Source organism: Scyliorhinus torazame, chromosome 5, assembly GCF_047496885.1.
Source record: "Scyliorhinus torazame isolate Kashiwa2021f chromosome 5, sScyTor2.1, whole genome shotgun sequence".
In the NCBI taxonomy this organism is placed as follows: domain Eukaryota; kingdom Metazoa; phylum Chordata; class Chondrichthyes; order Carcharhiniformes; family Scyliorhinidae; genus Scyliorhinus; species Scyliorhinus torazame.
In genome coordinates this window covers 72,254,753-72,313,210 of record NC_092711.1, presented here as the reverse complement: position 1 = coordinate 72,313,210, position 58,458 = coordinate 72,254,753, and the positions used below count along the sequence as shown (strand labels likewise).

The 58,458-nt window shown below is 47.7% G+C and overlaps 1 protein-coding gene and 1 long non-coding RNA gene across 3 annotated transcripts; one reads left to right on the top strand and one right to left on the bottom strand.

Moving 5' to 3' along the window:
- Positions 1–7,577: 7,577 nt before the first annotated feature.
- Positions 7,578–16,927, top strand: LOC140418412 (uncharacterized). Of its 2 annotated transcripts, none has more exons than XM_072501880.1 (2): positions 7,578–7,806; positions 15,455–16,927. In XM_072501880.1, the coding sequence occupies exon 2, from the start codon at positions 15,575–15,577 to the stop codon at positions 16,913–16,915; it is 1,341 nt and encodes a 446-aa protein (XP_072357981.1). In that variant the 5' UTR covers positions 7,578–7,806; positions 15,455–15,574; the 3' UTR covers positions 16,916–16,927. The 2 variants fall into 2 exon arrangements, with proteins under 2 accessions (XP_072357981.1, XP_072357980.1); XM_072501879.1 differs by having other exon boundaries at positions 7,688–7,806; positions 15,459–16,927.
- A 13,922-nt stretch (positions 16,928–30,849) lies between these two features.
- LOC140418402 (uncharacterized) lies at positions 30,850–48,974 on the bottom strand. Its single transcript, XR_011945009.1, has 3 exons — positions 48,843–48,974; positions 39,146–39,261; positions 30,850–33,625 (listed from the first exon to the last, which is right to left on the bottom strand). It is a non-coding gene; the product is annotated as an uncharacterized lncRNA (long non-coding RNA).
- Positions 48,975–58,458: the final 9,484 nt, after the last annotated feature.

The following is a 58,458-nucleotide window of genomic DNA, read 5'->3' as shown; positions in this document are numbered from 1 at the left end:
AAACTATGTACATAGTACAAAAGCCGTCACCCGCCCTTACAGGTCCCATCTTTAATAACCCCCTACTTTAAGCTAAACTACCCCCCCTCCCCCACCCCCACCTTCTGCTGATGATCAATTTTCCACGAAGAAGTCGACGAACGGGTGCCACCTCCGGGCGAACCCTAACATTGACCCTCTCAAGGCGAACTAGATTTTCTCCAAACAGAGGAAGCTAGCCATGTCCGATAGCCAGGACTCTGACTTCGGGGGCTTTGAGTCCCTCCAAGCTAATAATATCCGTTTCCGGGCAACCAGGGTAGCAAAGGGCAGAACGTCTGCCTCTTTCTCCTCCTGGATTCCTGGGTCTTCTGACATTCCGAAAATCGCCACCTCTGGACTCAATGCCACCCTTGTTTTAAACACCGTGGACATGACATCTGCAAACCCCTGCCAAAATACCCTAACCTTCAGACATGTCCAGAACATGTGGACATGGTTCGCTGGTCCTCCCGCACATTTTGTACACCTGTCTCCCACCCCCAAAAATCTGCTCATCCAGGCCCGACTGAATGAACTTGAATTGTATCAGGCTGAGCCTGGCACACGTTGTGGACGCGTTGACTCTACTCAACGCGTCCACCCACAGACCATCCTCTATCTCACCTCCCAGCTTCTCCTCCCACTTGCGCTTCAGCTCCTCGGTCTGCATCTCCTCTGACCCCATAAGTTCCTTGTAAATGTCAGAGACACTCCCTTCACCTACCCATCCTCTGGAAACTACCCTGTCCTGAATTCCCCTTAGCAGTAAGAGCAGGAAGGTTGACACCTCTTTACGTAGGAAGTCCCGCACCTGCAGATACCTGAATTTGTATACCCTCGCCAACCCAAACTTCTCCTCTAGTGCCCTCATACTTGGAAAGCTCCCTTCAATAAACATATCCCCCATCCTCTCAATCCCTGCTCTCCACCATATCCGGAACCCCCCATCCATACTTCCCAGGGCAAACCAGTGATTATTATAGATTGGGGACCAGACCGATGCTCCCTCTGCTCCCACATGTCTCCTCCATTGCCCACAGACTCTCAGGGCCGCCACCACCACGGGGCTGGTGGAGTATCGTGCCGACGGGAATGACAGAGGCACGGTTACCAATGCCCCCAGACTGGTGCCCTTGCATGAAGCCACCTCCATACGCTCCCATGCTGACCCCTCCCCCACCACCCACTTCCTGATCATGCCAATATTCGCCGCCCAGTAATAGTTACTAAAATTTGGCAGCGCCAGCCCGCCCTCTCCCCGACTCCGCTCAAGCATTACCTTCCTTACTCGCGGGGTCTTGCCAGTGATCACTTTGTTGACCCGTTTAAAAAAGGACCGCGGAATAAAAATGGGGAGACATTGAAACGCGAACAGGAATCTTGGGAGGACTGTCATCTTCACCGTCTGCACCCTCCCAGCCAGTGACGACGGAAGCGCGTCCCACTTTCGGAAATCATCCTTCATTTGGTCTACTCGCCGGGCCAAATTTAATTTATGCAGTCGGTCTCATTCCCGCGCCTCTTTGATGGTTAAGTACCTAAAGCTTCCCCCTACTAATCTAAACGACAGCTCCCCCAATCGCCTCTCCTGTCCCCTTGTCTGGACCACAAACATCTCACTTTTCCCCATATTTAACTTGTACCCCGAAAACCAGCTAAATTCCCCGAGAATCCTCATAATCTCTTCCATCCCCTCTATTGGGTCCGATACATACAGAAGCAGGTCGTCTGCTTAGAGTGCGACTCTGTGCTCGCCCCCCCCACCCCCCGCCCCCCCCTCCCGGACCAGCCCCTTCCAGCCCCTTGAGGCTTTCAGAGCAATCGCCAGTGGCTCTTTTGCCAGCGCAAACAACAGTGGGGAAAGGGGGCATCTCTGTCTCGCCCCTCTGTGCAGACTAAAATAGTCCGATGTTGTCCTATTCATCCATACACTTGCCACAGGAGCCTTATACAGCAACCTGACCCAGTCAATAAAACCCCGCCCAAATCCGAACCGTCCCAGTACCTCCCACAGATAATCCCATCAAAGATTACCCGATCAAAGACCTTTTCTACATCCATTGCGATCACTACCTCCAACTCCCTACCTTCCGAGGGAATCATGATCACGTTTAACAACCTTCCTACATTGGCCAGCAACTGCCTACCCTTAACAAACCTCGTCTGGTCCTCCCCAATAACGTCAGGAACTCAATCCCCAATCCTGGAGGACAAAATTTTGGCCAGCAATTTGGCATCTACATTCAACAGGGAGATCGGCCGATAGGATCCACACAGCTCCGGGTTCTTGACCCGCTTAAGGATCAGCGAAATCGTGGCCTGTGACAACGTCGGGGGCAGCACCCCTCTTTCCTTTGTCTCATTGAACATCCTCAACAACACCGGCCCCAATATCCCAGATAACCTTTTATAAACCTCCATTGGGTACCCGTCCGGCCCCGGGGCTTTACCCGACTGCATGGCCTTCAAGCCCTCCACTATCTCTTCCAGCCCGATCGGGGCCCCCAGCCCTTCTTCCACCTCCCCGTCCACCTTTGGGAAATTCAGCCCCTCCAAGAAGTGCCTCATCCCCTCCGTCCCAGCTGGGGGTTCTGACCTATACAGCCTACTGTAGAAATCCCTAAATGCCTTATTCACCCCTGCTGAATCTCCAACCAGGTTCCCATCTCCGTCATTTACTTTCCCTATCACCCTGGCTGCCTCCCTCTTTCTAAGCTGCTGTGCACGCATTCTACTGGCCTTCTCTCCATACTCATAGATCGCCCCCTCGCCTTTCTCAGCTGCTCCACGCCCTCCCTGTGGTTAACAAGCCAGACTCCGATGTAGCCTCCGCCATTCCCTTAAAAGCCCTGCCTCTGGGGTCTCCGCATACCTCCTATTGATCTGTAGTATCTCCTTTACCAGTCGGCCCGTCTCTGCCCTGTCCACCTTCTCCCTCTGGGCCCGTAACAAGATCAGTTCCCCTCTGACCACTGCCTTCATTGCTTCCTAGACCATCGCTGCTAAAATTTCCCCCGTGTTGTTGACCTGCAGGTAATTCTGAATACATTCCCTCAGCCGCTCGCACACCCCTTCGTCGGCCAAAAGTCCCACATCCAACCTCCAGTGCGGGCTCTGGTTACTGTCTTTACTAACCTGCAGGTCAACCCAGTGCGGAGCATGGTCTGAGATTGTGATCACCGAGTACCCCATGTCCACCACCCATGTCAATAAGGCCCTACTCACCTACTCAAAAACAAAGAAGTCAATCCGGGAGTACACTCTGTGCACGTGTGAGTAGAAGGAGAACTCCTTCACTCTAGGCTGCTGAAATCTCCATGGATCCAACCCCCCCCCCCCCCCCCCCCAAATCTGCTCCATGAACCCTTTTAGTTCCTTTGCCATTGCTGGCACCCTGCCCGTTTTCGAGCTTGACCGGTCCAAGTCAGGGTCAATAACTATGTTGAAGTCCCCTCCCATGACCAACTTTGCGAGTCCAGGTCCGGTATCTTCCCCAGCATCCTCTTTATAAACTTCACATCATCCCAATTTGGCACGTACATATTTACTAATACCACCTGCACCCCCTCCAGTTTCCCACGGACCATAATGTACCGACCTCCCACATCTGAGACTATTCTACCCGCCTCAAACACCAACCGCTTATTGATCAGGAGCGCGACCCCTCCAGTCTCTGAGTCTAGTCCCGAGTGAAAGACCTGGTTGACCCAGCCTTTCCTCAATCTAATCTGATCAGTTACTCTAAGGTGCATCTCCCGCAACATTACCACATCCACCTTCAGTCCCCTAAGATGCGCGAACACACATGCCCTCTTGACCAGCCCATTTAACCCTCGAACATTCCAGGTGATCAACCTAGTTGGGGGGCTCATTGCCTCCCCCTTTCACCGATCAGCCATCCCCTTTTTTGGGCCCACCTGCAGCCCATGCTACACGCCTCCACCAGCCCGCCCCCAGACAGCCTCCGCCCCCAACCTCCCTTAGCCCAAATCCCTCCTTCGTCAGCAGAACATTCACCCCCTCCCTCCCCCTAGTAACCACACTCTGTAACCTAAACCCTTTAATAAACTGAACATACGCACACCCACCACTGCGCTTTCATGAGCAAACCCGCCCAGCTCGCTTGGTGGCCCCATCCCTGGTGCTGGATAGTCTCCCACCTATTGTTCCCTCCCCACGCTCCCCTTGCTCATACAAACAAACTCCAATGTCATACAATCCCCACACAATTGCCCAACAAAAAACACCAAAATCTAAACAAGCATACCTCCATCCCCAACAGTGCAAATGAAAACCTTAACTCACTCAGCTCTACCGCTGGTCCCAAATCAATGCAAAATGCATTACAAACAGCTTCCAGAAAACGAGAAACAAGAAACTTTTTTTTAAAAGAAGAACAGAAAAGCCAAAAAAAAACATGAACATTGCAGCAAAGTTCAAAAGTTCTCAGTCCACCACCAGTCCTTTCCTTTTCGCGAAGTCCAGCGCGTCCTCGGGCCACTCAAAATAAAAGTGCTGCTCCTCGTGACCCGAAGTCGGGCCGGATACAACAGTTTGAATTTCACCTTTTTCTTAAAAAGGATCGACCTGATCTGGTTGAAGCCTGCTCTTCTCCTGGCCACCTCCACACTCAGGTCCTGATAGATCCGCAGGATACTGTTGTCCCACTTACAGCTCCGTGTCTGCTTGGCTCACTGTAGAATGCGCTCCTTATCCAAGCACCTATGGTATCTCACCACCATTGCCCTCTGGGGGTCTCCCATTCATGACTTCCTCGCGAGCGCTCTGTGAGCCCTGTCCACCTGAAAATGAAAATGAAAATTGCTTATTGTCACAAGTAGGCTTCAAATGAAGTTACTATGAAAAGCCCCTAGTCGCCACATTCCGGTGCCTGGTCGGGGAGGCTGGTATGGGAATTGAATCGTGCTGCTGGCCTGCCTTGGTCTGCTGTAAAAGCCAGCGATTTAGCCCAGTGTGCTAAACCTCCAAGGGTCGGGGGAATGTCCCATCCCCCAGCAGCTTCTCAAACATGTCCGCGATGTATGCCCCAGCGTCCGCGATGTATGCCCCAGCATCCGCTCCTTCAGACCCCTCCGGGAGCCCAACAATTCTCAATTTCTGCAGGCGAGACCTATTCTCTTGGTCCTCCACCTTCTCCAGGGGCTGCTTCTGCTGGTCTCTCAGCATCCCCACCTCCAACTCCACCGCAATTTGATGTTCCTCCTGTTCAGCCAGTGCCTTCTCTACCTTCTGGATCGCCCAATCTTGGGCGTCCAATCTAAGCTCCAGCCGCTCAATTGACTCTTTTATTGGGTCCAAGCAGTCCAGTTTCTGCTTAGCAAAGCCTTCCTGAATAACTTGCATCAGCTGCTCCAGAGACTGCTGGGTCGACAAACCAGAGGTCCGGTCCTCCACCGTGCTGTCTCCTGCTGCAGCTTCAGCCCAAGCCTTCTCTGTCTTTCTGTTTCTGCCTTGACGAGCACGTCTAGTCCTTCTCTCCATTCACCAATGTGGGAATTCAGTACACAATTGCCTCTGTCATCAGTTTTACAATTCAAGTCCGGTAGAAAATTGGGGGTAAAGGTCCAAAATGCTGACTCGAGTGGAAGCCAGCAAATGTGTGACTTACTCCTTCATAGCCGCCACCAGAAGTCCTCTTCTTCCCGCTGTTACCAGACTCCTAACCAACCCTCTTATGGACTGACCTCATTGACACTACACCTCCGTATGCTTCACCCGATGCCGCTGCTTACATAGTTACATTGTGTGCCTTGTGTTGCCCTATTATGTATTTTCTTTTATTCCCATTTCTTTTCATGTACTTAATGATCTGTTGAGCTGCTCGCAGAAAAATACTTTTCATTGTATCTCGGTACACATGACAATAAACAAATCCAATCCAATCCAATCCAATGATCAGTTGAATCCTCGTCCACACACAGAACACGTGTACAGTCTTTCCTTGCTGTCAATGGTGTGATGTTCTTTCAGGCTGTGAAACTGGTTAAATCTCCTTCCACAGTTAGTTCACTGGAACTTTCTCGCTCAGGTATGTGCTGTGTGTGTGTCGGTGCTTTTCCAGTCACACTGATATTTGAAATCTTTGCCCACAGACAGAACAAACACATTGAAAGTTTGTGCTTTTTAGGTCGTAATGAATTGAGTGACACCGTCAGATCTCAATATGATGATTGGTTCGAGTTGCCCAGCTTCAATGGGCACTAGGACCCGGCTGGGAACAGAAACCTTCAGGGCCCGCCCAGGGCCTTCAGGGTCCTGTTGCGTCACCAAGACGCCAGCGCATGCGCTCTGTTTCCCCAAGATGGCGGCTGTGAACCAGGGCCTGGTCCCGGGAGAGAGAGCTGACCGGCGGTGACGTGATCTGAGGATCACCACACCTCAGGCAAGGGGCCAGGTTGGGAAGGCGGTGCCTTCAGGAATAACTGGGAAGGTGATGTTTGGTCAGTTGCTGCAGTCTGTGTAGTGAAGGTGCTGTCACAGTGGTGTGAGGTGAGGAAGTACAGGATTATCACCCAGCAATGCTCAATTAAGGGGAATATAAATCCAGCTCAGGCTGCTTTCAGATTGGAAAGGGAGCTAAAGTGTGTCCTCAGAGCTGGTGAATGTTGGGGCTTTGGCACTTTCTCTATAGACTGAGGGCTGAGCGGTAACAGGCCTGGGTTACCGGCCGCCATCTTTACAATGGACAAGGTGCCGCAGGGCACATGCGCTGCGAGCCGGATGCCAACTCTCCCGGATTCACTGACTGGAGTCTCCAGGATTTTATTTTTTTGATTTTTTTTCATAAATTTAGAGTATCCAATTCATTTTTTCCAATTAAGGGGCAATTTTGTCTGGCCAATCCACCTACCCGGCACATCTTTGGGTTGTGGGGGCAAAACCCACATAAACACGGGGAGAATGTGCAAACTCCACAAGGACAGTGACCTAGAGCAGGGATCGAACCGAGGGTCCTCAGCACCGTGAGCCATCAGGGATAGCCCATTGTGCTGCCCCCGAATTTTATTTTGATAATTTGTGGAAGTCACTGGCTGGGTCAACATTTATTGCCCATCCCCAATTTCCCTTGAACTGAGTGGCTTGCTCGGCCATCTCGGAGGGCATTTAAAGAGTCAACCACATTGCTGTGGTTTGGAATCGTGTCAGCCAGACCAGGTAAGGATAGAAGATTTCCTTCACTGAAGGACATGAGTGAACAGATGTGTCTTTACAACAATTGACAATGGTTTCATGGTCATCAGTAGACTTGCAATGAATTCAAATTTTACCTTCTGTCTCGGTGAGATTCATACTTAGGAAATCATTAGGACAGTGGAAAATATTTTTGGATCTTTGGAAAATGATTAGGAGAGTAAAAAATATTTTTTTGAACATTTCTCTTAAGCGGATATAAATTATTGAAAATGGGATAAAGGTTGTTTGGCTGACAGTCAAACACTGTCCTGTGAGGTAATGAGTCCTTTTGCTTCCCAATTGGCCGAGGAAGGCAGTGTGTCACAAGGATGGATGTGTTGACCGATTAATGGCTGGAAGATGGGGGCAGGTCATGTGATCAAACCTCCAGAAATACATTTAATCAAAGTTGGCGAGGAGAGAATGTTGTGAATTTCTATCCTAAACTGACAGTGAGGTTTCTGTAAATTTACAGGATACTGGAAGTGGAGGTTTAACAGACGGGAAATGCAAACCAAATGTCACATTGCAATCTGACAGAGTCACTTGGTTCATCAGAACCTGAATATCAGCAGCATCTGGGTGTGGAAGGTAAAAGTTTTGTCTGTTCTGTCTGTGAGGGAAGATTTCAGGTCTCACTGTGATTAGAAAAGCCCCGAGATTCACAAACCTGGAGAACGGTGTTCAGTTCTGGACAACAAACCTGAGGAAGGATAGAATGGCCTCGGAGGGAGTGCTGCACAGATTTATCTGAACCCCCCTGGGTTAAATTACAAAACTAGATTGCACAAAAAAATCTGTAATTGTGGGACAGAGAAAAGCATTCGGTCCATGCCAGCTCTCTAATCGACATGGTAGCACCATTGCTTCACAGCGCCAGGGAACCCGGTTTCTTTCCCGGCTTGGGTCACTGAATGGGTGGAGTCTGCACGTTCTCCCCGTGTCTGCGTGGGTTTCCTCCGGGTGCTCCGGTTTCCTCCCACAAGTCCCGGAAGATGTGCTTGCTAGGTGAATTGGACATTCTGAATTCTCCCTGTGTCTACCCAAAAGGTGCCGGAATGTGGCGACAAGGGGCTTTTCACAGGAACTTCATTGCAGTGTTAATGTAACAATAGAACATAGAACAGTACAGCACAGAACAGGCCTTTCAGCCCTCGATGTTGTGCCGAGCATTGTCCAAAACCAAGGTCAAGCTATCCCACTCCCTGTCATTGTGGTGTGCTCCATGTGCCTATCCAATAACCGCTTGAAAGTTCCTAAAGTGTCCGACTCCACTATCACAGCAGGCAGTCCATTCCACCCCCGAACCACTCTGAGTAAAGAACCTACCTCGGAAATCCTCCTATATCTCCAACCCTGAATCTTATAGTTATACCCGTTGTAACAGCTACCTCCACCCGAGGAAATAGTCTCTGAACGTCCACTCTACCTGTCCCCCTGATCATCTTATAAACCTCCATTAAGTCACCTCTCAGCCTCTTCCACTCCAAAGAGAAAAGCCCTAGCTCCCTCAACCATTCCTCATAAGACCTATTCTGCAAACCAGGCAGCATTCTGGTAAATCTCCTTTGCACCCCTTCCAATGCTTCCACATCCTTCCTATAATGAGGTGACCAGAACTGCACACAATACTCCAAATGTGGTCTCACACAATCATGTATAGTTGCAGCATAACCCCGCGGCTCTTAAACTCAAGCCCCCTTTAATAAACGTTAACACACTATAAGCCTTCTTTACTGCTCTATCCATTTGAGTGGCAACCTTCAGAGATCTGTGGACATGAACCCCAAGATCTCTCTGTTCCTCCACATTCCTCAGAACCCTGCCATTGACCCTGTAATCCGCATTCAAATTTTTTCTACCAAAATGAATCACCTCGCACTTATCAGGGTTAAACTCCATCTGCCATTTTTCGGCCCAGCTCTGCATCCTATTAATGTCTCTTTGCAGCCGACAACAGCCCTCCACCTCATCCACTACTCCACCAATCTTGGTGTCATCAGCAAATTTACTGACCCACCCTTCAGCCCCCTCCTCCAAGTCATTGATAAAAATCACAAATAGCAGAGGACCCAGCACTGATCCCTGTGGTACACCGCTGGTAACTGGTCTCCAGTCTGAAAATTTTCCATCCACCACCACCCTCTGTCTTCTATGTGATAGCGAGTTACTTATCCAATTGGCCAAATTTCCCTCTATCCGACACCTCCTTACTTTCTTCATGAGCCGACCATGGGGAACCTTATCAACGCCTTACTAAAATCCATGTATACAACATCAACTGCTCTACCTTCATCTACACACTTCGTTACCTCCTCAAAGAATTCAATCAAATTTGTGAGGCAAGACCTACCCTTCATGAATCCGTGTTGACTATCCCGGATTAAGCTGCATCTTTCCAAATGGTTAAAAATCCTATCCTTCAGGACCTTTTCCATTATCTTACCGACCACCGAAGTAAGACTAACTGGCCTACAATTACCAGGGTCATTCCTATTCCCTTTCTTGAACAGAGGACCAACATTCAACACTCTCTGGCACTATCCCCGTGGACAGTGAAGACCCAAAGGTCAAAGCCAAAGGCTCTGCAATCTCATCCCTTGCCTCCCAAAGAATCCTTAGATATATCCCATCTGGACCAGGGGACTTGTCGACCATCAGGTTTTTCAAAATTGCAAATACATTCTTCCTCAGAACATCTACCTCCTCCAGCCTACCTGCCTGTATCACATACTCATCCCCAAAAACATGGTCCCTCTCCTTTGTGAACACTGAAGAAAAGTATTAATTCAACGCCCCTCCTATCTCTTCTGGCTCCATGCACAAGTTCCCACTACTGTCCTTGACAGGCCCTACCGTCACCCTGGTCATTCTTTTATTTCTCACATAAGAGTAAAATGCCTTGGGGTTTTCCTTGATCCAACCCGCCAAGGACTTCTCATGCCCCCTCCTAGCTCTCTTAAGCCCTTTTTTCAGCTCATTCCTTGCTACCTTATAACTCTCAAGCGACCCTACTAAACCTTGTTTTCTCATCCTGACATACTTCCTTTTTCCTCTTGACAAGACATTCAACCTCTTTTGTGAACCATGGTTCCCTCACACGGCCATTTTCACCCTGCCTGACAGGGACATGCCTATCAAGGACACGCAGTATTTGTTCCTTGAACAAGCTCCACTTTTCATTTGTGCCTTTCCCTGACAGTTTCTGTTCCCATCTTATGCTCCCTAATTCTTGCCTAATCGCATCATAATTACCTCTCCCCCAATTATAAACCTTGCCCTATCGTCTGGCCCTATCCCTCTCCATTGCAATAATGAAAGACACCGAATTGTGGTCACTATCTCCAAAGTGCTCTCCCACAAACAAATCTAACACTTGGCCCTGTTCATTACCCAGTATCAAATCCAATATGACCCCCCCTCTTGTCGGCCTATCCACACTGTACAAAAACTGCCCCATCCGAACTGTTCGACTTATAGAGGTTCCAATCAATATTTTGAAAGTTAAAGTCACCCATGACAACTACCCTGAGACCTCCACACCTATATATAATCTGTTTTGCAATTTCTTCCTCCACATCTCTATTACTATTTGGGGGCCTATAGAAAACTCCCAACAATGTGACCGCTCCTTTCCTATTTCTAACTTCAACCCATATTACCTCAGTAGGCAGATCCCCTTCAAACTGCCTTTCTGCAGCCGTTAAACTATCCTTGATTAACAATGCTACTCCTCCACCTCTTTTATCACCTTCCCTACTCTTACTGAAACATCTATACCCCGGAACTTCCAACAACCATTCCTGTCCGTGTTCTAACCATGTCTCCGAAATGGCCACAACATCGTAGTCCCAAGTACCAACCTATGCTCCAAGTTCACCTACCTTATTCCGGATGCTCCTTGCATTGAAGCAGACACACCTCAACCCATCTTTCTGTCTGCCGGTACACTCCTGCGACCTTGATACCCTCCTCAGTACCTCACTACTCTCAACACTGGCTTCTGGACTACAGCTCGTTTTCCCAGCCCCCTGACAAATTAGTTTAAACCCCCCCGAAGAGCCGTAGCAAATTTCCCTCCCAGGATATTGGTGCCCCTCTGGTTCAGGTGCAAACCATCCTGTCTGTACAGGTCCCACCTTCCCCAGAATGTTTTCCAATTATCCAATTATACCTGAAACCCTCCCTCCTACACCATCCCTGCAGCCACGTGTTTATCTGCACTCTCTCCCTGTTCCTCACCTCACGAGCACGTGGCACCGGCAACAAACCAGAGATGACAACATGGTTTGTCCTGGCTCTCAGCTTCCTCCCTAGCTCCCTTAGTTCCTGGTTTAAATCCCCATCCCTTCTCGTACCTATGTTGTTGGTACCGATGTGTACCACAACTTGTGACTGCTCCCCCTCCCCTTTAAGGATTCTGAAAACACGGTCCGAGGCGTCATGGACCCTGGCACCCGGGAGGCAACATACCATCCGTGAGTCTCTTTCGCTGCCACAGAACCGTCTATCTGTCCCTCTAACTATCGAGTCCCCAATAACTATTGCTCTCCTGCTCTCCCTCTTTCCCTTCTGAGCCACAGGGACGGACTCAGTGCTGGAGATCCGTTCACCGTGGCTTACCCCTGGTAGCTCGTCCCTCAACAGTATCCAAAACGGTATACTTGTTACTGAGGGGAACGACCACAGAGGGATCCTATACTGACTGCTTCCTCCCAGCCCCTCTCACCGTCACCATCTTGATTCTTCGGAGTAACTACATTCCTGAAGCTACTTTCTATGACCACCTCTGCCTCCCGAATGATCCGAAGTTCATCCAGCTCCAGTTCCTTAACGCGGTTTCTGAGGAGCTGGAGATGGGTGCGCTTCCCACAGGTGAAATCAGCAGGGACACTGACGGCGTCCCTCACCTCAAACATTCATACTTGTGAGACTAATAAAGATTACTGTTATTATCTGGAACAATCCAGTCAGTCTCGTTCTCCTGCTTTATCCCTGTATCCTAACAGCTTTATTTCTCTCAGGTTTCTATCCAAATTTTTTTAAAAATCATTCATTGGTGTCTATTTCTAAACTCGGTCATAAGCAGCAAGGTTCAGGTAATTGCCACTGGCTGTGTAAAAACATTCTTCCTCATACCTCCTGGACCATTTACATGCATAGATACGGAGCAACGTAGAAAATAGGAGCAGGAGGAGACCATTTGGCCCTTCGAACCTGCTCCACCATCCATTACGATCAGAGCTGATTAGGCTCAATAGCCTAATCCCGCTTTCCCCCCATATCCTTTGATCCCTTTCACCCTCAGTGCTGTATCTAACTGCTTCTTGAAAACATGAAATGTTTTGGTCTCAATTCTTCCTGTGGTGATGAATTCCACAGGCTCACCACTCTCTGGTTGAAGACATTTCTCCTCACCTCTGTCCTAAATGGTCTGTCATAGAACATAGAACACAGAGTGCAGAAGGAGGCCATTCACCCATCGAGTCTGCACCGACCCACTTAAATCCTCACTTCCACCCAATCCCCGTAACCCAATAACCCCTCCTAACCTTTTTGGACACTAAGGACAATTTAGCGTGGCCAATCCACCTAACCTGCACATCTTTGGACTGTGGGAGGAAGGCGGAGCATCAGGAGGAAACCCACGCAGACACGGGGAGAACGTGCAGACTCCGCACAGACAGTAACTCAGCAGGGAATCGAACCTGGGACCCTGGCGCTGTGAAGCCACAGTGCTAGCCACTTGTGCTGCCCATGCTATCCCGTATCCTCAGATTGTGACCCCGGGTTCTGGACACACCCACCATCGGGAACATCCTTCCCGAATCTAATCTGTCTCGCCCTGTTAGAATGTTATAGGTTTTTTTTTAATATAAATTTAGAGTGCCCAATTCTTTTTTTTCCCAATTAAGGGGTAATTTTAGCATGGCCAATCTACCTACCCTGCACATCTTTGTGTTGTGGGGGTGGGACCCACACAGACACAGGGAGAATGCGCAAACTCTACACGGACAGTGACCCAGGGCCGGGATCGAACCTAGGTCCTTGGTGACGTGAGGCAACAGTGCTAACCACTACGCCATCGTGCAGCCCACATTCTATAGGTTTCTATGAGATTCCTCCTCATTCTTCTGAACTCCAGCGAATACAATCCTAACTGATTCAATCTCTCATACGTCAGTCCCACCATCCCAGGAATCAGCCTGGCAAAACTTTGCTGCTCTTTCTCTTTAGTGAGATCATCTTTCCTCAGATAAGGAGACTAATACTGCGCACAATATTCCAGGTGTGGCCTCACCAAGGCCCTGTATAATTGCAGCAAGACATCCCTGCTCCTCGACTCGAATCCTCTTGCTATGAAGGCCAAAAAACCACTTGCCTTCTTTACCGCATGCTGTACCTGCATGCTTCCACACAAACTAGGAGCAGGCCACTCGGCCCCTCGAGCCTGCTCCTTACACACAAACTAGGAGTCGGCCCCTCGAGCCTGCTCCTTACACACAAACTGGGAGTCGGCTCCTCGAGCCTGCTCCATCATACAATAATTTTAACCTCAACTCCATGTTCCTGCCGACCCCAATAACCTTTCACCCCCTTGCTTATCGAGAATCTATCCATCTCTGCCTTAAAAATATTCAAGGACTCGACTTCCACTGTGTTTTAAGGACGCAAGATCTAAGTCATAGAATCCCCACAGTGCAGAAGGAGCCCAAGTCAGCACCAACCCTCCGAACCACCCCCCCACCCCATCCCACCCTGCCCCATCCTCACATCCCACCCAACGTGCACATCCTTGGAGATGAAGAGGCAATTTAGCACCTAACCTGCAAATCTCTGAACTGTGTGAGGAAACCGGAGCACCCGGAAGAAACCCACACAGACAAGGGGAGAATGTGCAAACTCCACACAGTCATCCAGGGTCAGGAGTGAACCTGGGTCCCTGGTGCTGTGATGCAGCATCGCTAACCCTGTGCCACCCCTTCTTTTACAACCCTCGAGCGAAAAAAAAAATCCTCATCCCCATCTGAAATGGGTGATCCCTCACTTTCCAACAGTGACCCCTTTGTTCCAGATTCTCCCACAAGAGGAAACATCCTCTCCACATCCACCCTGTCAAGACCCCTCAGCATCTTATATTGTTCAATCCAGGTTTTACCCAAAACTTTAAATCTGTGTCCCGACTGCTTGTACGATCAGTGAATGAAAACAGAGTTTCTTTGTCCACCCGATCGAAACCTGGCATAATCTTGTGTCCCTGAATCAAATCTCCCCTCAACCTCCTTTGCTGGAACCATTCTGGTAAATCCCCTCTGCACCTTCTCCAAGAACCTTCACATCCTCCCTGAAGAGTGGTGACCAGAGCTTTATAAAGATTCATAGAATAGAATTAGAACCATAGAATTCCTGCAGTGCAGAAGGAGGCCATTCGCCCCATCAAGTGTGCACTGATTCACTGAAAGGGCACCCTGCCTAGGCCCACACCGCTACCCTGTCCCTGTAACCCCATAGCCCCACCAAACCAGCACATCCCTGGACACTAAGGGGCAATTTATCAAGGCCAATCCATCTAACTTGCTCCCCTATCAGCCTCCCCAAACAGGCGCCGGAATGTGGCGATTAGGGGCTTTGGGGCTGGTATAGCACAGTGGGCTAAGACAGCTGGCTGGTAATGCAGAACAAGACCAGCAGCGCGGGTTCAAGTCCCGTACCGGCCTCCTCGAACAGGCGCCAGAATGTGGCGACTAGGGGCTTTTCACAGTAACTTCATTGAAGCCTACTTGTGACAATAAGCGATTATTATTATCATTATTTTTTGGTCTGTTGGAGGAATCCTGAGCACCGGGTGGAAACGCACGCAGACACGGGGAGAAAGTGCAAACTCCACACAGACAGTCATCAAGGCCAGAATTGAACCCGAGTCCTTGGCGCTGTGAGGCAGCAGTGCTAATCACTGTGCCACCGGAAGCATAGTTTCTGTGTCAGTTATGAAGCTCAAGGTCGAATTTGCTTTGCCAACTCCTCTCTTAATATGTCTTGTAGATATACAAATTCCCTCTTCACCTCTTCCTCTCTCCTCCCAAAGAGGCCATTTGGGTTTTTACAACAATCCAGCAGTTTTCATGGTCACTTTTTCCCAGTGCCGGCCCCACAAATGACCAGATTCATTCAGCTCAATTTCACAACCTGCCTTTGTGTTTCTGTGGGTTCTCTCTCACTCCCTATTTTCTGTTTTCAGTCAGTTTCACAGGGTGTTCGAAGGTGAGACTTCAAGATCCGGAAACACAAACCAAGCATCACATCAGGGTCTGACAGAGTCCTCAATTTATCATATCCTGACTATCATGAGATTTTGAAGATGGAAGGAAAATGCATCGTTCACAGTGGGGAGAAACCATACACATGTTGTGTGTGTGGACGAGGATTCAGTCAATCATCAGGCCTCACAAGACACAAATGCAGTCACACTGAGGAGAAACCGTGGAAATGTGCGGACTGTGGGAAAGGATTCACTTATCCATCCAAGCTGGAAACTCATCGACGCAGTCACACTGGGGAGAGACCATTCATCTGCTCCAAGTGTGGGAAGGGATTCACTCAGCCATCCGCTCTGTCCACACACCAGCGACTTCACTCCAGGGAGAGACCATTCACCTGCTCCACATGTGGGAAAGGATTTACTATTTCAGCCCACTTGTTGAGTCACCAGCTAGTTCACACTGATGAGAAACCGTTTCAATGTCCAGACTGCGGGAAGTGCTACAAAAGATCTGGGGATCTGATGTGCCATCAACGTGTTCACACTGACGAGAGACCATTCAGGTGCTCTCAGTGTGGGACTGGGTTCAGACGATCATCTAACCTCACTGGACATCAGCGAACTCACACAGTGGAGAGGCCATTCGTCTGCACCAAGTGTGGGAAGAGATTCACTCAGTCATCCGACCTGCAGAAGCATCAGCGAATTCACACTGGGGAGAGACCGTTTCAATGTCCAGACTGCGAGAAGTGCTATCAACGTTTTGGGGAACTGTTACAACATCAACGTGTTCACACTGACGAGAGGCCGTTTAGGTGCTCTCACTGCGGGACTGGGTTCAGACGATCATCTCATCTCACTGTACATCAGCGAACTCACACTGGGGAGAGGCCATTCGTTTGCTCCGAGTGTGGGAAGAGATTCATTCAGTCATCCGAACTCCTGAATCACCAGCGAATTCACACTGATGAGAGACCATTTCATTGTCCAGACTGCGGGAATTGTTATAAATGTTCTGGGGAACTGATGCGCCATCAACGTGTTCACACTGACAAGAGACCGTTTAGGTGCTCTCGTTGTGGGACTGGGTTCAGACAATCGTCTCACCTCACTGCACATCAGCGAATTCACACTGGGGAGAGGCCATTCGCCTGCTCCTGGTGTGGGAAGGGATTCACTCAGTCATCCGCCTTGCAGAAGCACCAGCGTGTTCACACTGGGGAGAGACCGTTCACCTGTTCCAAGTGTAGGAAGGGACTTCATCGCCACTTCATCCCTCCTGCTGAAACACCAACGAGGCCGCAAATAACCACAGTGATTGGATTTTGCTGTTCCTCACATTCAGGACTGAACCATATTCATTTGGGTCTCTTTCTGCTGATAACAAAATCCAGCCCATTTACAGGGGCTAATATTCTGGCTAAAAGTCAAATAAATTAGATTTGTGTGACATACACAGTGTGCTGAAACTTTTTAATATCTCTGACACAAGTTAGTTCCTTTTGAAGTAATCTCGCTCTCCCGTCTCTTCCATCCTCACCTCCAACAAGAAGTGTGAGGAGCTTGTGGAGCTTCTTTGTGACTGAGATTGAGTATATCCGATCAGCTGCCTCTGCTGCTTCCCTCCCTTTCACGAGCCCACCGGATCAAACTGTCTCTAAATTTCATCCTTTCCCGAGCCCTGAACCCACATCTTTCTCTAGTTTCTCTCCCATCTCCCCTCATGCCCTCTCAGAGCTCATCTTGTCCATGAGACCCAGCTCCTGCTCCACCCACTGAGCTACTGATCAGCCAACTACCCTGTGTCCATGGATATTGTCAACATTTCTCTCTCTTCAGGTACTGTCCCTCTGTCCTTCAAATCTGCCATCATCACCCCCTCAATAAAACAAACCCTTGACCCTGCCATTCTTACAAATTACTGCCCCATCTTCAACCTCCCTCTCCTCCCAAACTCTTTGAACATGTTGTCCCTCCCAAATCCTTGCCCATCTTTCCCAGAACTTCCATGTTTGATTCCTTCAATCAGGTCTCTGCCCTGTCACAGTGAAATACAAGAGACAAACAGAATCTTCATAAGACTAGGGGAGCAGCACAGTCTTTATCGAGAGACAACAATACCTGCTGGAGACAGACAGACAACTAAACAACACGAATCACACCAAGCTACCTCGACCCATATACCCGGGACAGGAAGGAGAATTGGAGACGGACTGGAAGAACTCAGACTCCAGACACATTAACCAAAGAAAACAGGTAGAACCAAGGAAGTTCTACCTGCTCCCTAAAATACCCAAACATCCAAACACATGGACAGTACCAGGGAAATACCACCAGACAGGCCCACCGGGCCAAGACTGTGGGAGAGAAAATCCAATAGAATCATAGAATGTACAGTGCAGGAAGAGGCCATTTGGCCCATTTAGCCTGTACCGGCCCTCAGAAAGAGTACCCTACTTAAGCCCATCCTAGTAACTCACCTAACCTTTATTTGGACACTAAGGGGCCAATCGACCTTAACTCTTTGGACGGTGGGAGAAACTGGAGCACCCGGAGGGAACGCACACAGACACGGGGAAAATGTGCAAACTTTACCCAGTCACTCAAGGCTGAAATTGCTGAAACATCAACACACTGCTCCTGGTGGTTGATGGTATCGTGGTTCAATAAATATAATCAGTGGATTAAAAAGGTGTGTAATATATAGTAAAACAGAAAATGCGAGATTAACTCAACAGGTCTGGTAGTATCATCGAATCCCTAAAGTGCAGAAGGAGGCCATTCGGTCCATTGCGTTTGCACCAACCCTACAAAAGAGCGTCCCACCCAGGTGCACTTCCCCCACCCTCTCCCCATAACCGCACTTCACCTTTGGACACTAAGGAGCAATTTAGCATAGCCAATCCACCAAGCCTACACATTCTCATGGGAGAAAACTGGAGCACCCAGAGGGAACCACACAGACACGGGAAGAATGTGCAAACAGTCATCCAAGGCCGGAATTGAACCCTGGTCACTGGAGCTGTGAGGCAGCAGTGCTAACCATTGTGCCACATCTGTGATGAGAGAAACAGAGTTAATGTTTGTTGTTCCTTGTAACAGTTCTGTAGAAGGATCAATGGATTCTAAACAAGTCCATTGAAGTCGAAATAAGACGTTTTTGTCCATTGAAGCGGTTTGACACAGGAACATGTTTCACTCTGTGTGAAGCTCCAGTTTCATTCACACAGCCTGCAGTCTGATTGGCTGAAGGAGCAGAATCCATCCCGTCCTCCCAATCTTCCCGTTGGTCATCCCCTCTCAGACAGGAAATGAGGTCGCGGAACCCGTGCGCACGTGGCTAATGGGAAGAACTCAAAATGATGCAGTCTCAGCCAATGAGGGAGATCTGAGAGCAGCCACGTCCCTCATTCACTCCAATTAGGTGGAGGACCAGCTGCTGTAGTTCGGTCCTGCAGTCCCACCTCCTCTTCCTATTGGTCCAAAGCTACTGTCAATCACTCGCCGGGCATTGTGATGTGGAGCATGCGCAGTGCGGCTCATGCCCACGGACAGACGCTTGTTTGTCTCATCTTCAGGCCATGATGTTGGGTGGGGTTACTGGATTATGGGGATAGGGTGGAGGTGTGGACCTTGGGTAGGGTGCTCTTTCCAAGAGCCGGTGCAGACTCGATGGGCCGAATGGCCTCCTTCTGCACTGTAAATTCGAGGAAATGTGGAGATGTAGGCGTTGCACTGGGGTGGGCACAGTAAGCAGTCTTACAACACCAGATTAAAGTCCAACAGGTTTATTTAGAATTACTAGCTTTTGGAGCACAGCTGAGGAAGGGGCTATGCTCTGAATGCTCGTGATTCGAAACAAATCTGTTGGACTTTAACCTGGTGTTGTAAGACTTCTCACTGTGCCCACCCCAGTGCAACGCCGGCATCTCCACATCCTGGTGTTTAGTAAATTACAGCATGATTTTATCAAAGACAGAGAGGAGTGATTTCTGCTGACTGGGCAGTAAGGACTTGGGACATTGCCTAAAAATTGTAGCCAGGTCACAGAACTCAGTGTGAAATGAGGAAACACTTGACACAAAATCTGGGACACATTTGGAATTCTCTCCCATAAATGACAATTCCTGTGGCAATCCCTGGTGAATCCACTATCTTTCATAGAATTTACAGTGCAGATGGAGGCCATTCGGCCCATCGAGTCTGCACCAGCTCTTGGAAAGAGACCCTACCCAAGGTCCACATCTCCACCCTATCCCCATAACCCAGTAAACCCACCCAACACTAAGGACAACTTTTGACACTAAAGACAATTTTAGCACGGCCAATCCACCTAACCTGCACCTCTTTGGACTGTGGGAGGAAACCGGAGCACCCGGAGGAAACCCACGCAGACACGGGGAGGATGTGCAGACTCCACACAGACAGTGACCCAAGCCGGAATCAAAACTGGGACCCTGGAGCTGTGCAGTAATTGTGCTATCCACAATGCTGCCGTGCTGCCCCCTTATTTGTTGCCGATCCCAAATTGCTCTTGAACTGAATGGTTTGCTGGTCTATTTCAGAGGGCAGATTTACTGCTGTGGCTCTGGAGTCACATGTAGGCCAGACCAGGTAGGGTTGGCAGATTTCTTAAAGGCCATTAGTGAACCAGATCAGTTTAAACACAACCAGTGATAGCTGCATGGTCACCATTACTGATACTAGTTTTCACTGTTTTATGAATTGAATGTAGTTGTTTGGTAACCTGAAATATTCCAATAGCTCCTCAGACCATTACCCTCGGGGACTCAGTAATACCCGCCCAGGCACATTCCCACTCCACCACCATCTCATCCCTGGCTCCCAACCTCCCGCTTTGGTCACAATCCCCGCCCCGCCCGGATTCACTTCTCACTCTTTGTGACCTCAATACAAACATGTTGGACTTTAACCTGGTGTAAGACTTCTTACTGTGCCCACCCCAGTGCAATGCCGGCATCTCCACATCATGACCTCAACTGGACCGTCTTGGAGCCGCTCTTGGGGCTCGGACGGCGCATGCTTCAGTCAGTGCTGAGCCCTTCTTTCACTCCGATTGGTGGGACGACCAGCCGCTGCTGCTCGGTCCTCCGGCCCCGCCCCTTCTTCCTATTGGTCTGGCCCTGACGTCAATCACTCCCCGGGCATTGTGACGTTGAAGATGCGCAGTACGGGCGGTGTCCAGGGACAGACGCTTGTTTGTCAGATCCACAGGCGGTGAGGGAAATGGCGGAATGGAGGGAGAGACGGAGCTGAGAGGTGGACGGGGAGGCTCCTTGAGTCCCCGATGTGGCTCTGACACCGGAATAAGAAGCTGCCGGTGCCGGGTTTGTATCTGTGCGGCGGACGCGGCGGAACCGCGTCTGGAGTGAGAGGCCCGGGTTAAGGGCGCATGCGCGGTGCTCCCTGTCAGCAGGAGGAGAGAATGTTGTGAATTTCTCTCCTGGACTGACAGGGATGGATTCTGCAAACTCCTTTTACAGGGGGTGGGAGGCTGGATTTACACAGAAAACTCAAATCAAAGATCACATCAAGTTCTAACAGAGTCACTCTGTTCATCAGAACCTGAACATGATCAGAATTTGAGTATAATTGAGCTCCAGGGCAGTCCCGCTCACTGCATGTGTAGTGGGTGTTACAGTCAGATCAGCCAGGTTCTTATTCGATGGTGGAGCAGGCTGGAGGGAGTGAGTGATGTCTCCCAACACAGACAGAAAGGTCCACTTTTCTCCTGGAGTTTGAGACAAATCAGTTTTCAAAATGATGCAGTTTCAGCCAATGAGGGAGATCCGGGCTCAGCCCCGCCCCTCATTCATTCTGATTGGTTGGAGGACCAGCTGCTCCTGCTCGGTCCTCCAGCCCCACTGCTGCTTCGTATAGGTCCAGAGATGCCGTCAATCGCAACTCGGGCTTTGTGAGCTGGAACATGTGCAGTGCGGGCTCTTGCTTCAGGCGGGTAAGAGGAGACCCCCCCCCCCACCATAAGACCCATTGATTTTATTGTCAGTCTGCAGACAGGAGAACTGAACCCAGGCAGAGGAGAAGGAGGGAGAAAACGGAGTGGAGGAAAGAAATAGGTTTGGATTTCAGCCCCGGGAGAAGGGACAGTGTGTGGGATGGGGATTTACGTCTTTGACTTTGATAATCACCATTTACAGGATATTCGAAGGGGATGATTTACAGACGGGAAATTCCTAAGCATCACATCAAGATTCAACAAAGTCATTCGATTATCAGGACCTGAATCTCATTGGCCTTTGGATGTGGAAGGAGAAATGTTTGTCTTCCGTCTGGGAAAAGATTTCAAATATCAGTGTGACTGGAAAAGCACCGAGACACATACACACACACAGCTGAGTGAGAGTGATCCAGTGAAGTGACTGTGGAAAGAGCTTTAACCAGTTACACAGCCTGAACAAAAATCACACCATTCACAGTGAGGAGAAACCATACACGTGGTCTGTGTGTGGACACGGCTTCAAATGATCATCGAACCTGGAGAGGCAAAAGGAAACCGGCACCATGGAGAAACCGTGGAAATGTGGGGACTGTGGGAAGGGATTCAATTACCCATCCCATCTCGAAACTCATCGACGCAGTCACACAGGGGAGAGGCCGTTCACCTGCTCCTTGTGTGGAAAAGATTTCATTCAGTCACAACACCTGCAGTCACACCAGCGTGCTCACTCCAATAAGAGACCTTGAGAATGTTCTGACTGTGGGAAGAGCTTTAAAAGCAGAAAGAACCTGATGCAACACCAACACACACACACTGGAGAGAGGCCGTTCACCTGCTCCATGTGTGGGAAAGGATTCACTCAGTCATCCACCCTGATGAGGCACCAGCAGACTCACACTGGAAAAAGGCCATTCACCTGCTCCGTGTGTGAGAGGAGATTCATTCAGTCATCCACCCTGCTGATGCACCAGCGGGTTCACACTGGGGAGAGGCCATTCACCTGCTCTGTGTGTGGGAAGAGATTGACTCGGTTAAGCACCCTCGCTGCACATCAACTTGTTCACATTGATAAATGACCTCTTGTTATGAATGTGAGAAGTGCATGTGAGGTGCAGACACACCAACGCACTCACGTTGGTGAGAGGCTGGTCACCTCTGTGTGTGAAAGGGGTTCACTCAGTCACAGCATCTATTGTGAGAGCAGTGAGTTTACAAGTAATTGCAGGGGCGGGATTGTGCTGTTCATCACTTTCACTGTTTGTTTCTGCTGATGGTAAACTTCAGCCCCATTATCAGGGTTATTAAAATTCGAGATGAATGTCAGCTGAGTCAGTCTTTGTGCAAATACACAGTGTTATGTTCCATGTTTTCCAATGTAAGAGGAGATTAATCAATGTCCTGTTGCTGACTGCTTCATTTTTGGGTTCTATTCTCTTTTCTATCTCTATATTATTTCAGTTCTCATAGCTTCAGTTACTCTCATGGACAATTCCCAGCTCCTCATATCTTCCAGAGTGTGTCTCCTGGTTTAGGGGGCTGGGTTCAGCACAGTGGGCTAAACAGCTGGCTTGTAATGCAGAACAATGCCAGCAGCACGGGTTCAATTCCCATACCGGCCTTCCCGCACCAGGGGCGACCAGGGGCTTTTCACATTAACTTCATTGAAACCTACTTGTGACAATAAGTGATTATTATTATTATCCTACCACTGGGGTACTGGGAAGATATTGGAAACACTCCTGGGATTAATAAATTCGAAACTGAGTTGGTTAGTTACTCTCGGCCTTTGAACTTCACCCTCTGTTACACTGTCAATGTGCCCCTGTACTGCTCTGTATTTAACAGGAGTCTGCAGACTGATGAGACTGTGTTACACTGTCAGTGTGCTCCTGTACTGCTCTGTATTTAACAGAGGTCTGCAGGCTGATGAGACTGTGTTACACTGTCAGTGTGCTCCTGTACTGCTCTGTACTTAACAGGAGTCTGCAGGCTGATGAGACTGTGTTACACTGTCAGTGTGCTCCTGTACTGCTCTGTATTTAACAGGAGCCTGCAGACTGATGAGACTGTGTTGCACTGTCAGTGTGCTCCTGTACTGCTCTGTATTTAACAGGAGTCTGCAGACTGATGAGACTGTGTTACACTGTCAGTGTGCTCCTGTACTGCTCTGTATTTAACAGGAGTCTGCAGACTGATGAGACTGTGTTACACTGTCAGTGTGCTCCTGTACTGCTCTGTATTTAACAGGAGCCTGCAGACTGATGAGACTGTGTTACACTGTCAGTGTGCTCTGGTACTGAACAAAGAACAAAGAAATGTACAGCACAGGAACAGGCCCTTCAGCCCTCCAAGGCCGTGCCGACCATGCTGCCCGACTAAACTACAATCTTCTCCACTTCCTGGGTCCGTATCCCTCTATTCCCATCCTATTCATGTATTTGTCAAGATGCCCCTTAAATGTCACTATCGTCCCTGCTTCCACCACCTCCTCCGCCAGCGAGATCCAGGCACCTACTACCCTCTGTGTAAAAAACTTGCCTCATACATCTCCTCTAAACCTTGCCCCTCACACCTTAAACCTATGCCCCCTAGTAATTGACCCCTCTACACTGGGGAAAAGCCTCTGACTATCCATTCTGTCTATGCCCCTCATTATTTTGTAGACCTCTATCAGCTCGCCCCTCAACCTCCGTTGTTCCAGTGAGAACAAACCGAGTTTATTCAGCCGCTCCTCACAGCTAATGCCCTCCATACCAGGCAACATCCCGGTAAATCTCTTCTGCACCCTCACTAAAGCCTCCACATCCTTCTGGTAGTGCGACAACCAGAATTGAACACTATACTCCAAGTGTGGCCTAACTAAGGTTCTATACAGCTGCAACATGACTTGCCAATTCTTATACTCAATGCCCTGGCCAATGAAGGCAAGCATGCCGTATGCCTTCTTGACTACCTTCTCCACCTGTGTTGCCCCTTTCAGTGACCTGTACACCTAGATCTCTCTGTCAATACTCTTGAGGGTTCTACCATTCACTGTATATTCCCTACCTGCATTAGACCTTCCAAAATGCATTACCTCACATTTGTCTGGATTAAACTCCATCTGCCATCTCTTCACCCAAGTCTCCAAACGTACTAAATCCTACTGTATCCTCTGACAGTCCTCATCGCTATCCGCAATTCCACCAACCTTTGTGTCGTCTGCAAACTTACTAATCAGACCAGTTCCATTTTCCTCCAAATCATTTATATATACTACGGACATCAAAGGTCCCAGCACTGATCTCCCCAGCATTGATCCCTGCGGAACACCACTAATCACAGCCCTCCAATTAGAAAAGCACCCTTCCATTGCTACTCTGCCTTCTATAACCTAGTCAGTTCTGTAGCCACCTTGCCAGCTCACCCCTGATCCTGTGTGACTTCACCTTTTGTACCAGTCTACCATGTGGGACCTTGTCAAAGGGCTTACTGAAGTCCATATAGACAACATCCACTGCCCTACCTGCATCAATCATCTTTGTGACCTCGTCGAAAACTCTTATCAAGTTAGTGAGACATGACCTCCCCTTCACAAAACCATGCTGCCTCTCACTAATACGTTCATTTGCTTCCAAATGGGAGTAGATCCTGTCTTGAAGAATTCTCTCCAGTAATTTCCCTACCACTGACGTAATGCGCACCGGCCTGTAGTTCCCTGGATTATCCTTGCTACCCTTCTTAAACAAAGGAACAACATTGGCTATTCTCCAGTCCTCCGGGACATCACCTGAAGACAGTGAGGATCCAAAGATTTCTGTCAAGGTCTCAACAATTTCCTCTCTAGCCTCCTTCAGTATTCTGGGGTAGATCCCATCAGGCCCTGGGGACTTATCTACCTTAATATTTTTCAAGACGCCCAACACCTCGTCTTTTTGGATCTCAATGTGACCCAGGCTATCTACACACTCTTCTCCAGACTCAACATGCACCAATTCTTTCTCTTTGGTGAATACTGATGCAAAGTATTCATTTAGTACCTCGCCCATTTCGTCTGGCTCCACACATAGATTCCCTTGCCTATCCTTCAGTGGGCCAACCCTTTCCCTGGCTACCCTCTTGCTTTTTATTTACATGTAAAAAGCATTGGGATTTTCCTTAACCCTATTTGCCAATGACTTTTCGTGACCCCTTCTAGCCCTCCTGACTGCTCTGTATTTAACAGGAGTCTGCAGACTAATAAGACTGTGTTAGTGTGCTCCTGTACTGCTTTGTATTTAACAGGAGACTGTGTTACACTGTCAGTGTGCTGCTGTACTGCTCTGTATTTAACAGGAGTCTGCAGACTGATGAGACTCTGTTACACTGTCAGTGTGCTCCTGTACTGCTCTGTATTTAACAGGAGTCTGCAGACTGATGAGACTGTGTTACACTGTCAGTGTGCTCCTGTACTGCTCTGTATTTAACAGGAGTCTGCAGACTGATGAGACTGTGTTACACTGTCAGTGTGCTCCTGTACTGCTCTGTATTTAACAGGAGTCTGCAGACTGATGAGACTGTGTTACACTGTCAGTGTGCCCCTGTACTGCTCTGTATTTAACAGGAGCCTGCAGAGTGATGAGACTCTGTTACACTGTCAGTGTGCTCCTGTACTGCTCTGTATTTAACAGGAGTCTGCAGACCGATGAGACTGTGTTACACTGTCAGTGTGCTCCTGTACTGCTCTGTATTTAACAGGAGCCTGCAGGCTGATGAGACTCTGTTACACTGTCAGTGTACTCCTGTACTGCTCAGTATTTAACAGCAGTCTGCAGACTAATAAGGCTGTGTTACACTGTCAGTGTGCTCCTGTACTGCTTTGTATTTAACAGGAGACTGTGCTACACTGTCAGTGTGCTCCTGTACTGCTCTGTATTTAACAGGAGCCCATGAGACTGCTACACTGTCAGTGTGCTCCTGTACTGCTCTGTATTTTGCCTGAAATAGAAAATGACTGAATCTTTGTTCCAGTGGAACCTTTGCTGTTCTAAATTATGGGTGAATATTACTGAGCCTCACATCCGAGACACCAAATCCAGGTAACATTTACATTTTCAAGTTGATTTATGGGGTACAGATTATTTGCCATAAATCCCCAACTTTCAATTAAATCAGATTCTGCAAGATTTAACTATGTGACAGAATGATTACTTTAAATGGTAAATTCAAAATATTTTTAAACCATTAAAAGGTAGAAAGGAAACATGTCGGGGACGGCACGGTGGCACAGTGGTTAGCACTGCTGCCTCATGGCGCCGAGGACCCGGGTTCGATGCCGGCCCTGGGTTCGATCCCGGCCCTGGGTCACTGACCGTCTGGAGTTTGCACGTTCTCCCTGTGTCTGCGTGGGTCTCACCCTTACAATCCAAAAATCTGTGCAGGGCAGGTGAATTGGCCACGGTAAATTGCCCCTTAATTGGAAAAAAATAATTGGGTGCTCTAAATTTTCAAAAAAGATAAGTCAGAAAGATAAAAAACAAAGTTTAATGGACAGTAATTGACAGAGCAGTTTATCTTTAACAATTAAACAGACTTCTTACAACTTTCCTCAGTTGAGCAGGTGAAAGATATGAAGTAATAATCCCAAAACGTGGTAACATGTTAACAAAATGTTTCATCAAAACATTAGTTTTATCCCCTCAGCTCAACTTTTCTAATCTCTAATTAGCCAAAGTGTCAACAATAATTGGTTAACTTAATGGACTGCTGATTTATATTTGACCCGACATCTGCTCGTGTACAAAATGGCATTTTAACCTTTCATGACAATGATTCTAAAGTGAATTAACCTGAAAATAGTTGGGTTACATTAAAACTATTGATTTCAAAACTACCAACACAGCGGAGTGAAGTGATTCGAGTTCTGTGACCAGGCTGCCGGTACAGATGGCAATGGGCGGCCATGTAGAGTTGACAAGAGACTCCGTGAAAGATCAATTTAGGCTCGAACTGAAAGTTCATAATTTTGTGAATGAGCTCTTGGTGAGACTTTTTAAAAAATCCTTCATGGGATGTGGGTGTCGCTGGCTCGGTCAGCAGTTATTGTCCATCCCTAATTGCCCTTGAAAAGATGGAGGTGAGCAGCCTTCCTGAGCCGCTGCAGTCCAACCATGTTAGGAAGGGAATTCCAAGGTTTTGATCCAGCTGCAGTGAAGGAATGTCGATATAATTCCAAGTGGAGATGGTGAGTGACTTGGAGGTGAACTTCCAGGTGGAGGCGTTCTTGAATCAAAGGAAAACATCACAGACGATGCTTTCAAAAAGGGACATCACAGCCCCAAAGATCAGTGACATGTCTGAAGGTATTTAAATGCCAGCCATTTATCGGATTTGTTAACATCAGCAGGAGCAAACCAAATACTATCAGACTAACATGCCCAGGTGTGATTAACAGCAGCAAAACTAATGAATCCAACCCCTGCAGTTACTTATGAATTCGCTGGTGTGTCAGCAGGTTAGATGGCTGAGTGAATCCCTTCCCACACACGGAGCAGGTGAACGGCCTTTCCCCAGTGTGAGTGCGTTGGTGGATCACTAGGTTAAAGGACTTGGTGAATGCCTTCCCACAGTCGGAACAGGTGAATGGCCTCTCCCCTGTGTGAGTTCGCTGGTGTATCAGCAGGTTCGATGGGTGAGTGTATTCCTTACCACACACAGAGCAGGTGAATGGTTTCTTCCCAGAGTGAACCCGTTGATGTGCAATGAGATTGGGTGAAGACCTGAACCTCTTTCCACAAGTGGTGCAGCTGAACGGCCTCTCCTCGCTGTGTGTTTGCTGGTGTTCCAGCAGATGGGAGGACCGAGTGAATCCCTTCCCACATACAGAGCAGCTGAATGGTCTCTCCCCAGTGTGAACTCGCTGGTGTGCAGTGAGGTTGGATGAAGACCTGAACCTCTTTCCACAGGAGGTGCAGCTGAACGGCCTCTCTTCGGTGTGGGTTTGTTGGTGTGACTGGAAGCAGGATAACTGAGTAAATCCCTTTCCACACACAGAGCAAGTAAATGGTTTCTCCCCAGTGTGAATGCGTCGGTGGTTTTCCAGCAAGGATGGATAATTGAATCCTTTACCACAATCTTCACATTTCCATGGTTTCTCCATGGTACCCGTGTCCGTGTGTCTCTCCAGGTTGGAGATCAGTTGAAGCCTCGAAGACACACAGAATACTTGTACGGTTTCTCCCCGCTGTGAATGGCGATGTTTTTTCACGCTGTATGTCTGGTTAAAGTTCTTTCTACAGTCAGTTCACTGGAACATTCTCACTCAGTTCACTGGAACATTCTCACTCGGGTGTGTGTGCGTCGCGATGCTTTTCCAGTCACTGATGTTTGAAATCTTTTCCCACAGACACAATAGAGAAACATTTTAGCTTCCACTGATGATGTTCAAGTTGTAATGAATTGAGTGACTCTTTGAGAGCTCGATGAGATGTTTGGTTGGAGCTTCCTGTTGGCCAATCCTCCACTTCCAATATCCTGTAAAAGGAGTTTACAAAAGCCATCACTGTCAGTCCAGGATAGAAATTCTGAACAAACAATTCTAGTTTCTCTGGAACATTTTTTCCTCTCTTGTTCCCCCAAAGCTGTAAATCCCTGTCCCACACACTCTCCCTCCTCCCTGGGCTGAAATCCAAGCCCATCTCACCATTCCTTTCCTCCACTCCCAGTTTTCTCTGTCCCTCTCCTCTGCCTGGGTTCAGTTCTCCAGCTCCTGTCTGCAGACTGACAATAAAATCAATGGGTCTTATTGGGGGTTTGAGGCCTCCAGCGGGTGTTTGAGAATCCTCCCCGCCCACCTGCCAGGGTTTCCTTCCTTGCCAGAGATCAGGGTCCTCATTGATTTGAGTGCAAAGTGCAAGCTCTTATTTCTTGTCCCCCTCCCCCATCCTCTGATGTGAACCATCCTCCAGTGTCTGAAGCAGGATGGTGCCCGTTAACCTGGGCCTGTTCCCAGGAGGGAGAAGCTCCGCAGCTGCAAACCAGGGAGCTGACGATGATTGTGAAGGGTTTGCGGACCCACAAAGTGTTTCCAAATCCTCCCACCCACCGCCTGACGCTGACTCCGTTTCTCCGGGACAAACAAGCGCCAAAATCCATGTCCCGCAGCCACACTGCGCATGCTCCGCATCACAATGCCTGGGGCTGATTGACGGCAGCTCAGGACCAATAGGAAGAGGCTGAGAGCTGGGGAACCGAAAGGGAGCGGCTGGTCCTCCAAGCAATCTGAGTGAATGAGGGGCGCGGCTGATCCCTCATTGGCTGAGACTCTGCATCATTTTGAGTTCTTCGCATTGGCCACGTGGACGCGGGTTCCAAACCTCATTTCCTGCCTGAGAGGTGTTGACCAATGGGAAGATTTGGAGGACTGGATGGACTCTGTTCCCCAGCCAACCAGACTGCAGGCTTTGTGTGAATGAAGATTGAGCTTCACACAGACTGAATCTTCTCTGCGTAAAACACTTTCTTTTCATTTCATGGACTTTTTTTAAAGAGTCCATTGACCCTTCCACAGAACTGTTACAACAAAGAACAACAAACATTAACTCTGTTTCTCTCACCACAGATGTAGCACAGTGGTTAGCACTGTTGCATCGCAGCACCAGTGACCTGGGTTCAATTCCGGCCTTGGGTGACTGTGTGAAGTTTGCACCTTCTCCCCGTGACTGTGTGTGTTTCCTCCAGGTGCTCCAGTTTTCTCCCACCGTCTAAAGATGTGCAGGTTTGGCTATTCTAGAATCACCAAAAGATATAGGAGCAGAATTAGGCGACTCGGCCCATCGAGTCCGCTCCGCCATTCAATGGCTGATATTTTCTCATCCCCATTCTCCTGCCTTCTCCCCATAACCCCTGATCCCCTTATTGACCTCAAACCTATCTATCTCTGTCTTAAAGACACTCAGTGATTTGGCCTCCACAGCCTTCTGCGGCAAAGAGTTCCACAGATTCACCACCCTCTGGCTGAAGAAATTCCTCCTCATCTCTGTTTTAAAGGATCGTCCCTTTAGTCTGAGATGGTGTCCTCTGGTTCTAGTTTTTCCTACAAGTGGAAACATCCTCTCCACGTGCACTCTATCCAGGCCTCGAAATATCCTGTAAGTCTCAATAAGATCCCCCCTCATCCTTCTAAACTCCAACGAGTACAGACCCAGAGCCCTCAACCATTCCTCATACAAGTTCTTTATTCCAGGGATCATTCTTGTGAACCTCCTCTGGACCCTTTCCAAGGCCAGCACATCCTTCCTTAGATACAGGGCCCAAAACTGCTCACAATACTCCACATGGGGTCTGACCAGAGCCTTATACAGCCTCAGAAGTACATCCTTGGTCTTGTAGTCGAGCCGTCTTGACATAAATGCGAACATTGCATTTGGCTTCTTAACTGCCGACTGAACCTGCACATCAACCTTAAGAGTATCATGAACAAAGACTCCCAAGTTCCTTTGTGCTTCTGATTTTCTAAGCATTTCCCCATTTAGAAAATAGTCTGTGCCTAAATTCCTCCTTCCAAAGTGCATAACCTCACACTTTTCCACATTGGAAATCATTTGCCACTTCATTGGCCATCTCCTAGCTTGTCCAAATCCTTCTGCAGCCCCCTTGCTTCCTCAATATCTGGTATCATGTGCAAACTTAGCAACAGTGCCTTCAGTTCCTTCTTCCAGATCATTAATGTATATTGTAAAAAGTTGTGGTCCCAGCACAGACACCTGAGGCACATCACTAGTCACCGGCTGCCATTCTGAAAAAGACCCCTTTATCCCCACTCTCTGCCTTCTGCCAGTCAGCCAATTATCTATCCAAGCCAGGATCTTACCCTTAACACCATGGGCTTTTAACTTATTTAACAGTCTCCTATGTGGCACCTTGTCAAAGGCCTTCTGGAAATCTAAATAAATCACGTCTACTGGTTCTCCTTTGTATAACTTCCTTGTTACCGCCTCAAAGAACTATAACAGATTTGTCAGGCACGACCTCCCTTTGACAAAGCCTTGCTGACTCAGTCCTATTTTACCATGCACTTCCAAGTACTCCACGATCTCTTCTTTAATACAGACTCTAAAATCTTACCAATGACCAAAATCAGGCTAACCGGCCTATAATTTCCTGTCTTCTGCCTCCCTCCATTCTTAAACAGTGGTGTTACATGAGCCACATTCCAGTCCTCTGGGACCCTTCCTGCCTCCAGTGATTCCTGAAAAATCATCACCAATACCTCCACAATTTCCTCAGCTATCTCGATCTCAGAATCATAGATAGAATATAATCGCAGAATGTACAGTGCAGAAGGAGGCCATTCGACCCATCGGGTCTGCATCGGCCCTTTTGAAAGTACACCCCATTTAATCCCACACACTTCCAACCTATCCCCGTAACCCCACCCAACCTTTTTGGACACCAAGGGCAATTTAGCATAGTCAATCCACCTAACCTGCATATATTTGGAGTGTGGGAGGAAACCGGAGCACCAGGAGGAAAACCATGCAGACACTGGGAGAACTTGCAGACTCCGCACAGACAGTGACACAAGCCGGGAATCGAACCCGGGTCCTTGGTGCTGTGAATCAACAGTGCTACCCACTGTGCTACCGTGCCACCCTTGCATCCAAGCTCCCAGATTGTCTGTCTTCTCTCTTGGTAAGATTCTGTTTGTCTCTTGTATTTCACTGCGGTGACAGGGCAGAGACATGATTGAAGGGATTTAAACATGGGAGTTCTGGGAAAAATGGGCAAGGATTTCGGAGGTGGCAACATGTTCAAAGAGTTTGGAGAGGAGAGGGAGGTTGAAGATGGGGCAGTAATTTGTAAGGATGGCAGGGTCAAGGACCTGTTTTATTGAGGAGGGGGTGATGATGGCAGATTTGAAAGACAGAGGGACAGTACCTGAAGAGAGAGAAATGTTGGCAATATCCATGGACACAGGGTAGTTGGCTGATCAGTAGCTCAGTGGGAATAGGGTCGATGGAGCAGGAGCTGGGTCTCATGGACAAGGTGAGCTCTGAGAGGGCATGAGGGGAGATGGGAGAGAAACTAGAGAAAGATGTGGGTTCAGGGCTCGGGAAAGGATGAAATTTAGAGACAGTTTGGTCCGGTGGGCTCGTGGGAGGGAGGGAAGCAGCAGAGGCAGCTGATCGGATTTACTCAATCTCAGTCACAAAGAAGCTCCACAAGCTCCTCACACTTCTTGTTGGAGGTGAGGATGGAAGAGACAGGGGAGAGCGAGAGTACTTCAAAAGGAACAAACTTGTATCAGAGCTATTGAAAAGTTTCAACACACTGCATATTTAACACAAATCTAATTTATTTGACTTTTAGCCAGAATATTAGCCCCTGTAAATGGGCTGGAGTTTGTTATCAGCAGAAAGAGACCCAAATGAACATGGTTCAGTCCTGAATGTGAGAAACAGCAAAATCAAATCACTGTGGTTACTTGTGACCTTGTTGGTGTGTCAGCAGATTGGATGATCGAGTGAATCCCTTCCCACACTCGGAGCAGGTGAATGGTCTCTCCCCTGTGTGAATTCGCTGATGTACAGTGAGGTCAGATGATTGTCTGAACCCAGTCCCGCAGTGACAGCACCTAAACGGTCTCTCGTCAGTGTGAACACGTTGATGGAACATCAGATTCCCAGAACTTTTATAGCACTTCCCGCAGTCTGGACATTGAAACGGTCTCTCATCAGTGTGAACTCGCTGGTGTCTCAGCAAGTGGGCTGAAACAGTAAATCCCTTCCCACATTTGGAGCAGGTGAATGGTCTCTCCCCAGTGTGAACTTGCTGGTGTGCAGACAGATTGGATAACTGAGTGAATCTCTTCCCACACTTGAAGCAGGTGAATGGTCTCTCTCCAGTGTGACTGCGTCGATGAATTTCCAGCTGGGATGGGGAAGTGAATCCTTTCCCACAGTCCATACATTTCCACTGTTTCTCAGTGTGACTACATTTGTGTCTTGTGAGGCCTGATGATCGAGCAAATCCTCGTCCACACACACAACACGTGTACGGTTTCTCCCCACTGTGGACGATGCTTTTTCCTTCCATGTTCAAAGTACGATGATATTCAGGATGTGATAAATTGAGGTCTCTGTCAGATCCTGATGTGATGCTTGGTTTGGGTTTCCGGACTTTGAAGCCTCCCCTTCAAACACCCTGCGAAACTGATTTAAAACAGAAAATAGGGAGTGAGAGATAAGCCAAAAAAACACAAAGGCAGGTTGTGAAATTGAGCTGAATGAATCTGGTCATTTGTGGGGCCGGCACTGGGAAAAAGTGACCATGAAAACTGCTGGATTGTCAGCATTGCGCAGGTCAAGGAGACACAGCCTGAGTGAGTGAGACACAGACAGAGTGAGAATTTGGTAATTTGGTGCAGTGAGGTAACCAGGAAAGGTGGTTAATCTAATTGTGCTGTTTTTCAGTTAAAAGTGCAGTGTATATTAGTGTCTGATTGGCTGAAGCTGCCCCCACCCTAATTGCTGAGAGGCAGTTATCTGGCAGTCACCTGAGGCCTGTTAAGGGGCACAAAGGTACACATTGTATTCTTCCATTTGAAGTTTTAGCGTGAGTCATCCTAAAGTCTGTATAAAAGACAAACAGAAAGCGCACTTAGTAAGCATTGCGCAGGTCAAGGAGATACAGCCTGAGTGAGTGAGACACAGACAGTGAGAATTTGGTAATTTGGTGCAGGGAGGTAATTCGGTGAAGAGTGGGTGAAGGTGCTTATTCCCGACCGTTTTGTTCTCTCTCTTTCACCGGGCCTAATTTCGGGAGCCGTTCGGAGGCGGAGGAGCAGTCTCTGTGAGTATAAAAACCTAATGGTAACTTCCTGTTTTCCAGTTTTGTTTTCCAAAAGTGACGTCAGAGGGAAGCTGTGATCTGATTGGTTGATAGCAAATCTGCCCCAAATTTTAAAAAAACACAGCTAAACTCGTAAACTTAAATTAAACTAATTAATTAAGTAGTGATGGCTGGTCAGTTGATGTGCTTCAGCTGCTTGATGTGGGAGCTGGCAGATCCCATTGCGAGCTGCAGCGACCACATCTGCAGTAAGTGTTGGCTGCTCGAAGAGCTCCGGCTCAGAGTTGATGAGCTGGAGTCTGAGCTTCAAACACTGAGGCACATCCGGGAGGGGGAGACTTACCAGGACACTGTGTTTCAGGATGCAGTCACACCTGTCAGAATAAGTACTTTAAATCCCACCAGTGGCCAGGGACAGCAGGGTGTGACTGCAAGTCAGGCAGGTAAAGGTAACCAGCAGTCAGGAACTCAGGAGCCTCAGCCCTTGACCCTGTCCAACAGGTATGAGGCACTTGCTCCAGGTGTGGATGGCGAACAGCGCTGCAGGAAGGATGAGTCAGCTGACCAAGGCACCATGGTTCAGCAGGCCATTCAAGGGGAGGGAGTAAATAGGCAAGTTGTAGTTGTAGGGGATTCTATTATCAGGGGGATAGATAGTATCCTTTGTGAGCAGGATAAAGAGTCCCACATGGTATGTTGCCTGCCCGGTGCTAGGGAGCGGGACATCTCTGACCGGCTTGAAAGGATACTGGAGAGGGAGGGAGGCCTTTGATAAGGTGCCTCACAGGAGACTGCTGAGTAAAATAAGGGCCCATGGTATTCGAGGCAAGGTACTAACATGGATTGACGATTGGCTGTCAGGCAGAAAGCAGAGAGTTGGTACAAAAGGTTCTTTTTCGGAATGGCAACCGGTGACGAGTGGTGTCCCGCAGGGTTCAGTGTTGGGACCACAGCTGTTCTCTTTATATATCAACGATCTAGATGGCGGGACTGGGGGCATTCTGGCTAAGTTTGCCGATGATACAAAGATAGGTGGAGGGGCAGGTAGTATGGAGGAGGTGGGGAGGCTGCAGAAAGATTTAGACAGTTTAGGAGAGTGGTCCAAGAAATGGCTGATGAAATTCAACGTGGGCAAGTGCGAGGTCTTGCACTTTGGAAAAAAGAATAGAGGCATGGACTATTTTCTAAACGTTGACAAAATTCATAATGCTGAAGTGCAAAGGGACTTGGGAGTCCTAGTCCAGGATTCTCTAAAGGTAAACTTGCAGGTTGAGTCCGTAATTAAGAAAGCAAATGCAATGTTGTCATTTATCTCAAGAGGCTTGGAATATAAAAGCAGGGATGTACTTCTGAAGCTTTATAAAGCATTAGTTAGGCCCCATTTAGAATACTGTGAGCAATTTGGGGCCCCACACCTCAGGAAGGACATTCTGGCACTGGATCGGGTCCAGCAGAGATTCACACGGTCGATCCCAGGAATGGTAGGCCTAACATACGATGAACGTCTGAGGATCCTGGGATTATATTCATTGGAGTTTAGGAGGCTGAGGGGAGATCTAATAGAAACTTACAAGATAATGAATGGCTTAGATAGGGTGGATGTAGGGAAGTTGTTTCCATTGACAGGGGAGACTAGGACCCGGGGGCACTGCCTTAGAATAAAAGGGAGTCACTTTAGAACAGAGATGAGGAGAAATTTCTTCAGCCAGAGAGTGGTGGGTCTGTGGAATTCATTGCCACAGAGGGCGGTGGAGGCCGGGACGTTGAGTGTCTTTAAGACAGAAGTTGATAAATTCTTGATTTCTCGAGGAATTAAGGGCTATGGAGAGAGAGCGGGTAAATGGAGTTGAAATCAGCCATGATTGAATGGTGGAGTGGACTCGATGGGCCGAATGGCTTTACTTCCGCTCCTATGTCTTATGGTCTTAAAAACCCAACTGACCTCTTTGGGAGGAGAGAGAAAGAGGTGAAGAGGGATTTTGTATATCTACAAGACATATTAAGAGAGTAGTTGGCAAAGCAACTTCAATCTTGAGCTTTATAAACAGTAATACTGATTCTGAAACGATGCTTCTGGTAGCACAGTAATTAGCACTGCTGCGTAACAGTGCCAGGGACCCGGGTTCAATTCCGGCCTTGGTGACTGTGTGGAGTTTGCACTTTCTCCCCGTGTCTGCGTGGGTTTCCACCCGGTGCTCAGGTTTCCTCCCACAGTCTAAAGAAGGGCACGTTAGGTGGATTGGCCTTGATAAATTGCCCCTTAGTGTCCAGGGCTGTGCAGGTTCGGTGGGGCAATGGGGTTACAGGGACAGGGTCAGGGTGAGGGCCGAGGCAGGGTGCCCTTTCAGAGAATGAGAGCAGACTCGATGGGCCAAATGGCCCCCTTCTGCACTGCAGGAATTCTATGGCTCTAATTCTATGAATCTTTATAAAGCTCTGGTCACCACTCTTCAGGAAGAATGTGAAGGTTCTTGGAGAAGGTGCAGAGGAGTTTTCCAGAATCGTTCCAGCAAAGGAGGTTGAGGGGAGATTTGATTCAGGTACACAAGATTATGCCAGGTTTCCATTGGGTGGACAAAGAAACTCTGTTTCCATTCACTGATCGTACAAGCAGTCGGGACAGAGATTTAAAGTTTTGGGTAAAACTGGATTGAACAATATAAGATGCTGAGGGGTCTTGACAGGGTGGATGTGGAGAGGATGTTTCCTCTTGAGGGAGAATCTGGAACAAGGGGGTCACTGTTGCAAAGTGAGGGGTCACCCATTTCAGACGGGGATAAGGATTTGTTTTTCTCTTGAGGTTGCAAGACAGGGGGTGGCATAGTGTTTAGCACTGCTGCCTCACAGCACCAGGGACCCGGGTTCAATTCCCACCCTGACTGTGTGGAGTTTGCACTTTCTCCCGTGTCTGTGTGGGTTTCCTCCAGGTGCTTCGGTTTCCTCCCAGTTCAAAGATAGGTAGGTTAGGTTGAATCGGTGAGGATTGTATTCGCTGGAACATAGAACATACAGTGCAGAAGGCCATTCGGCCCATCGAGTCTGCACCGACCCACATAAGCCCTCGCTTCCCCCCTATCCCCGTAACCCAATAACCCCTCCTGATCTTTTTGGTCACCAAGGGCAATTTATCATGGCCAATCCACCTAACCTGCACATCTTTGGACTGTGGGAGGAAACCTGGGCACCCGGAGGAAACCCACGCACACACGGGGAGGATGTGCAGACTCCGCACAGACAGCGGGGAATCAAACCTAGGACCCTGGCGCTGTGAAGCCACTGTGCTATCCACTTGTGCTACCGTGCTGCCCCAAGTTCAGAAGAATGAGGGCGGATCTCATAGAAACCTAGAAAGAGTGGCGCAGTGGTTAGCACAGCTGCCTCATGTCGCCGAGGACCCGGGTTTGATTCCGGCCCCGGGTCACTGTCTGTGCGGAGTTTGCACATTCTCCCTGTGTTTGTGTGGGTCTCACCCACACAAATCCAAAGATGTGCAGGGTAGGTAGATTGGCCATGCTAAAATTGCCCTTTAATTGCAAAAAAAGAATTGTGGAGTCTAAATTTATGTTAAAAAAAAAAAACTGGGTGAGACAGAGTAGATTCAGGAAGGATGTTCCTGATAGTGGGAGTGTCCAGAAATAGGGATCACAATCTGAGGATACGGGGTAGACCATTTAGGACGGAGATGAGGAGAAATATCTTCACCCAGAGAGTGGTGAGCCTGTGGAATTCATCGGCACAGGAACTAATTAAAGCCAAAACATTGCATGTTTTCAAGTAGTTCGCTACAGCACTTAGGGTGAAGGGGATCAAAGGACATGGGGGGAAAGCGGGATTAGGCTATTGAGACTAATCAGCTCTGATCGTAATGAATGGTGGGGCAGGCTCGAAGGGCCAAATGGTCCCCTCCTGCTCCTATTTTCTACTTTGCTCCGTATCTATGCATGTAAATGGTCCAGGAGGTATGAGGAAGAATGTTTTTACACAGCCAGTGGCAAGGACCTTAAACTTGCTGCCTATGATGGAGTTTGGAAATAGAAACAATAAATGATGTTTTTAAAAATTGGATAGAAACCTGAGAGCAAGAAAGCTGTGAGGATACAGAGATAGAGCCGGAGAATAACTCTGACTGGATTGCTCCAGATAATAATAATAATCTTTCTTCGTGTTAAAAGTATGCTTACATTAACACTGCAATGAAGTTACTGTGAAAATCCCCAAGTCGCCACACTCCGGCGCCTGTTCGGGTACACCGAGCGAGAATTCAGAATGTCCAAATTACCTAACAAGCACGGCTTTCGGGACTTGTGGGAGGAAATCACAGCACTCCGCACAGACAGTGACCCAAGCCAGGAATCGAACCCGGGTCCCTGGCGCTGTGAAGCAACAGTGTTAACCACAATGCCGATTACAGAGCTAGCATGGACTCAATGGACCGAATGCCCTTCTCTGCCCATAATGTTTTAAAATAAATTTAGAGTACCCAATTCATTTTTTCAAATTAAGGGGCAATTTAGCGTGGTCAATCCACCTAGCCTGCACATCTTTGGGCTGTGGGGGCGAAACCCACGCAAACACCAGGAGAATGTGCAAACTACACATGGGCAGTGACCCAGAGCCGGGATCGAACCACCGTGCTGCCAGCCGATTCTAATATTTTTGTCTAATCTCGCCTTGTAATTTAAACCCGGGGGGTTCAGATATCACTCAGGTAAATCTGTGCTACACTCCCTCCGAGGCCATTCTATTCTTCCGGTTTGTTGCCCAGAACTGAACACAGTTCTCCAGGTTTGGTCTAACCAGGGTTTGTGAATCTCGGGGCTTTTCCAGTCACACTGAGACCAGAAATCTTCCCTCACAGACAGAACAGACAAACCTTTTACCTTCCACACCCAGATGCTGCTGATATTCAGGTTCTGATGAATCGAGTGACTCTGTCAGATTGCGATGTGACATTTGGTTTGAGTTTCCCGTCTGTTAAACCTCCACTTCCAGTATCCTGTAAATGTACAAAAACCTCACTCAGTTTCGGATAGAAATTCACAACATTCTCTCCTCATCAACTTTGATTAAACGTATTCCTGGAGGTTTGATCACATGACCTGCCGCCATCCTCCAGCCATTAATCGGTCAACACATCCAGCCTTGTGACACACTGCCTTCCTCGGCCAATTGGGAAGCGGGTGGGGGGGCGGGCGGCGGGGGGGCGGCGGGCAGGCGGGGGGGGGGGGAAGAGAGAGAGAGAGATAGATGTAGAAGGTTGGGTAGAGGCTCATGTGCAGCATAAATACTGACACAGACCATGGCTAACCTCAGCTGGTATGGGAATTTAACCTGTGCTGTTGGTGTCACTCAGCACAAACCAGCCATCCAGCCAACTGAGCTAATCGATCCCGATGTAAATCTGTAATAATGTAAATATTACTAATTGTCTGTCTCCCACCATACTATTTAATGTTTCCCAGTGCACCTCAGATAGCTTGCCCCTCATACCCTGATAGTTTTCTTCTGCGAGAAGCACCAAGATAAATTAAACAAAAGAGCCATATAACCACCTTAGCCCATCTTCATGGCAATGTGGCATGATATTGGGGCTTTCCAATAGAAATGGTAATAAAACATCTTCTAACCTCCACACCCCCTTTCACTCTTTGATCCTTGTGAAATGTTAAACCAGATATTCACAAGAAGGCTCAGAGAGAATCAGCCCACTGGGGGAGAAGTTGTGAGACCGGCCAGTCCAGCAGAAAGACATCCTCTGACCATCCCCATTGACCAACAGAATGAACAAACTGCAGTCCTGGATGTATTTGAGAACAGAAACAATAACAGCAGAATCCAATCCCTGTAATCAGTTGTGAACTTGTTGGTGTCTCAGAAAGTGCGATGAATTACTAAATCCCTTCGCACATTGAGGGCAGGTGGTGGGAATTGAATATATTCAGTATTTAGGAAGGACAGACAAAAAGGAAAAGGCAGTGGAGTGGCAGTGCTGGTTAAAGAGGAAATTAATACAATAGTGAGGAAGGATATTAGCTCTGACAATGTGGAATCTGTATGGGTAGAGCTGAGAAACACCAAGGGGCAAAATAATTAGTGGGCATCGTATATAGACCCCAAACTGCAGTGGTGATGTTGGGAATGGCATAAAACAGGAAATTAGGCTGATTGCAAAAGTTTCTATAGGAATGTGAAGAGAAAAAGATTGGCGAACACAAATGTAGGTTCCTTACAGTCAGAAACAGGGGAATGGAAATAGGGAACAAAGAAATGGGTGAGCAAATAAATACATAATTTGGTTCTGTCTTCACAAATGAGGGCACAAATCAGACACCAGAAGTGTTGGGGAAATTGATGGGATTGAAGGCTGATAAATCCCCAGGGCCTGATAATCTGCATCCCAAAGTACTTAAGGAAGTGGTTCTAGAAATAGTGGATGCATTGGTAGTCATCTTCCAGGATTCTATAGACTCTGGAACAGTTCCTGCAGATTGGAGGGTGGCTTATGTAACTCTACTATTTAAAAAGCGAGATAGAGAGAAAACAGGGAATTATTGACCAGGAAGCCAGACATCAGCAGTGGGGAGAATTTTAGTATCCATTATCAAAGATTTTATAGCAAAGCACTTAGAAACCAGTGGCAGGATCGGACAGAGTCAGCATGGATTATGCTTTCTCTTCAATTAATAATGCATCATTCTGATCTTCCGACAGAAAAAAAATCATCCACCTTTACTCAATATTTGTTTCATTATTCAATGTTTAACATCAGTATTTTTATTTATTATATATGTCTTCATTTTGAATTGAATAACTCTGAAATATACACCACTGAATTGCAAACATAACTGAGCAACAAAGGAAACTTGTTAAGTGGGTAATACAAAGCCAATGGTGCTTTGTTGAGTTTGACCAGTCAGCTTTTAAACAAAGTCAAATATCGTCACATGGAAGTGAATTGAGAATTATGTGTTGCTTATATTTGACCCCTCTGTGTTTTGGTGTGAAACATTCTGCAGCCTAAATACTGTCCATGTATAAGAAAGGAGGGGTGACAGCAAATCCTCACTCAGCCTGGATTTCCTCATCTCCCTGAGTGGCTGTTCCTGTTTCTCCATCAAGAAGACTGTTTTTTTCAACAAGCTGGTTCAGTTACTTCTCTGGATTGCCTCTAATTCAGTTATTGATTTGTTTGTGTCTGTCTATATGAGCACACATTACCATTAGATATATTTGAATGTTGATTAACAAGTTAATCTGTGTCTACAGAGCCATTAAATTATTCTGTGAACTGAGCAAACTGCCAAGATCCGCACTTTGTTTTTTCATGTATGGAACGATCTGTCTGGACTGTACACAGAGCAAGACTTTTCATTGTACCTCAGCACACGTGACAATAAATCAATTCCAATCGAAGAGACAGTTTCTTACTCATCTTCAGATTGAACAATGAGCCGCCTTAAAATTATTCATTCATTGGAGGTGGGCGTCACTGGCTGGGCCAGCATTTACTGCTCATTCCAATTGCCCTTGAACTGCGTGTCTTGTGAGGCTATTTCAGAGGGCACTTACAAATCAACCACAACATTGCTGTGGATCTGGAGTCACGTGTAGGTCAGGCCATGGAAGGAGAGCAGATTTCCTGAAGGACATTCGTGAACCAGACAGGTTTTTAGAACAATCCACAATGTCATCATTAGACTTTTAATTTGAGACTTTTATTCAATTTCAATATCTGTCATAGCCAGATTCAATCCCAGATCATTAAACTGGGTCTCTGGATTACTAGCCCAGTAACAATACCATTATGCCACTGCATAGCCCATATAGTCTTGGCAGAAGGTGATGTCTTGTAACTTCTCAAAATTATAAAGTAAAGTAATTAATTTGTTTAAACAAATTCTGATAGCTCTGCAGTTTCTGGAAACATTTTGGTTGAAAGTGTTATTTTTAAAATAAAGATCTAGTCTTTACAATATAATCACCTAATACACTAATGATAATCAATGTTCACTACTGAATAATCATTAATTTATTTATTTTTTTGCTGTGAAATCAATACATAGTTAATATAGAAAAGGTACAGAAGGTTCAATGGCTGCAGGAAGCCACATGTTCGAGGTATAAAAGGGCTTCCTTGACCTTGTTACAAATGACAGTGAATACACGACGAAAATAACAATTTTAAAACTAAATGTGATTACACATGCGTACTTACAGCTTCCTACATTACAACAGTGAATATGTTTCAAAAGTACTCCATTGGCTTTAAAACATTTTAGGAGGTCCAGTGGTAATGAGAGGTTTTATAGAAATGTTAATTTGTTCTAATTGTCCATAAACTAGAATATATTACACTCGGTAACCTCTCCAGAATCATTAATAAAGATTGAGTCTTAATTTTGTGCCAGAACCACGACATTGACACCATTTTGAATACTCTGTGAAACTCCAGACACACCATATGCACAATTATTTGTTGTAAAACACAGCGAGTTGTTGTGATTTGGAATGCACTGTCTCAATGGTGCTGGAACCTCATTGGACTGTAACTTCCAAAAGGGAATTTGATGCATTCTCAAAACAAAATAGTCGAACTATGGGATTAAATGGGTCGCTGTACAGAGAGCTGGCATGGGAAAATGGGCCAAATAGACTCCTCTATACTCTAGGAGCCTTGTGTACATGTAAAACGAGGAGTAACAACCTGCAACTTGCTGCCTTTGAGCGTAGGAGATGCAGAGATGACAGAAGAATTTCAATAGGAAATTGGACAGACAAGGAGAGAAATAAACCTGCACAGATTTGGGGATAGAACGGGGCAATGGGCAGACTGGCTTCCTCCACTGGGAGCCGACACGGTCCCAAAGGGCTGAATGGCCCCATTCCCCACCCTCCAGATGCTGTGATCTCAGGAGAGAAATTCAGCTGCTCCAGTCACTCCAACTAACTGGAGTCCCTCATCTCTGGTGCCATTTTAGCACAATGGATAGCACTGTTGCTTCACAGCACCAGGGTCCCACATTCGATTCCCAGTTTGGGTCACTGTCTCTGCGGATTCTGCACGTTTTCTCCGTGTCTGCGTGGGTTTCCTCCGGGTGCTCCAGTTTCCTTCCGCAAGTCTCGAAAGATGTGCTTGTTAGGTGAATTGGACATTCTGAATTCTCCCTCGGTGTACCCGAAAAGGCACCAGAGTGTGGCGACTAGGGGATTTTCACAGGGATTTCATTGCAGTGTTAATATAAGCCTACTTGTGACAATAATAAAGATCATTATTATTGTAAATTTTCTCTCCACCGTCTCTAAGAACTTCACATCTCTCCTAAAGTGTGGGGCCCATATATAGGCTTCCATTCTAGAGGGATAGAATTGAAAAGCACGGTGGAAATGTCCAACTTGTTTAGAACCAGGGTTAGACTACACTGGGACCACTGTCAACATTGGTGATCTCCATTTCGAAAAAGTAAATAGAGGCACTGGATAAAGTGCAACAAAGATTCATAATATACAGGACTGAGAGCATTTAACACTCAGGAAATGCTGGGGCTGCTTTTTCCTGGAAAAGAGAAGACTGATGGGTGACTGATGGAAATCTTTAAGATTATGAAGGGATTCAATAATCCAACAGGAATTTCAATAGAAACCTCTTTACCCAGCGAGTGGTGAGAATGTGGAACTCACTCCACAGCGAGTGGGTGAGGTGAACAGCATGAATCCATTGAACGTAATGCTAGATACATACATGAGGGAGGAAAAATAGGAGATGCTGATGGGGGAGATGTAGAGGGGTGGGTGGAGGATCATGTGGAGCATAAATACTGACATAGACCATGGCTAACCTCAGCCGGTATGGGAATTTAACCTGTACTGTTGGTGTCACTCAGCATAAACCAGCCATCCAGCCAACTGAACTAACCGATCCATGTGTAAATCAGTAATAATTCGTTAAATATCAGTGATTGCCTGTCTCCGACGACACTATTTAACGTAGTTTCCCAGTGCACCTCAGACAACTTGCCCCTCATACCCTGATAGTTGTCTTCTGTGAGGAAACACCATGATAAATTGAACAAAGAACCATCTAATCACCATAGCCCATCTTCATGACAATGTGGCATGATTTTGAGGTTTCCAAACAGAAATGGTAATGAAACATTTTCTAACCTCCAAACACCCTTTCACTCTTTGATCCTTGTGAAATGTGAAACCAGAGATTCGCAAGAAGGCTCAGAGAGAATCAGACCACAGGAGACGAAGTTGTGAGACCGACCAGTCCAGCACAAAGAAACCCTCTGACCATCCCCATTGACCAACAGAATTAACAAAATGCAGTCCTGGATGTAATTGAGAACAGAAACAATAACAGCAGAATCCAATCCCTATAATCAGTTGTGAATTTGTCTCAGAAAGTGCCATGAATTACTAGATCTCTTCGCACATTGAGGGCAGGTGAATGGCCTCTCCCCAGTATGAACTCCCTGGTGTGACTGCAGATGGCATAACTAAGTCTGTTGCGCAACTAGACGTGAACGGGTGTGACATAATCGGGATTATGGAGACATGGCTGCAGGGTGACCAGGGATGGGAATTGAATATATTCCGTATTTAGGAAGGACAGACAAAAAGGAAAAGGCAGTGGAGTGGCAGTGCTGGTTAAAGAGGAAATTAATGCAATAGTGAGGAAGGATATTAGCTCCGACAATGTGGAATCTGTATGGGTAGAGCGGAGAAACACCAAGGGGCAAAATAATTAGTGGGCATCGTATACAGACCCCAAACTGCAGTGGTGATGTTGGGAATGGCATAAAACAGGAAATTAGGCTGATTGTAAAAGTTTCTATAAGTATGTGAAAAGAAAAAGATTGGTGAACACAAATGTAGGTTCCTGAAAGTCAGAAACAGGGGAATGTATAATAGGGGACAAAGAAATGGCTGAGCAAATAAATACATACTTTGGTTCTGTCTTCACAAATGAGGGCACAAATCAGACACCAGAAGTGTTGGGGAACACAGGATTTAGTGAGAGGGAGGAACTGAAGGAGATCAATATTAGTAGAGAAATGGTGTTGGGGAAATTGATGGTATTGAAGGCTGATAAATCCCCAGAGCCTGATAATTGCATCCCAAAGTACTTAAAGAAATGGCTCGAGAAATAGTGGATGCATTGGTGGTCATCTTCCAGGATTCTATAGACTCTGGAACAGTTCCTGCAGATTGGAGTGTGGTTTATGTAATTCCACTATTTAAAAAGCGAGACAGAGAGAAAACAGGGAATTATAGACCAGTAAGCCTGACATCGGCAAGAGGAAAAATCTAGAATCCATTCCCAAAGATTTTATAGCAAAGCACTTATAATAATAATCTTTACTGCCATAAGTAGGCTTACATTAACACTGCAATGAAGTTCCTGTGAAAAGCCCTGAATCGTCACACTCCGGCGCCTGTTCGAGTACACAGCGGGAGAATTCAGAATGTCCAGATTATCTAACAGCACGTCTTTTGGGACTTGTGGCAGGAAACCGGAGGGGCCAGAGGAACCCACAAAGACACGGGGAACATGTAGACTCCGCACAGACAGTGACCCAAGCCAGGAATTGAACCCGGGTCCCTGCCGCTGTAAAGCAACAGTGCTACCGTGCAGCCCTAGAAAACTTAGAAAACAGTGGCAGGATTGGACAGACTCAGGATTGGACAGAAATCATGCTTGACAAATCTACTGGAATTCTTTGAGGGTATAACTGGTAGAGTTGACGAGGGAGAGCCAGTGGATGTGGTATATTTGGACTTTCAGATGGCTTTTGACCAAAGTCCCGCATAAGAGATTAGTGTGTAAAATAAAAGCACGTGGGATTCGGGGCTGTATATTGAGATGGATAGAAAACTGGTTGGCAGGCAGGAAACAAAGAGTAGGAATTAATGGGTCTTTTTCAAATTGGCAGGCAGTGACTAGTGGGGTATCGCAGGGATTGGTGCTCAGACCCCAGATAATCACAAGATATATTAATGATTTTTTAAAAAAATGAAAGAACCCAATTCTTTTTTACTAATTAAGGGGCAATTTAGTGTGGCCAATTCACCTACCCTGCAGATCTTTGGGTTATGGGGGTGAGACCCACGGAGACACAGGAAGAACTTGTCTCCACACAGACAGTGATCCGGGGTAGGATTGAACACTGATCCTCAGTGCCATGAGGCAGCAGTGCTAACCACTGTGCTACCCTATATATTAACTATTTAGATGAGGTAACAAAATGAGAAGGCAGATTATTATCTGAACGACCATAGATTGAGAGAGGGGGGATGTGCAACGAGACCTGGGTATCCTCGTACACCAGCCACTGAAGGTAAGCATGCAGCTACAGCAGGCGGCAAAGAAGGCAAATGGCCTTCATTGCGAGCGGATTAGAGTACAGGAGCAGGGATATCTTGCTGCAATTATACAGGGCCTTGGCGAGGCCGTGCCTCGAATATTGTGTGCAGTTTTGGTCTCCTTATCTGAGGAAGGATGTTCTTGCTCCAGAGGGAGTGCAGCAAAGATTTACCAGACTGATTCCTGGGATGGTGGGACTGACGTATGAGAGAGTGAATCAGTAAGGATTGTATTCGCTGGAGTTCAGAAGAATGGGGGATCTCATAGAAACCTATAATATTCCAACAGGACTTGACAGGGTAGATGCAGGAAAGATTTTCCTGATGGTGGGAGTGTACAGAACGAGAGGTCGCAGTCTAAGGATACGGGACAGACCATTTAGGACAGAGATGAAGAGAGATTTCTTCAACCAGAGAGTGGTGAGCCTGTGGAATGTGTTACCACAGAAATAGTTGAGGCCAATACATTGAACGTTTTCAAGAAGCAGTTAGATATAGCACTTAGGGCGAAGGGGATCAAAGGATATGGAGGGGAAAGTGGGATTAGGCTATTGAGTTGGATGATAAGCCATGATCATAACGAATGGCAGAGCAGGTGCTAAGGGCAAAATGGTCTCTTCCTGCTCCTATTTTCTATGTTTCTATGTAATCCTTTCCCACACTAAGAGCAGGTGAACGGCCTCTCCCCAGTGTGAACTCGCTGGTGTGTCTGCAGACTGGATAACTGAGTGAATCCCTTCCCACACGGAGAGCAGGTGAATGGCTTCTCCCCAGTGTGAACTCGCTGGTGTCTCCGCAGGTTAGATGAATGAATGAATCCCTTCCCATACTGAGAGCAAGTGAATGGCCTCTCCCCAGTGTGAACTCGCTGATGTCTCTGCAGACTGGATAACCAAGTGAATCCCTTCCCACACTGAGAGCAGGTAAATGGTCGCTTCCCAGTGTGAATTCGCTGATGTCTCAGCAGGTTGGATGAATGAATGAATCCCTTCCCACACCGAGAGCAGGTGAACGGCCTCTCCCCAGTGTGAACTCGCTGGTGTGTCTGCAGACTGGATAACTGAGTGAATCCCTTGCCGCACTGAGAGCAGGTGAACGGTCTCTCCCCAGTGTGAACTCGCTGATGTCTCAGCAGGGTGGATGAATCAATGAATCCCTTCCCACACTGAGAGCAGGTGAATGGCCTCTCCCCAGTGTGAACTCGCTGGTGTCTCAGCAGGGTGGATGAATCAATGAATCCCTTCCCACACTGAGAGCAAGTGAATGGCCTCACCACAGTGTGAACTCGCTGGTGTCTCTGCAGGGTGGATAACTGCGCGAATCCCTTCCCACACTGAGAGCAGGTGAACGGTCTTTCCCCAGTGTGAATTTGCTGATGTTTCCACAGGTTGAATGAATCAATGAATCCCTTCCCACACTGAGCGCAGGTGAACGGTCTCTCCCCAGTGTGAACTCGCTGATGTCTCCGCAGGGTGGATGAATCAATGAATCCCTTCCCGCACCGAGAGCAGGTGAATGGCCTCTCCCCAGTGTGAACTCGCTGGTGTGTCTGCAGGCTGGATAACTGAGTGAATCCCTTGCCACACTGAGAGCAGGTGAACGGTCTTTCCCCAGTGTGAACTCGCTGATGTCTCAGCAAGGTGGATGAATCACTGAATCCCTTCCCACACCGAGAGCAGGTGAATGGCCTCTCCCCAGTGTGAACTCGCTGGTGTGTCTGCAGGCTGGATAACTGAGTGAATCCCTTGCCACACTGAGAGCAGGTGAACGGCCTCTCCCCAGTGTGAACTCGCTGATGTCTCAGCAAGGTGGATGAATCAATGAATCCTTTCCCACACTGAGAGCAGGTGAACGACCTCTCCCCAGTGTGACTGCGTCGATGAATCTCCAGCTCTGATGGGAATCTGTATCCCTTCCCAGAGTCCCCGCATATCGACGGTTTCTCCATGTTTTGGGTCTCCTTGTGTCTCTCCAGGTTGGACAATCAGTGGAAGCCTTGTCTACACACAGAACATGTGCACTGTCTCACCTCACTGTGAATGGAGTGATGTCTACACACAGAACGTGTGCACTGTCTCTCCTCACTGTGAATGGTGTAATGTTTTTTCAGGCTGTGTATCTGGTTAAAGCTCTTTCAACAGTCAGTTCACTGGAACACTCTCACTCGGGTGTGTGTTGTGTGGGTCTCGGTGCTTTTCCAGTCACACTCACGTTTAAAATCTTTTGAAGCCAACAGATCGGACAAACATTTCTCCTTCTCGCTGATGATATTCAGAGCCCAATGATATTCAGATCAGAAGGAATCGAGTGAGTTTGTCACATCGAGATGTGACGTTTGAGATTTCTGTCTATAATTCCTCCTCTTCCAATATCCTTTGAAAACAATTTACAAAAGTCATCAGTTAGTACAGGATAGAAATTCAGAACAGACAGTTCTAGTTCCTATGGAAGATTATTTCCTCTCTCATTCTCCAAAATCTGTAAATCTCCATCCCACACACTCTCCCTCTATTCTCACTCTGCTGTATCTAATATTCACCTTCCCAATTCTCCTGAAGGTGCTGATTCATGTTGATTGACAGATCCGAGCTCAGCTCACTGCTTCCTGACCAGGGGGCAGAGTATAATAGCAGCAAGAGTAGGCCATTCGGCCCACCGAGTCTGCTCAACATTTCAATGCGATCCTTGGCCGTTCTACTTCTGCAGAACTTTTCCACAAGTTTCCCCATATCCCTCGACATCTTCAGTATCTAGAAACCTGTCAACATTTGTCTTGAACATACCTGATGACTGAGGCTGCACATTCCTCTGGGGTAGAGAATTTCAAAGCTTCACCAGATCCTCGAGTGAAGAAATCCCTCCTCATCTCAGCTTTCTCTCTATTTTCCTACCTATTCCCCATAACCCTCAACTCCTTTGGCAATAGTATATCTGTCAACCTGGTGCTTCAATATATTCAATGACCCCCAGATACAACTGGTCCCTGTGGAAGAGAAATCCAAAGACTAACAACGCTCTGAGGGCATGAGGTCCTGCAGCAGGAGTTCAGGGAGCTCGGCAGAAAGTTAAAAGACAGGACCTCTAGGGTTGTAATCTCGGGATTACTCCCTGTGCCACGTGCCAGTGAGGCTAGAAATAGGAAGATAGAGCAGCTAAACACGTGGCTAAACAGCTGGTGTAGGAGGGAGGGTTTCCGTTATCTGGACCACTGGGAGCTCTTCCGGGGCAGATGTGACCTATATAAGGACGAGTTGCATTTAACCCGGAGAGGCATAAATATCCTGGCCGCGAGGTTTGCTAGTGTTACACGGGAGGGTTTAAACTAGTATGGCAGGGGGGTGGGCACGGGAGCAATAGGTCAGAAGGTGAGAGCACTGAGGGAGAACTAGGGAATAGGGACAGTGGGGCTCGGAGGCAGAGCAGACAGGGAGAAGTTGCTGAACACAGCGGGTCTGGTGGCCTGAAGTGCATATGTTTTAATGCAAGAAGTATTACGGGTAAGGCAGATGAACTTAGAGCTTGGATTAGTACTTGGAACTATGATGTTGTTGCCATTACAGAGACCTGGTTGAGGGAAGGGCAGGATTGGCAGCTAAACGTTCCAGGATTTAGATGTTTCAGGCGGGATAGAGGGGGATGTAAAAGGGGAGGCGGAGTTGCGCTACTGGTTAGGGAGAATATCACAGCTGTACTGCGGGAGGACACCTCAGAGGACAGTGAGGCTATATGGGTAGAGATCAGGAATAAGAAGGGTGCAGTCACAATGTTGGGAGTTTACTACACGCCTCCCAACAGCCAGCGGGAGATAGAGGAGCAGATAGGTAGACAGATTTTGGAAAAGAGTAAAAACAACAGGGTTGTGGTGATGGGAGACTTCAACTTCCCCAATATTGACTGGGACTCACTTAGTGCCAGGGGCTTAGACGGGGCGGAGTTTGTAAGGAGCATCCAGGAGGGCTTCTTGAAACAATATGTAGACAGTCCAACTAGGGAAGGGGCGGTACTGGACCTGGTATTGGGGAATGAGCCCGGCCAGGTGGTAGATGTTTCAGTAGGGGAGCATTTCGGGAACAGTGACCATAATTCAGTAAATATTAAAGTACTGGTGGACAAGGATAAGAGTGGTCCTAGGATGAATGTGCTAAATTGGGGGAAGGCTAATTGTAACAATATTAGGCGGGAACTGAAGAACATAGATTGGGGGCAGATGTTTGAGGGCAAATCAACATCTGACATGTGGGAGGCTTTCAAGTGTCAGTTGAAAGGAATTCAGGACCGGCATATTCCTGTGAGGAAGAAGGATAAATACGGCAATTTTCAGGAACCTTGGATAACGAGAGATATTGTAGGCCTCGTCAAAAAGAAAAAGGAGGCATTTGTCAGGGCTAAAAGGCTGGGAACAGACGAAGCCTGCGTGGAATAAAAGGAAAGTAGGAAGGAACTTAAGCAAGGAGTCAGGAGGGCTAGAAGGGGTCACGAAAAGTCATTGGCAAATAGGGTTAAGGAAAATCCCAAGGCTTTTTACACGTACATAAAAAGCAAGAGGGTAGCCAGGGAAAGGGTTGGCCCACTGAAGGATAGGCAAGGGAATTTATGTGTGGAGCCAGAGGAAATGGGCGAGGTACTAAATGAATACTTTGCATCAGTATTCACCAAAGAGAAGAAATTGATAGATGTTGAGTCTGGAGAAGGGTGTGTAGATAGCCTGGGTCACATTGAGATCCAAAAAGACGAGGTGTTGGGTGTCTTAAAAAATATTAAGGTAGATAAGTCCCCAGGGCCTGATGGGATCTACCCCAGAATACTGAAGGAGGCTGGAGAGGAAATTGCTGAGGCCTTGACAGAAATCTTTGGATCCTCACTGTCTTCAGGGGATGTCCCGGAGGACTGAAGAATAGCCAATGTTGTTCCTCTGTTTAAGAAGGGTAGCAAGGATAATCCAGGGAACTACAGGCTGGTGAGCCTTACTTCAGTGGTAGGGAAATTACTGGAGAGAATTCTTCGAGACAGGATCTACTCCCATTTGGAAGCAAATGGACGTATTAGTGAGAGGCAGCATGGTTTTGTGATGGGGAGGTCGTGTCTCACTAACTTGATAGAGTTTTTCGAGGAGGTCACTAAGATGATTGATGCAGGTAGGGCAGTGGATGTTGTCTATATGGACTTCAGTAAGGCCTTTGACAAGGTCCCTCATGGTAGACTAGTACAAAAGGTGAAGTCACACGGGATCAGGGGTGAGCTGGCAAAGTGGATACAGTACTGGCTAGGTCATAGAAGGCAGAGAGTAGCAATGGAAGGATGCTTTTCTAATTGGAAGGCTGTGACCAGTGGTGTTCCACAGGGATCAGTGCTGGGACCTTTGCTGTTTGTAGTATATATAAATGATTTGGAGGAAAATGTAACTCGTCTGATTAGTAAGTTTGCAGACGACACAAAGGTTGGTGGAATTGCGGATAGCGATGAGGACTGTCAGAGGATACAGCAGGATTTAGATTGTTTGGAGACTTGGGCGGAGAGATGGCAGATGGAGTTTAATCCGGCCAAATGTGAGGTAATGCATTTTGGAAGGTCTAATGCAGGTAGGGAATATACAGTGAATGGTAGAACCCTCAAGAGTATTGAAAGTCAAAGAGATCTAGGAGTACAGGTCCACAGGTCACTGAAAGGGGCAACACAGGTGGAGAAGGTAGTCAAGAAGGCCTACGGCATGCTTGCCTTCATTGGCCGGGGCATTGAGTATAAGAATTGGCAAGTCATGTTGCAGCTGTATAGAACCTTAGTTAGGCCACACTTAGAGTATAGTGTTCAATACTGGTCGCCACACTACCAGAAGGATGTGGAGGCTTTAGAGAGGGTGCAGAAGAGATTTACCAGAATGTTGCCTGGTATGGAGGGCATTAGCTATGAGGAGCGGTTGAATAAACTCGGTTTGTTCTCACTGGAACGAAGGAGGTTGAGGGGCGACCTGATAGAGGTCTACAAAATTATGAGGGGCATAGACAGAGTGGATAGTCAGAGGCTTTTCCCCGGGGTAGAGGGGTCAATTACTCGGGGGCATAGGTTTAAGGTGAGAGGGGCAAGGTTTAGAGTAGATGTACGAGGCAAGTTTTTTACGCAGAGGGTAGTGGGTGCCTGGAACTCGCTACCGGAGGACGTGGTGGAAGCAGGGACGATAGTGACATTTAAGGGGCATCTTGACAAATACATGAATAGGATGGGAATAGAGGGATACGGACCCAGGAAGTGTAGAAGATTGTAGTTTAGTCGGGCAGCATGGTCGGCACGGGCTTGGAGGGCCGAAGGGCCTGTTCCTGTGCTGTACATTTCTTTGTTCTTTGAAGAGATGACTGGAAATCTATAACGTAGCTACAGTCTTATATTACGAGAAATAATAATACATTTACTTTATTACAGAACGGTAAATAATATATCAAATCTGGACCATGCAACAACACTAGACATATCTCTGTCCATTATTAATTTAATTGCCCTTAAATGTCAGCCATTTGGGGAACCCACCCCTTTAATTGTGAACATTAGGAAAGAGACCATCCTTTTTTGAAATAAATTTACAGTAATTAAGGTGCAGTTTAGCGTGGCCAATCCACCTACCCGGCATATCTTTGGGTTGTGGAGCTGAGACCCATGCAGAAATGGGGAGAATGTGCAAACTCCACACGGACAGTGACCCGGGGCCGGGATCAAACCCGGGTCCTTGGCGCCGTGAGGCAGCTATGCTAAGCACCATGCTTTTAGTCAGCCAACTAAATGCGTCAACTTGTTAAGGCAATGTTTTTCAAACTTTTTTTCCGGGGACCCATTTTTACCAACCGGCCATCATTCAGGATCCAACCCGGCCGAATTTCGCGACCCACGCCGTCCGACCTTCGCGGCCGACCTTCACGACCCACTATTTTCTCTTACTTTGTTTGCTGCTGAGGAATCGCAATCGCGCCCGTGATGTCGATGTTCGGGGGGCGTGACCTGCTCTCTGCCTCCCTTCAGGCAGGAAGATGACAGAGAATTTTTGAAAAAATCTTCTGCGTCTCCGATTGCGCAAATTCGCGGGCAACAGCCGCCGCAGCCGGCTTTTTTTTTAACAAGTTCCGGGGGGGGGGGGGGGTATTTGATAAAGTTTAACAGAAAAAAATGTTTACATCCTCTACAAAGTGGAGGTTCCCCACATTTCACCAAAACATTACAATTAAAAACGTAAAAAAATAAAAGACACTTAAAAATCAATTAATTGAGAAGGCTTCCAAATACGACCTGCAGGCATTTTGTTTTGGAATGTTTAAAACTCAAGATTAAAAACGTTGACATCTCTTTGTTGAAGTTACAGCTGCGGTGAAACCATCGTTGGATCACTCACCATTCTTGGAGTAAGAGACTTCAAAGTTCAGAAAGCAACCAATCACATCATTCCCCCCGAACCTTTTGCAGCCGGCAAAACTCTGAGCATGCGCAAAACTCTGAGCATGCGTACCGATGAGCGGGCACGCATGCGCAGTGCGGCCGCATTTTTTAAATATGTTCGTGGCCATTTTGAAGGCCGCTTGCAGCCGGCATTATTAGAAGCCGGCTGCTGCGTGCGGATTTGCGCAATCGGGAGCGCCGCAACTGACGGCTCCGCGACCCACCCGACACCTGCCCGTGACCCACACATGGGTCGCGCCCCCCGACTTTGACAATGCCTGTGTTAAGGAAATGGGTATGAGGAGTTGGAACCACTTTGTGGAGCCGCGAATCTTCATGTAATTTTTTTCTCCCAATTAAGGGGCAATTTAGCGTGGTTCCAGGTTGGGCTCAAATCATCAATGAGGAATCTGATCTCTGGCAAGGAAGGAAACCCTGGCAGATGGGCAGGGAGGATTCATAAACACCCGCTGGAGGCCCCAAACCCCCAATAAGACCCATTGATTTTATTGTCAGTCTGCAGACAGGAGCTGGAGAACTGAACCCAGGCAGAGGAGAAGGAGGGAGAAAACTGGGAGTGGAGGAAAGAAATGGTGCAGATGGTGAGATGGGTTTGGATTTCAGCCCAGGGTGGAGCAAAGGGGAAACTGTTCCAGAGAAACTAGAATTGTCTGTTCAGAATTTCTATCCTGTACTGACAGTGATGACTTTTATTTTTATTAAATTAAAAAAAAAAAAAATTTAGAGTACCCAATTCTTTTTTTCCCCAATTAAAGAGTAATTTTAGCGTGGCCGATTCACCTACCCTGCACATCTTTTTGGATTGTCGGGGCCAGACCCACACAGACACGGGGAGAATGTGCAAACTCCATACGGACAGTGGCCGGGGCCGGGATCAAACCCGGGTTCTCGGCTAACCACTGAGCCACCGTGCCTGCCCCTAGTGATGACTTTTGTAAACTCCTTTTACTGGATATTGCAAGGGGAGGATTTACTGATTGAAACTCAAATCAAACTTCACATCAAGATTTAACAGTCACTCCATTCATCAGACCTGAATATCATTGGCCTGTGAATGTGGAAGAAGAAATGTTTGAGCTTTGACAAAAGAGTCATTGGACTCGAAACGTTAGCTCTTTTCTCGCCCTACAGATGCTGCCAGACCTGCTGAGATTTTCCAGCATTTTCTCTTTTGTTTCAGATTCCAGCATCCGCTATAATTTGCTTTTATTTCAGAAGAAATGTTTGTCTGGTCTGTCTGCAGGAAAGAATTTTCATGATCAGTGTGACTGAAAGAAAACCAATACACACTCAACTCGAGTGAGAGTGTTCCAGTGAACTGCCTGTGGAAAGAGCTTTTACCAGTTACACAGTCTGAAAAAACATCACACTATTCAGAGCGGGAAGAGACCGTACACATGCTCTCTGTGGGGACAAGACATAAACTGATCGTCAAACGTGGAGACGGACAAGGACATCAGCAGCATGCTGAAACCATGGAAATGTGGGGACTGTGGGAAGGGATTCAGATCCCCATGTGAGCTGGAGATTCATCACCGTAGTCACACCGGCGACAAACCATTCACTGAGTGTGGGAAGGGACTCACTCAGTTATCCGAGTGAGGATTTACCAATATATGGGAGTTGAGCTGGTGAGGAAGTGAGTGGCCTTTAGTAAGGTTCAGGCTGTTCTGTGTAAGAAAGAAGTTTGATTTGGGGCGGTATACCATGCAAAGCTGCGGCTCACATACGAGTCCAAAGACATCCATTTTGATAGACCAGAGGAGGTGAACATTGTAAAGCATAGACTGGGGTCCAGTTATCTGTATTGGACAAGATCTACATTTCCTGTGGGGTGGGATGGGTGTTGTGATATCCTCTATATATCATAGATTTTACAGTGCAGAAGGAGGCCATTCGGCCCATCGAGTCTGCACCGGCTCTTGGAAAGAGCACCCTACCCAAGGTCAACACCCCACCCTATCCCCATAACCCAGTAACCCCACCCAACACTAAGGGCAATTTTGGACACTAAGGGCAATTTATCATGGCCAATCCACCTAAGCTGCACATCTTTGGACTGTGGGAGGAAACCGGAGCACCCGGAGGAAACCCACGCACACACGGGGAGGATGTGCAGACTCCGCACAGACAGTGACCCGAGCCGGAATCGAACCTGGGACCCTGGAGCTGTGAAGCAATTGTGCTATCTACAATGCTACCGTGCTGCCCCTAACAGAAAACCTTATCAAAGGGCTCGTCCGGGATTTGAACCCGTGACCTCTCGCAAATTTCGAAACCAAGACACCCAAAGTGAGAATCATACCCCTACACCAACGAGCCCCTATAGTTTTGATATTTTGTGATAAAATCTGTTTTTCTGTTCGGGGTGAAGGGAGATTTTCCTTATGAGGCACAATGTAGATATATATAGGGGTGTGGGTGGGGGGGGGGGGGGGCGGGGTGGAGACGGGTGAGCTAACTGATGACTAAAGAACTGTTTTTGTTTTACTCTGTGAGTGTATGGGTGCGTGTATGGCAGCCATCTTGGGTGGACTCTTGGCGTGTACATTTTGAAGATTTACTGGATAGTCCCTCATGGCTGATTACGTGAAGGAGGCCAGGGTTTGGGGGCGGGGGGGGGGGGGGGGGGGGGGTGGAAGAGAGACCCCTGATTCAGCTGGTCACCTGGAACGTAAGGGGATTGGGTGGACCAGTGAAGAGGTGGAGGGTTTTTGCTCACCTAAAGATTCTACATGTTGGTGTGGTGTTCTTGCAGGAGACTCACTTGCGGGTTAGAGATCAGACCAGACTGCAGACGGGTGAGCCAAGTGTTTCACTCGGGCTTTGACGAAGGGCTCGAGGTGCTGCAATTCTAATCAATAAACGGGTCCCTATTTCGGTCACTAGGATCATTGCGGACACTAATGGGAGATACGTGGTGGTCAGTGGGTCATTGGCGGGTATATTGGTGGTGCTGGTGAATGGCTAAGCCCCTAACTGGGATGATGTGTCATTTGTACAATAATTGTTGGGATCCATCCCAGACCTGGCTATAATTGATTCTTGGGGCAAATTGTGTACTGGATCCTAAATGGACTGGTCCAAGCCCATTCAACCGCTACAAAAACAAAAATGGAGTGAAATCTGGACGGACCACCCGGCACGCCGCAGGCATCGGAAACGATAACAGCAAACCCGGCAAAAGATAAAAAAATCTGTTCCCATCAGCAGATTGTGAAAGGATTATGGGACACAGATTTAAGATTGTTCCAATAAGTCAGGCTGCAGTGTGTGTGTGAAGGTATCATTGGATCCAGTGTAGAATCATAGAATCCCTACAGTGGACTTCCGGTTGCGGTGATGCCTAGCTAGCCGCACGTTTCGGCGGCTCCAGCTCCGACGGACCTTTGGGCTCTTTTAAGAGCCCCAACGGGGAATTTTTTGACGACGCAACCCGGTGCGGGGTGTGTGAGAAGGGAGTCCCCCCCCACAACGAAGGAGGAAAAAACCGGCGGCGGCGGCTGCAGCGCGAGGAATCGTCGACCAAAGGGTCAGAAAGAGAGAAGTACAAGATGGCGGCGGAGAAAGCGCAGGTGACATGGGGGCCTGAGCATGAAATTGTGAGACGGTGCGTGGAGCTGCTGAAGAGGGAGGTGCTGACCCCGATGCTACAGGCAATTGAGGGGCTCAAGGAGACACTAAAGACCCAGGAGACAGAGCTCCGCGTGGTGGAGCAGAAGGTGACAGATATTGAGGACGAGATCCTAGGCCTGGCGGTTAAGACGCAGACGCACGAGGCACTTCATAAAAAGTGTACTGAAAGGATCGAGGCCCTAGAAAACGGAGCGTGAAGGAAGAACCTTCGGATACTGGGTCTCCCTGAGGGTGTGGTAGAAGTGGACTGTGGAGCTTATGCAAGTACGATGCTGAGCTCACTGATGGGTGCTGAGGCCCCTACGGGCCCCTTGGAGGTGGAGTGGGCAAATCGGATTCCGGCGAGCAGACCAAAAGCGGGAGAACCACCCAGGGCGATAATCGTGCGATTTTACCGCCTTAAGGATAGAGAAGAGGTCCTGAGATGGGCTAAAAAGGTGCGGAGTAGCAGATGGGAGAATGCAGTGGTACGGGTGTACCAGGACTGGAGTGCGGAGGTGGCGAGAACGAGGGCGAGTTTAAACCGAGCCAAGGAGGTGTTGCATAAAAGGAAGGTGAAGTTCGGGATGCTGCAGCCGGCAAGACTATGGGTCACATATCAGGAGAGACACCATTATTTCGAGACGGCGGAGGAAGCATGGACCTTTATCAAAGAGGAGAAATTGGATCGGAACTGAGGGACTGATGCTGCAGGAAATGTTATTGTTAATGTTATGGTTGAAGTTAATTGAGAAGTAAATTGGGAAGGGGGGAG

What these genes read in the sequence shown, in the direction of transcription:
- LOC140418412 (XM_072501880.1), top strand. Translation starts at nt 15,575, where the DNA reads ATGGAAGGAAAATGCATCGTTCACAGTGGGGAGAAACCATACACATGT.